Below are 72,089 nucleotides of genomic sequence, written 5' to 3'. Positions count from 1 at the left end.
AATGATACCTAGTCAGGCAATGAAACATCTGCAAGCAAACAGCCAAACTTAGAGAGAGCACCAAATACTCCACATCATTCTGATGCCTATTTTATTTTTTGTGTGGGTATAGAGACTCTGATTCAATTTCTCCTCTCCATTAATATCTGAATATATTATAAAGGCATCCCTATGTATCATAAAGCAAACAGATAGGCAACCATTTGACAGCTGAAGACTGCATGTAGCTGCACTGAAGATTATTTTTCCCAAATATGAGGAGAAGTGTCATCTTAGATTTGCTAAGGAGGTGGTAATGGAGGCAGAGGAGTTTTTTCTTCTGATCTTTCCATAACAGAGAATAATCATCTTAAATTCAAGCACTCTTCCTTTCAATTGAGTGTGGTACCATTTTGGAGAAGTAGCAAAGGGGCCAGGGCAATAGTACATCACACACATTGATGTGGAGGTAATATTTCATATTATTTCTGGGCTTATGGAGAAGTTGTTTTGTTTTGCTTTGCTTTTGAAATGTGTTGTGTCTGCTTTATATGATAAACAACAGTTTTGTACACTAGTCAACTCACATAACAGGAAATGATATCTCTGATTTTAACTAATCTCCTACCAAAATTCACTGGAGGTTAAAACTGAGACTTGGGGGACTACTTAGACATTGTGGCTTCTCTTGCTCATTACTAATTTATATACTCAAATGGTGCCTACCACTTTCTCTGGATATTCTCTGCTCATCAGTCTGCTCATTCTCTGATAAATTATTTTAAAGTTGCTTTGCAATTTGCAGACAACTATGAAAGTGGAATCCTTCTATGCCTCCCCCACTCCCCAAAGTTCTCTTTTTGTTCTTTTGGAATAAGACTTTAATTCTTCCCAGTTCAGCTGGCCAAATCTCACAAGAACAAACCCACACTTGCTAAACAAAAACAGCCTGACTAATGAAGCACACAACTCTTAGATAGCCATTGTAATGAGGGCTTCCATTCTTCCCTTTAGTCTGATCACAATAACCAGTTTCCATTAGCCTGGCCCTCCCCAGCACTTATTTTCCTTTCAGAAGCTATTGAAATAGCTTTCCTGGGACATGAAAACTAATTTATGCAGATTGTTATACTGCATCACCGCCAAGTGTGATGCTGCTACATTGTTGAGGTGGCTAATTATGGGGATAATGCAGTTTGTCTGCTTTCTATTCTCTTCTGGTGATGCTCAAATGGAACAAAAGACATGGGATACTGAAGACAAGGAGAATGAGAGCCCTGAGTCTCCTGTTAATAGGAGCCATAAAGGGAATAAGAGAATAAGGTTGGTTCCCAGCATGAATGAGATTCTTCACTCTGTCTCAGAGAAATTGGAAAGGGGATCAGGAAGTTAAGTTATGGTCTTGGAGAGCCTATTTATTGCTAATAAGCCGATAAAATTTAACCTGTTTTGATAACTTGTAGGATGTTGTTACTGGTTCCAACATAAATATGAACTGAATTTTCAATCCAACATCACCCCTTAAGTGCTTTTAAATCAGTCTTAGAGGAGAACATCATTTCCTTTTATATTATCTTCAAAAGATCCAGCCATACAGTTCCCACATATTCCATTTCCGATATATTTAGTTACATAAGCACTGCTGCTCCCTGGGTGGTTTCAGAGACGCTGCCTCAGGCATTTGCAGATAGCAAATGGGAGGAGATACCATCTGGATCAGTCAAGGTCTCATTCTGTGAATTTGTAACAAACCACAATGAGCAAATGCTGCTTTGCAGAGCCTTTTTCCCTACCTAGTTAAAATTGTATTATTCACGTTGTGAATGATTTGTTGAAATGACTTCTCGTAACACAATTCGGCATGTCAGAAATACCTTCTCAAAGTGAGTGGAAAACTGATTTGAGAGATTCAGATAATTTGCTCTGGGTTTAGAGAAAGCCCGTCTCTATTTCCATAATTTGCTTTGCTCCATCCTATTTTTTTTTATGGAGGCTTTGTGCACAGATTAGAACAGTTTGATGGACATTTACTGTAAATCTACTTTTCATTTGCAGTTGTAATAAAAAAAATAAACAGAGGGAGAGTATTGATCAGGAATCCACTCCTCCACCCAAATCTGTTTCTGTTTCTTAGCATCTGAGATCCATGAAAAAGCTTGTCTTGAATTACGTATTTCTATGCCTCTTCCAAAAATAAAAATGACATAAAAAGGAAAGGGTTTCTGCTCCTGTTGAATTGCTATACAATATCCCATTACGGTTGCCAGGAGGAATTTTATTCATACTTCACATTGAAAATGAAAGATATTAGATTAGATGTAGGTTGCTAAAAGAAGGTCAGAACAAATCAAATAATTTTACTAAACTTAGGGAATATCTGTAAAGTGTTCTAGCAATTTGCTTCTTATTCAGAGGGCAGACAGTAACTGTATCCAAAAATTGTAGTAGAAAAGGTGATTATCTCTCTTTTGCCTTACTTAGTATGTTTCTTTTTTATTTCCTCCAGCAATTATATTCTTGATCAGTTAGCCTTGTAAGGCAGTAACTGGTTTTGAAACAATGTGCAACATTATTTCCTAAACATTTTTGTTTTTACATTAGCTCCGAGAGTGACAACACATGTTTATCCATGGGACAATCTATTTTTCTGTCATGTCTGCATGTCGATGCCTTCATCTTACCCCAATCCATGAGAGAGACAGCTTCACATCATTCTGAAGTGTTCTGGCATTAATCAGATAGCAACTGATTAACAATCTGGTATCAACTCATGGCACTTTTTAAATGTGCAAAATCAGACATGCTTTGCTGATTGTTTTATTGGCACATAGTTAGAAGACCTGTAGGACGGAGTGAAAAAGTAAAGATGGCAACCTTGATGATGCGATCGAGGCTCTGATCATTTTCAATAATGTGCAATGCAGACCTATGGTCCCACCACTGAGGTCCCACCATCTTGACTTTTTTGGCCACACCCTTCAGACACTCCTGAGGGGATGGGAACAGTCCAGTGCTCATTCCCCTATGCATCTGGGCAAGGAAATTAGGTGAGTTCTGTAGTGCATGTAGTTTTTCATTTTGGAAGTTTTTTATCCATTAGGTAAAGGTAAAGGTTCCCCCGCACATGCGTGCTAGTCGTTTCCGACTCTAGGGGCCGGTGCTCATCTCTGTTTCAAAGCCGAAGAGCCAGCGCTTGTCCGAGGACGTCTCTGTGGTCATGTGGCCGGCATGACTAGACGCCAAAGGCGCACGGAACGCTGTTACCTTCCCACCGTAGTGGTCCCTATTTTTCTACTTGCATTTTTACGTGCTTTCGAACTGCTAGGTTGGCAGAAGCCGGGATGAATAACAGGCACTCACTCTGTTACGCAGCACTCGGGATTCGACCCGCCAAACTGCCGACCTTCTGATTGACAAGCTCAGCATCCTAACCCACTGAGCCACCGCGTCCCTTTTTTTCCATTACTTGTTTATTATTTCTATTCTATACTGTATTTTATAAGGCAATAAAGCAATTTTTTAAAATTTAAATACAGAATGCTCCAGATGCTTTTCCATTACTCTGTTTCCATTAAGAAACACCGAGATTAACACCACCTAGCCATCCTCCAACTGATTCCATAGAACCACAAGAAAACAACCATCTAAATTAACCTTATTAGTTGATGGTAAAGAGAGCACAAAAATCTTAGGTCAGCATAGGCGAGGGCAACGTATTACGTTAGACCTGTCACAAAAGCAAATTTCCCCTTTCCTGAGAGCAGTCGGGAGAAATTAAGAAATGACAAGAGTACAAAAGCTATCAGAAAGAAAGAAAGAGAAGGGGAATGCGTGAAAGAAGGGAAGGAGGGAGAGAAGAAAGATAGAAGGAAAAGAGGAAGATTCTGTCCACAAACGCCATGTAATTTACAACAGTATATTCCAGGAGAATGTTGTTCTGAACATAGAAACCGATGTCTATTCTGGCAAAAATGATGTGATTAAAGCATGCCAAAAATAAATGTTTCTTTATGTCTGCTGCAAGCTGAAGTCAGTATGATCTAGCCTATTTCTCTCCCTTAAACATGGTCGTTGTTGGTATTTATCATAAGGATCCTTTCAGTGGAGTAGCTGTGTTTTGTACCTGGGACTATCACTGTTTTAAAGCCAATTTTGTGAGTATTTTCTGCCTCACGAGAAATGATAAACCAAGACCATGACTGGCTCCTGGACCATTGGCTGTGCTTGCTAGGTCTGATGAGAGCCTGTAACGTGGAGTACTATAAGATCTCAGTCTCTATTTTAGAATCAAGGCTGAATGAAAGAGAATATAATTTTGCTTGTTTCTTTATTTGCTAGCAACTGCAGAGGACTACTCTAATATTTATTGTGGAAGGAAGCCGTGGAAAAGAACATTCCTCGATTTTACATTTCTGGTGCAGCAGCATGTCAAGGAGGTCAAGATAATTATAATCTATTTCTAGCACTATACAAACTGATGAGAAAGCAAAGGAAATTCAGGGTATTACCTCTGAAGCATACTACTGCAAAACCTGTTCAGGCATTTGATTAATGTATGCTAATTGGGCATAAATAACACTCAAATGAGATGAAAGGGATTCAGAAACAGACATTAAAAATAAATGTGCTCCTGTAATACCCTTGACCCTTAGTTAAGAAAAAAGATTTCTTAATTTTTATGTATTTGACATTACAACTAGATTTAAGGGCAGATAATTCATGGGGGTGCTCGGAATGAAATAATTTCTTGCAATAAACACTGCAAGACAATCAAATTCTCGTCACTGGTAAAATTGCTATCCTTGATTTCCTATGGCAGACATTATTAACAGGCTTGTCTTTATTTGCATGAAAATATATAATATCACATCCATTCAACAAATGTGGAATTCAAATAAAATATATTTATTACCAGCAAGATATGCATTTATTAGAATTAATCAAAGAATTCATTCAGATATACATTTACATATTAATTTATATGGCATTCATATTGCACCCTTCTAATACGTCAACTTTCTTTAGAACTATTTCCCACGATTAAAACCAATATAATATTTAAAGGATCTAAAGGGGGAAATGAATCTAAAAACACTGCAGAAAATTAATTTGTACATAAGATGCATTTTCTTTTAGGCATTTGACATTTTAGCAAGCATGGAAATGAGGATAAGGAAGGATTAGCAAGAACAACACAAAACTAAATGTGATTCAGTTAAAAACAAATTGAACACAGTATGTTCACTCTCCCAGTATTTCCCTTTCTCCCCCCCCCCCTCCTTCCATCACATTGCAAATAATAATTTGGGGCTCTAGGGGCCACTTGGCATAGTGGAGAATGGGGTGTAAGATTGTATACCATACTATAAATGTAATAAAATAAACCTTTATTGTCAAAGTACAACATGTGTACATTGAGATTAGCTGAGCCTCCCCGCCCCCGTGCTCTATCCCCCCAACACACATGTGTCTCCAAAACCAGCTATCTAAACTATGCAAATTAAGACATTCCTTGCCTGGGGCTGGAATTGGCTTAGGCTGAGGGGAGAAATTAGTGTTAGAAATTCAGGGCTAATTTCGCATAAGTTAATAAAATATGGTACTGCTGAATGAAGCTTTGAGTAAATCAGACATTAGCTGGGTTCTCATATCACTATTGTTCATTTTAATTATGATGAACAATTTGCAGGGTTCACGTATAAAATTAGACCATAAGCTATGTTTTAAAACTATGTTTTAAAAATTACAGAGGCTAGGTTTATATATCACAGAAACCACACCAATTGTATTAGGGCTTAGCACATTGTGTCAATAACACATTTTCATCCCCATTATTTTTAAAATTGTTATTGACATTACTGCAAGATTCAGGGTTTTTTTGCCATGTATATGTATGCATCCAAATATGTTGTTTCACTGAGCCGTGCGTGTGTGTATGTGTGTGTGTGTGTGTGTGTGTGTGTACGTGCGTGCATGCGTGCACGAAGGTATATGCATATTTTTATCATGTTTATGCAGTGTATATTGGAGGTGTTTACCCTTTGAGAGTTGCATGCAATGAAATCTCATTTTAATGTATGTAGATTAATGTACATTTAAAGTGAAAATGAAGTTATTCTATTCTATTCTATTCTATTCTATTCTATTCTATTCTATTCTATTCTATTCTATTCTTTCATTCCATTCTATTATTATCCCTAATTATACTAGGTTTTTAATTGTCAGGATCACAGTTATCTGCTCTCTATCCCATCTTAACTCAATTTGATGACTTCTAAATAAATTACTCATCTTCTATCATCTCCTAGATAGCATGGCTATTTATTAAATATCACATTTATGTAGATTTTTGAGAAGACAGTTTTCATTTTCTGTGTTCTGCTTTTTTTTTACTGAAATTAGTGTTTCATGAATCATAACTACTTAAAAAATTACTGGTTTATAGACTTTTGCAAAATGGTTTGTAGCAATGATTTAACAGGTAGTCCTTATTCTATAACCACAATTAAACCCAAACTTTCCATTGCTAAGTGAGACTGTTGTTGAGTTTTGCCCCATTTTACAACCTTTCTTGCCACAATTGCTAAGTGAATCATTGCAGTTGTTAAGTTAGTAGCATGATTGTTAAGCGAATCTCGCTTCTCCATTAACTTTGTTTGTCAGAAGATCATAGAAGGTTGATCACATGAACCGAGGACAGTGCAACTGTCATAAATACAAACTAGTGTGCCAAGCATCCAAATTTTGATCACGTGATTATATGCAATGGTCGTAAATGTGAAAAACAGTCATAAGTCACTTTTTCCAGTGCCTTTGTAACTTTGAATGGCCGCTAAACAAAAGGTTGCAAGTTGAGGACTACCTGTGTTCTGGTTTACACTTCTTCGTGTGTAAAGTAGAGAAATGTGAAAAGCACGGCATGATTTCTAAATCTTGTCTTCCCAATGTGATTACTAGATTCTAACACCGGAAATGCAGGGAGGGAACAAAACACCAAGGAGAACGTCTCACTCTCCTTCTAATGATCTATGACACAGGTAGTCTTCAACTTAAAACTGTTTGTTGGTTTAAGGTTACCAGAGCTTCAGAAAAACTGACTTACCCATCCTCAAAGGTTATGACCGCCATACCACTCCCAAGGTCACACAATTGCAATTTGGGTACTTGGCAACTGGCTCACATTTATGATGGTTGCAATGTCTTGTGGTCACATGACCATAATTTGTGACCTTCCCAATCAGCTTCTGACAAGCAAAGTCAATTGGGGAAGCCAGGTTTGCTTAATGATTGCCTGATCTAATTAACCACTATGGTAAAAATGTAAAATCTCATCCAGTCACATAATGATTCGCTTGCCTGTAGAAGTTGCAGTTGCTTCATCACTGGAGGGTTTTAAGAAGAGACTGGACAGACACTCATCTGAAATGATATAGTAGGGGTCTTCAAACTTGGCTCTTTTGTGACTTGTGGACTTCAACTCCCAGAATTCCTCAGCCAGTGTACCTAGCTGAGAAATTCTGGGAGTTGAAGTCCACCAGTCATTAAAGGGCCACGTTTGAAGACCCCTGTGGTATAGGATCTCCTGCTCAAGCAGGGAGCTGAACTAGAAAACCTACAAGGTCCCTTCCAACTCTGTTATTCTGTTATTCTGCTTTATGACTGCACCAGCTTAGGACAGAAATTCTGATAGTAATCATGGTTGTAAATTGAAGATCACCTATAATTTATTCAATCTGGGTTTTCCTTTAATTCAGCCATAAATTGATGTCTATCAAAATCCAACTATTTTGTGTTAGAAAAGTGGTAACTCAAGAAGGAAATAAGTAAACAATAGGTTTATTGGGGTTTGCACTTAGGGGTTTACTTCTGTAAGCTACCAGGAATGACCATGAGTGAGGCCTATAGACAAGGGGTAGCAATTTGAATCTTGACTTTTGACTCACAGGGAAAAAATTGCACCATATCTCATAATTAATGATCAATATAAATAACATTCTCAGCTTGGGGGAAAAAGAAAAGTTGATAACTGTGTTGTCCCTTATGCATTTTCTGTTCTAGAAAGCCAATTAAAGTTCCTACTATATATCCCATCTTCCATATTTTCTTATCCAGAAGCATCTTTGCTTTTTATCTGCAGACTTTTTGCTTTGAATGTAATGCCTACTGTTCTTTTCATAAGTGCTAAATTATATCCGTGCCATTTTCCTTGGCAATTCAGCCAGGACTGATGAAGCTCTTCCACACTGCAGCTGGAGCGCTGACTCTGGTGTTCATTGAAAAGCTCTGTCAATTAACAAGAGAGAGGAAGGGAATCTAGACAGCCTGAAGCAAAATAGACATAGAAGGTGGCAGGATGAGAAATCAAGTGAAAAAGAGCAGCGAATATTGGCAGACTGTCCATCCAGCCACAATATAAACGTTCATCTTGTATTATGAACAGCCTGTGGCAATATACTCAAAACCAGAAGCTGCCTGTAGATTTTGTTTTATTGCACTGACAGTGAACATGTTTTAACATGTGCAACAGGTAATTACAGTAATCAGGAGAAAATGATCTAAAATATGTCTGTACAAGGGAAAAAGAAGTTAAAAGTTTGTAAAATGGAGTATATTGAGGTTCTCCATTATTCTGAACAATTTAAAAGGAATGTCTCTCTCTCTCCCTCCTGTCTTCTCCCCTTCCTCCTGCTCCCATGCGTTTTTCTGTGTGCATGCATGTGATGTGTGCAGTTGAGTGCATGCATGCATGGTGCTGAGCTTTAGAAAAGAAAATGTCAGGTCTTTGGGAATAGGGAATGCTGTTTTTAATTAAATAGTGCTATTATTAGCTCTTTTATCTTTGCATCATAATAATAGTTGTGAAAATAAAGAATAAAATAAAAGAGCAAAGAAGAAGAAAATGAAGCCTGGCCTGGTGATCCTTACACAACTACTTTTTCAGCTTTTTTCCAGGCAAGCAACCAGATTAGATCTTATATCACAGTAGCTGCCCAACTGGGGCAATCTAATTAGAGAACTTGATATCCACATTCACCAAAGAAGGTGTCCAATATGCCATTTAAATTAATCTATTTTTTAAAAAAAATATATGAATGCCACATGCTTCTGAAGTGTAAATCCTGCTCCCTGTTCTAAAATTTAAATGGAGAGAGAGCCAACTCAAGAGGGAGAGAGAGAGAGAGAGAGAGAGAGAGAGAGAGAGAGAGAGAGAGAGAGAGAGAGAGAGAGAGAGAGAGAGAGAGAGAGAGAGAGAGAGAGAAGGTACAGTACAATTTGTTTCTATCTTCTAGGAAACCAAGTTGAATTTAGATATAAATAAGTAAATATAGACAGATCAGGAAGAAACCATTTCCTTTCTTTATAGATTTTCATTTGGAAAGGAAGTTCAGGGAGCAGAGGAGAAAGGGATGAAATAATAATCCACGACTTTTCATGTAACTTGTTGAAAAGCTTGCACTGGACTGTTTATAGGCAACAGAGGGAAACTAGTTGGAAACAAAAGACTTTGACATAACCAGATTGTCACTTGGCTTCCAGATGTTTTGACTGGATAGGCTTCAGAGACTGGCCTTTTTTTTTTAAAGGAGATTAGAGCTTCATTAAGTTTAATGGCCACTAAATTCTCCTTCTTAGACAATCATCAAGAGCCTCTGAAAAGCCACCTACCAACAGTATCTCTAATTTGTCTCCATCCTTTGTTTTAATTTTGAGATGTTTTAGCAGCGTATGTCTTAAGTTATGAACAGATGGTTACCCAAAGCACATGTGTGGATTAATACTCATCAGAGGGCTTCAGTGTTTGCTACTTTTATATAAATAAACATTACCCTAGGGAGAAAAAAATAAAAGGAAATTGGCTCTGAGATTCGACAGTGTGTACTCATTGTACATTATATCTTTATCTCTTCCCAGATGCTTCCTTTTCCAAACATAGTCCAGCTTTTTATGTTGACCTCGTGCTAATGGCTGTTTACCCACTGAAACAATCATCTTATTTGCCAAAAATTGGCATTCCCACTAGTGAAGGTCTTTCTAGCTCCATCCTGTCTTCAGGAACAGAAGGCTTTTGCCTGCAGGCTCTACTTCATTTTTTTTTAGCCTCCCAACTAAATCAGCACATCATCAAACATATTTAAAGAGCCTATTTCATACGTCAGAAATTGTGCCGCATCATGATGGATACTGTTCACATTCACTCCGGTATGCAGTTAGTTTTCTAACCAGGTCAGTTTAATACATTTCTAAGCAGACCCACTTTTGAATCTTTGAACTTTCCCCAAAATAAAATTCTTTGAATTCTTCTCTGTTCACTGTGCCTTTTCTGAGACAGAGAGTTTACCTCTCTGTGGTAAACTGTACAGAGAAGAGCCTAAATTCCATCACCATTTTCTTTCATACTATTTCCAGTGCTTCCACGGTCAAAGGATTTTCCAGTGACATCACCATTGCCCAGGGGACATCCAGTTGGGGGCTCCTTTTGTGTGCCCACGTAGTTGTTCACCGAAGTGGTAGCTTTTTATCTACTTGCAGTCGCCCAATTTTGAACCGCTGGGTCAGTGCAAAGCTGAAGCATGTGACGACAGCTCATCCCACCCCATGGCAGCCTTGGGTCTCAAACACGAGGCTGCCGAACATCAGCCTAGCATTGTAATCTCATTCCTATTTTCTTTCATGAAAGGATCAGGTAGAAAGAGTTGGGAAAGATCCAGGAAATCCTTGGTCAGTGCTGGGCTAGGTGAATTAATTGTCCAGATCAATCTGAAGTTGCAAATATAGATAATTATTATAATCAATTTTACAGATGTGCAGTGACCAGGCCTCCACCTTGAAATAGGGTTAGAATCCCAGGTTTACACCCCCCCACACACACTGATCTAGGACAGTTTGTCTTATACTCTACTTTGACTTACTAGTTGGCTTTGGAGCATGACTGGACAAACAGAGGGTATGCTCACTGGAAGGATTCTACCTGTAGTATTTTAAAAACTTGTCCCCTTCAACATTGTGTGTTTTCTTCCTTTCCTTTCCTTGTGTGCCTAGTTAAACATGAATAGCCTTGCCATTTAACTTTGTAACCTCTTGCTTTCAGGATCATGAAAAATACTCTTCTAGAGGAACATTCTTCAGAGAGAGATGATAAGGCAATTTATATGCATGCATCCTTCACTCCAGGACTATGTCACTCCTACTGCCACAGCCCACAAGAGAGTGGAAATTGACTGGTAGTAGGCATAAGAACAGAAGATGAGTACAGTGACATTCTTCTCCAAAAGTATTGACTTGGCCCTGCCTTGATGATAATAATTCCAAAGTCTTCCCGAGCCAAATAACTAACCACAGTCTGAATGTGGCACAACTCATTGTGGCATCTCATTTGGGAGGTTTGGTTTACCCTCCAAATCATAGAAGCCACTTGCCCTGGATATATATAAAACATTTCCATGATTTCTGGTAATCCTTACTTTTTGCAGTTGGACTCATTCCTGACCAGTTTTCCCAAATTCAAGACTGTGTAATTGATGTGTCTGACAATTGTTCAAATCACAAAGCTGATTCTGAATCGAGCACTCATCTAGCATAGAAATGGTAGTATCAGTTTTTCTGGATGACTTCATGCCTCGAATATTGGAATGCTTGCCATCACTGGAAGAAAAGGGATTCTGGTTTGTATCAAAAAAATTCTCCAAGATAGAACCAGACTATCTATCCATTAGTAGAAATTCAAGTGCATCAGGCAGCAAATTATAATTCTACAAAAGAAAAGTCTACAAAAGAGAAACAATGTTTTCAAATAGTCTATTTTTAAAGACCCTAAGTGGACATAACAGCATTGCGGAATTGTTAATGGAATAGATGAACTTCAAAGTTTTGCTTTCTTCTGACCCTTATAAATTTGTCTGTTTACCATGGTAAAAATGTAAAATCTCATCCAGTCACATAATGATTCACTTGCCTGTAGAGGTTGTGGATGCTCCATCACTGGAGGCTTTTAAGAAGAAACTGGATAGACACTTATCTGAAATGGTATAGGATCTCCTGCTCTAACGGAGCTGGACTAGAAGATCTCCAAGGTTCCTTCCAAACCTGTTATACTATGTCAGGGGTAGGCAACCTCAGCTCTTTTATGACTCATGGACTTCAACTCCCAGAATTCCTGAGTCAGCATAGCATAGCTGACTCAGGAATTCTGGGAGTTGAAGTCCATAAGTCATAAAAGAGCTGAGGTTGCCTACCCCTGTCCTATGTTATATGTTTTCTATATGTAATTAGTTGTATTAAGCTATTACAGGTTGAAGATATGTATTCTACTCTATTTTCTATCAATAATCAGTGCGCTGTGTGACAGTTTGGCACCAAATTGTGGTACTGCACTACTGGGGAAGGGGCTCTGGAATCTGCAAAGGAGAAGCTGTCATGGAAAGCATGTAACTTGCAGGTTATGACTGCCCACTTCTGTGCTAAAGAATAAACTAAAGAGTAATATTACCTTATGAAATGCTTGTTAACAAGGACAAAAATGGAGACAAGAATGGTCTGTTTCCAATAAATAGCCTCCCAAAATAGTTAAAGTTGAATATGTGATACAATTAGGGGGGGAAAAACCTTGTAAAAAGTTGAGAAAACTTTATATTATTCCCAGTATGCTAACTAAATTTGGATAGTGTCAAATTGCAGTGCCCATGAATCCAGGTGCCAGAAAGAGATGTGACTTCAATTTCCTTTTCTGTCATTATTTGGCAGCAGAAATACATCTATAAACATACAAAATTATTCTGGTTCCCTTCTCTAGTTTGTCTGCAGCTTAAAACTGTAGCAGGTTATGTTTCTTAAGCTTGAACGTCAAAAAACCGAAAACCTTATTTTCCAAAGAAAGCACCTTTACATTCAATGTTCAAATTCATTTTACAGAAAACATATTCAGAGGTACTGATATTTGTACTGGTCCAAAAGAAAAAAGGAAAACCCCAAGAGACAAATCTCCACACCCCACACACAGCCCCAAAGTGATAAATGGGTCAACGCTACTGAATTCCATGAGCAATCTGAATTGGATCCATTTATAGATTCCAGGCAGTATTTCTAACACGTTGAATTCATTCGTATATACTGCATAAAAATACTTTTTTTACAACTGTAGTTTTACCTTCCCAAACCAAATATTTCTATCCAGGTGCAATCGCTTCCGCACACAGTTCGTGGGATATGCATTACAGTTCAGCCACTTGGAGAACATTTATCTATCAGTCAACCTGGCCCCAGTGCCTGAGAAAAAAATGCCCAATTTTTTAATGCCTTTCTAAAGGCCAGCAAGTTAGGGCAAATTGTGTCAGAGGATGGGGGAGAGGAAAAGATTATTTCAAAGGGCAGACCCTGTACAGAACAAAATATTGTTTCAGGGAAGGGACCTGAAATGTTCTCATCCTATCAGATCATAGGGGATGGGTTGAAACCATTAGAGAAAGGCAGACCTGCAAATAATTCAGCTTGTTCCACATGAGGTGTTATAGCTGATAACCAGCACCACGAACTGGAGCCAGAAGCTATGCAGCTCAATAGTGGTGTTTCATGGCTTTACTGATGTGCACCCACAATTACATTGGCTGCTGCTTTCTGGATCAACAGTGGCTTCTGCACGGTCCTCCAAAACAGCCTCTGAAGGGGTACATTGCAATACTCCAACCAGGAGGTGCTAGAGTGGCCAAAATCAGAGCTTCTCAAAGCAGGAATAGGGGCAATTGGCACACAAGATGCAGTTGTTGAAAGAGCATCCGGCCATGGCTCTCTTCTGTTATCCCAAAAGTGGGAAGGATCTATGAAATGTTCAGCAACAGGTAAAACATAGTGGACCTCATGGAAATTATAAGGGATATATTGATACAAGTAGACAGGGAAAGACCTGTTCGTTGACTTAAGGATTATCCTTCAATCGTTGACATCGTCAATATGTTGCTGAAAGTCTCCACGTTGCGGCAAGATAGAAATGTAGAGAAGACAGACAGACATCTTCCACAATGTTTAGAGAATGTATGGTAGGAACTGATTGTCATCAAAAACTTTATATAAATTTGTAAGAAACTGCTGGTTACCAGATAAAGACATATTCTTGATTCAAATGGATGCCTCAAAACTAGAACACCTCTTAACAAATGAAAGCAAATATACGTGGCCCAGAATAATGTTGCAGGATCCAATCTGGGTCAATCATTGGGACCAGAGATTTTGGCTTTCAAGCTTTCAGACTTGTACTGGAGTCCATCCTCAGAGAATTTTTCTCTGTTGGAATGTATACTTTGAGCTATTCTATGCATCATATTTAGGTGGTGCCTAGATGGTGTAGGTTCTTAAGAGCTAATTTCAATAAACTTAGAGAGACCATGGGAAGAATTCCATGGATGAGAATCCTAAAGGGGAAAACAACTCAAGAAGCTTGGGAAATTTTGAAAAGTGAGATAATAAAGGCCCAGTCTAGTACAATACCAACAAAAAAGAAAAATAACAGCTCTCAAAAGAAACCAGCATGGCTGCATAAAGAACTCTCTGATAAATTGAAAGATAAAAAGGACAAGTATAAGAATTGGAAAGAGGGGCACATAACTAAGTCAGAATATCAGCAAATAGCCCGTGCCTGCAAAGATGAAGTGAGGAAAGCTAAGGCTCAAAATGAACTAAGGCTTGCGACCAAAGTCAAAAATAACAAAAAATGCTTCTTTCAACATATAAAAAACAAGAAAAAAGTTAAGGAAATGATTGGTCTATTAGTGGGGGAAAGTGGCAAGAAGGTGACAAGCAATAGGGAGAAAGCAGAACTATTTAATTCGTTTTTTGCATCTGTCTTTACACAAAGGGAAAAAACAGTCCAACCTACCCAAACCAGTGCCATAAAAAACAGAATAGAAACGCAAGTTAAGATAGGCAAGAAAATGGTAAGTGAGCACCTGTCCAGCCTAGACGAGTTCAAATCACCAGGACCAGATGGATTACACCCCAAGGTTCTCAAGGAACTGGCAGACGTGATCTCAGAACCACTGAACTATATTTTTCAAAGATCCTGGAGCACTGGGGAACTACCAGAGGACTGGAAGAGAGCTGATGTAGTTCCCATCTTCAAAAAAGGGGAAAAAATAGATCCAGGAAACTACAGACCTATCAGCCTGACCTCAATACCTGGGAAGATTCTGGAAAAGATAATCAAACAACAAATCAGCGAACACCTTGATGCAAACAAAGTCATCACTAAAAGTCAACATGGGTTTGTCAAAAACAGATCATGCCAGACAAATCTTATTACATTCTTTGACCAAGTGACAAAACTAGTGGACCAGAGGAATGCTGTAGATATAATTTACTTGGACTTCAGTAAGGCATTCGATAAAGTAGATCACAACCTACTACTTGATAAGATAAAAAATGTGGGTTAGATAGCATTACCACCAGATGGATTTGTAGCTGGCTGACAGGCTGTACTCAGCGTGTGGTCCTCAATGGAACCGCATCTACATGGAAGAAAGTGTGTAGTGGGGTGCCCCAAGGCTCTGTTCTGGGCCCAGTGCTCTTCAATATCTTCATTAATGATTTGGATGAGGGGATAGATGGGGAACTCATCAAATTTGCAGACGACACCAAGCTGGCAGGAATAGCCAATACTCCAGAAGATAGGCTTAAGATACAGAAGGATCTGGACAGACTCGAACACTGGGCACTATCTAACAAAATGAAATTCAATGGTGAAAAAAGTAAGGTTCTACACTTAGGCAGGAAAAATCAAATGCATAGGTATAGTATAGGTAGTACCTTGCTCAATAGTAGTAACTGTGAGAGGGATCTCGGAGTCTTAGTAGACAATCACTTCAATATGAGCCAGCAGTGTGTGGCAGCTGCCAAAAAAGCCAACACAGTGCTAGGCTGCATTAACAGAGGGATAGAATCAAGATCAAGTGAAGTACTAATACCACTTTACAATGCTTTGGTAAGGCCACACCTGGAATACTGCATCCAGTTTTGGTTACCACGATGTAAAAAAGATGTCGAGACTCTCGAAAGGGTACAGAGAAGAGCAACAAAGATGATTAGGGGGCTGGAGGCTAAAACATATAGGGAACGGTTGCTGGAATTGGGTATGTGTAGTTTAATGAAGAGAAGGGTGAGGGGTGACATGATAGCAGTGTTCCAATATCTCAGGGGCTACCACAAAGAAGAGGGAGTCAAGCTATTCTCCAAAGCACCTGAAAGCAGGACAAGAAGCAACGGATGGAAACTAGTCAAGGAGAGAAGCAACCTAGAACTAAGGAGAAACTTCCTGACAGTTAGAACAATTAACCAGTGGAACGACCTGCCTCCAGAGATGGTGAATGCTCCAACACTGGAGGTTTTTAAGAAGAGACTGGACAGCCATTTGCCTGAAATGGTATAGGGTTTCCTGCCTGAGCAGGGGGTTGGACTTAATGACCTCCAAGGTCCCTTCCAAATTATTATTATTATTATTATTATTATTATTATTATTATTATCATCATCATCATCATCATCATCATCATCATCATCATCATCATCATCCTGGGACACGTATATTTCCTTTCATTATATTTCAGTGTTTGTTTTTCTGCTACATATAGCTTTCCAAGAGTTTAACAGCAACAGTAAATTAAAATATAAAAGACATTTTTTGTTTACAGTATGCATCCAGTCTGCCCTGGACATCATGAGCCAAATGATATGCACGCATCAAAGATTTATCTAAATTAAAAGACACCCTCCCACCCCCACCCTGTTGGAAAGCTGAGAAGACACTAACCTGCCCTTGCTAGGTTGGGAATTCCAAAGTACTAATAAATCTTTTTCCTCTAAAAGGAGCCAGGCCTTCGGAAGAATGTCCCTAAAACATCCATCTGCTCCCAGGAATGTGAAATACTATTCTTGTCTAGCTGATAATTTAGTCACCTGGGCATCATTTTTGTGCAGTAAAGTTTACTTCGGGAAAATAATTTGATTTCTGAATATTATGATGACGCCATATCAAAGAATGTTAGGGAGGGAGAAAATCTCATTAGCACTGGGATAATAAGGCCTAATTTGTGCAAACGGGCGCCTGAGTGGTTGTAAATTTGATTACCGTATTCAATTACTTGGCAGAAATATTTCCCATCAGTTCTGTGGAGGAAAATAAAAGCACCCTTCTGTCATCTTTCCATTGGAGGCAAAGACAGTTTTGGAAAATGGGGGGGGGGAGAGGGAGAGAAGAGAGGAAAGTGATGGAGTAATGGAAGGCATGATGAAAAGAAAAAGATATAAGTGGCTAGAGGGTAATAAAAATATAAATACTGCAGGAAATAGAAAAGCCAGAATCTTGCCACTTCTTAAATATTTTCCATATTCTCTGACTGGAATAGTCCTAAAATGAGCTTTCACAAAAAAATTTCTCTGCCGTTTGGCCCAAAGAAAAGAGCCAGATGTAATTTGTATTCTGTATAAATCCTAGAAACCCAATTTCGTCTGGCGGTTAAGGCGTCAGGCTAAAAAATGGGAGATCATGAATTCTAGTTCTTAAGCACAAAGCCAGCTGGATGACCTTCGGCCAATCACTTTCTCTCAGCTCTGGAAAGGAGGCAGTGACAAACCACTTCTGAAATCTCGCCAAACAAACTGTAGAGAGCTGTTCAGAAAGTGGTAGGACTCAACTGACTCGAAGGCAGCAAATAATAAAGCTGATCATGAAAAAATTTACCATAAGCAGGGCTTTTTTTCTCATAGAATGCTCAGAACGGAGTTCCGGCACCTTTTTTGGATGGAACCTTGAAGGGTAGGCAAAGCAGGTTGTATGACATGTGTGAGTTCCGGCACCTTTTTCTTTTACAAAAAAAAAGCACTGACCATAAGGCATGAGAAATATAGAACAATGCAGACTACTACATTTTTGGAGAAGCACCAGCATTAACTGCCATCTTTTGACTGCGGTTTTTTCTTGAAAAATTAAAACTAGTTGTCATTGTTTGAAAATGGAGGATGTCACTGTCATGTCACAAACTGAAGAGGTCATTTCTGAAATATGCCCTTCAAAAATTGTAGAATAGGCCAAAGTGCTATTTTAGGTGAAAAAGTAATTTTTTCCTCATTCTCATACAAAAGCTTCAAGCATTTTATGTATTCATTTCCTCTTGATACTTATCTATTATCATCTTAGTCTTAGGTCTTGTGAGACCTAAGTTTTCCACTATTATCGTTTGAAAATAAGAATTCCTTAAGGGTTTTAAGTGAGCAAAACCCAATAGTTTTAAAAGATAATTCATATTGACAGAAGCAGAGTTCAGGAGTCTTGGTTGATGAAATCAAGTCTAAAATGAAGTCTGTGGATGAAGGTGTAATTGTCAATAAATAACTTTCTGGTATGTGCTCTGAATGTATGCAGAGCATCTATATTCATGATTCTCCCATAACTATTCAGGGAAGCCAATTCTTCCCACAAAGATTTCCTCTTTCCCCGACTTCTCTGGAAGTCCCAGACATTCCTTTTCATATTTATTAGATCAGCATTTTTGTTGCAAAAACAAAGGGCCATTGTTCTGCCTAATATATTTTTTTGTAACAACGTTAGTTAGGTCTTAGTGTGTAATCAGTTAGTGATGCCTGTTCATTCTGGTATTATTTTGAACTGAACAGTGGCCCAGAATCGCATATTAATTAGAAAATTAGAACCAAACTAGATACTTGCAGCATTTACACCTGAGTCTTGGTAATGAAAACATTTGTCTGATTTAATTCAGCCACATCCCAGTCACATTATTCCTGGTTTTTCCCCCCAGTTTAATCAAGTGAAGAATTTCTGTATCAGTTCACCTCGTGGGAAATGAAATAAAATGAAAATCATCACCACCACCAACAACAAAAAAGGCTTAAAATTATATTTTGCTTTAATTTTTCCTATTAATTTATCAGATGGATTTATTAGTGATTTTAAGCAGTGAAGTTTATACATTTTTATTTAACTGTAGCATTATAAACAGTGGTCTATTTTCTTCAGAATTATTACATCCATTTATTAAATCAGGGACAACCTGTGCTTTCCCCCTGAAGCACTCAGTACTCCCTAGAGTCCTTCCAAAAGTGACAACAGATTTTCACTTTCCATGTGTAGAGAGAGAAAAAAATATTCTCTACAAGTAGTGTAATCATGAAAATAATCATAAATGTATTTGATTCATTTCACCTAACATTAAATTTTGATTAAAATAGCTCCATTCTTTAACCATCCACTTGGGGATGAGACAGCATATAGGGAGGAGGTACAAAAACTATCCATATGGTATAGTAACAACAACTTGCACCTAAACATCGGCAAGACGAAAGAGATGGTGTTAGACTTCCGGAGAAAAAAGGAGGAACCTGCCCCACTTTACATCGGGGAGGACTGTGTAGAGAGAGTTTCCTTCTTTAAGTTTCTGGGAGTCTACCTCTGTGAAGATCTGACCTGGAAAGTTAACACAACCCAGGTGGCTAGAAAGGCCCAACAGAGGCTTCACTTTCTTAGGATCTTGCGGAAGAACAGGGTAGAACAACGGCTAATGACCCTCTTTTACCGGTCTACTATAGAGAGCGTCCTCTCGTATGGTATTGTGGTTTGGTATGCTGGTCTGACAGCCGCAGACAGGAAAGTATTACAGAGGGTAGTGAGCACAGCACAAGACATTGTGGGCTGTTCCCTGACACCACTGGATGACATCGCCAGGGCTCGTTGCCTTGGAAGAGTGAGGAAGATTCTCAGGGATGACTCACACCCTGGACGGTATCTCTTTACTCTCCTACCATCCGGTAGGAGATATAGGAATATAGCCAGCCGTACCAACAGGCTGAAAAATAGCTTTTATCCGTGGGCTGTTAGGCTTTTAAATGGGACATAATCTTATGCAGAATTGACTTGGGAGGCCGGTGTGTGGTGTAGTTGGTTCACATAGTGTGGTGGGATGGAGAGTTTGTTGTCACTGTGTGTTGGGGGGAGAGAGCACAGGGGGAGGCTCAGCTAATCTCAATGTACACATGTTGTACTTTGACAAAAAAAGTTTATTATTTATTTATTATTTATTTATTATTATTTTCCTGACTGTTTTCCCAGCCAGAAGACCTTTGATCCCTGCTCTCCTCCTAAGCTGGCAGAACGTACCTCTACAACTGCAAGGAAAATAAAATCAAGTTTGTAAGCACGGAACTGAATTGCAAGTGAGCGCCAGCAGAGAAGGGATGAAAACTAGTTGGGCTCTTATGTTGATTCAGTGATCAGACTTCTTTCCAAGCATACTCATAATGAGGACCCTTGATTGTTGGGGGCAATTAAGCTGACTTTGTAATAATGCCGCTTGGGGGTGTGTGAAAGCCCTAATAAGCAGGCATATACATAGAATGAAGGCTACTGCTAAGCTTGTAAGCCGCCCTGAGTCTTCGGAGAAGGGCGGAATATAAATGGAATTAAATAAAAAATAAATAAATAAATTGAGCACAAGAAGAGGTGCCCCTTCAGACAAGGAGCTGTTTCCTGTTCTGAGAAGTGGAAAACAACCTGGAGACGATTCAGAAGATACATGGATAACATTGTCAGGCACAAAGGATCAAGATTAAGTTGCAATTCAAAAAGGATTTATTGCTCAAGCTTATACACAAAAATCTAATCAACCAAAGTTCAATACCAAATTGGCATCAGATAAGGGTAAATGAGAGGGGGTTGAACTTAGACCATTTGTGGCAATGTAACAATTCTAAGCTGATAACATGTTTAACTCCACCTCCTGGCTCTGCCTTTTCTTCTCCTACAGTACAAACATGGACAGAGGAGAGTAAGAGATGGGCTAATTTATTCCCATAGAGTTTCTGTAAGGTTTGCTCATTCTCCACTGCCCAAATCTTTTTGCTTTCACATTTGCAAGGAGGATACCTTACCCAGAGAGGCAATGTCCCGGTAGCTCTGGGCATAAAGAAACAACAGCGCATGTGCTCCTCCAGTGCCTACAGAGACATTCATCTGCCTAAATACCCAGCGTGCACAGGACAATTTTTTACCTTCCTGTTGCTTGTAGACACTAATCCCACTATAACAACAATGTTGCCAATGTCAGCAGTGATTAAAATCTGTCAGATGATGACCCTGCCTCCAAGCAGCCTTAATTAATGTTTAACTTGTCAGCTGATAGTGTTTGTACTGTGATACATTAGTTAGCCATATACTAACCTATATGGTTTTTTTCTATTTAATTAATGTTTTTAATCCACTTTTATAGATTTTTAGAAGATTTTTGTATGTGTTTGTGTGTGTGTGTGTATGTAAATGAATATATATTTATTTAGTTTTTAAAATTACTAATTGTTTGTATTTTATTTGCCTTATGCTGGTCTATGACTGTAATGAAGATTTAATTGATCGACAGTGACAAGAAAGTGAAGCTTGAATGCTACAGAAATAAATGTGTTTACTTGTTCATTAGACTGTAGGGCAGTCACAGAAGTGATAGCCAATCAGAACCTGTTCCTCCAGACCAAGAGATGAGTTGGTCAATGTTTGTGCCAGTCGACATGGGGACCTTATTCTCATCCCCTTGGGTTTGTGCCAAGCCTCCCCATTTCCTTGTCTAGAGAAAGTCTGCTTTAAAAAACTGTGTGCCTTGAAAGATGATAAGCACCTAACAGCTTATATTGCTATCATTTGGCTCATGATCCAGTCCATCATGACAAGCCGCCATGGTCACGAGCTGGGAGATGGTGCTAGTCTGGTGTCTCACCAGTAGCTGCCTGGAGTGCCCAGTGCAACCCACAACTCAGACTCTCCTTCCTTTGTAGCAGTCTTTACTGTCTGCAAACTCCATTCCTCACCTTCAGACTAGAACAGGGAGAACAGGATCAGGCACAATGGTAAGTTTGCAGCAACAATATCAAAGAAATCATTGGCAAGGTGTCACCTTGAGTCGCTCTGAGAGTGAGATCAGCAGTATCTAAATTTGATAAACAAACAAATAAATAAAAATAATTTTCACTCTATATCCATATCTGGAAATGGACAGTTTTCTGCATGTGTATTGTTCCTACTGGATAAAATAAATAACCTTGCATATCTTGTAATATTACATCACGTTGTATTTATTCCACACAGGTTACACACAGTTGTCTGTATAATCACTTACTGATTTGACTTAGGAGAGTGAAAAGTAAAAATAAAAATATTATTTACTAAAAATGTATATATATGAAATTAATGTAAGGTATGTAAATTAATATTTACTATGAGCGAAGAAAGAATTATGGACTGGCTATCACTTCTCTTCCTGACTAAAACTTTAATCCAATGAGCTATACATTCTATTCAAAGCTATCTGTCACTGACCTTTAGCTCTGTCAGTGTAAACAAACCAGTGTAGGGTTTCTTATCACAGCCTACATGTGAGATCTGCCCTAACAAGGGACACAGACATGTAGACTTCTTAGGTAGGGTCAGTGGTGGGATTCAGCCAGTTCGCACCTCTTCAGCAGAACCAGTAGCTAATTTTTTGTTGTGCAAGCCCAGAATGGACTTCCGGAAGCGGCATCCACACAGAGAACCGGTTGTTCACATATTTGAATCTCTTCAATTAATCTGGAACATTTATAATACTATCAATTGACTTAGTTAACATGTCTGATTCTGATCAGGGGTCACAATAAGGCTGAAATTATAACTATCCAAACATAATATGATTTAGCTAGTGCCACTGAGCCAAGCCTGATTCCTGGTGATCTGTAAAACAAAAAGCAAATGTGGTTGATGTTTCTTTTTCCTTGCTGTTGATGAACATGTTTGGTGTTGCCTATGATAGATGTACATATATAGTAGTGAGTCTGAATACAACACCATTATTAATTTAGACATCACCATCAACTATAAAATACATGCTAGTAACCTATTGTACTTTTACATTTTTGTTAGCTTCCCACTGATTGTATGAGCCTTTCTCTGTAGCCCAGCGGTGTCAAACTTGCCACATCACATGACGTGTCATGACGTATCGCAACTTTTTCCCCATTGCTGGAGCTGGGGTGGGTGCAGTTTCAGCATGGCACAGTTTGACACCCCTTGTTTAAATTCACAGATTTAAACAAATTGAGGACTGATGATCATCTGGCATCCACTGCTTAACAGGGATCTCAATGTAGCAATTCCTTATGAATGTAGTACAGAACTCATCCTTATATCCCACTATCTTTTGTACAAAGATGCCTTCCTACCGTCTCATTAAATCACCTTTATCTCATCCCTAACCTGCCTCCAAGAATGCTTAAAATTGCATTTAGCTATTCTGCTTTTAAAATTTGCTTCTTTTCCCCAACACAGACCTATCACAGGAAAAATCTGCAATGTGGTCTCTATGACATGGTCAGGGGCTGGGATTTGCTCACTGGGATTCTTCTCTTCCAACCTTTGGGCACTTCCCAACAGAGTTATTTGGTTTTTACTCCCTGGTGAGTTCTCGTGTTTCAGCTTATGCCCCAAACATGTTCAGCCTGTTAACCAAGTTAATTTTTTAGACACAGGTTTACTGCTTCTCTAGAAAAGTGCTAGATTTATTCCCATTAGTACTGCTTCCCTTTTGATAATATGATTATATTCTTAGCTTAGCTGGAACACATATTCTTGGATGTGCTGTCCCAAAACTGTAATGGGAGAAGATAATTTTCAGGCAAAAAAGCATCACGCCTTTATTCAGAAGCATGGGAAGTAGCAGTAGCATTCACTAAAAGATAAATATTCCATCCCAACTTACAAATTCCACAATTAATGGATAGCCCAAAGAACTTATTGACTGCTATCATTCTGCAAAGCAAAGGAAGTTAGGTTACAATATCTGGTACCTGTCTAGGTGAAGACTAATGTTATAAGATTTGTTTTATGGAATGCAAGCATTAGCGGGGAAAATATTCATTTTATCTGCCAAGATGTTCCTGCCTCAAAGCATTCCTCTTTTTAGATAACATAACAGAAAGAGCCAAGGTCAGAAGGATTTTGTCAAAAATGAACAGCAGCTTCAAGAAAGTCCAGATTTATTTCTGACTGGAATAAGAGAAACATTTTCTAAATCCCCACCCCCACCCCCACCCCCATCCCGCTTCATTTTAAAAATGGTTTTCTCAGTTAAAATTCATCCTATTTGGTCTTCATGAGAAAAAGATTCTTTAGAAAAAAAATGTATTAGTAACCTCTGAATGATGGATAGAATCCTTCAATCACAGCCATCCATTCCTGTGCCAGTGCCAGGATTGGCAAAGGTTTTCCACTGATTGGCGAGGGAGAACAAAACAGACATAAGAATCAAAAATTCATTATGCTTATCTCACACTGGACACAAGTAACCAGGATGGTATTATTTGGTGGTGACTTGGAAGAAGCATAATAAAAGCAAATTATTATCAGAGGTGCATGCTTAAAAAAAGACATATAGCACTATCGGCAGTAGATTGTTTCTTTATACACATATGTAACTGTAAACAGCAGATATGAGTATGGTATCTTCCTAACATTGGGGATTGGAATGGAGCACCAGATATCATGTAGGCACCATTTTGGATGAATTCAAAGAAGGGTAGATAACAATTTAATTCAGCAACCAGAAAGGGTCCTCAAGGGAGACTCAACTCAGTTAGACAAAATTATGCAAATAGGAGAAAAGAAAAGAAAGGTTTGATTTTCTCTTTTAAATGGAAAAAAATTCTGATCGTAGACTCAGTGGGCCATTTTTCATTTGGCCCTCAGATGTTAGGAAGACGTTGTTCTCCTATCTGCTGTTTACAGTTACATATGTTTATAAAGAAATAATCTACTGCCGATAGTGCTATCTGTCTTTGATGTATTTTTTTAAGCATACAGTTCTTATAATAGCTTCCTCTGCAACTTCATAAGACCTGGAAAGAAAAAAAATATTTTAGAGCAGTGCTAGCATACCACAAACAACAAAACTACAAACTGCCATTTATCTATTTGTTTGTTTGTTTGTTTGTTTGCTACCCATCTTGTAACAAAATGAGATCAATAAAGAAGGAGAGAAAGAATAAATATATTATGTATTGCATGTCTTCATTCTTGGCTTCAGGGAACCAGAAACATCTTTGGATTAAAACATCCAGATAACAGAAGGTAATTTTCTAATCTATTCTAACCCTGGTTCTCAGTTCAAAATTCACTTCAATTAACCTCTAACTTTATCTTCTGGAGCTGACGCCAAGGCCATTCTCACCAGGGAATGCTGGACTGTAAGGCAAATTATTAGACCAGTGTGTCGGCAACTTTAATCTGTGTGGACTTCAACTCCCAGAATTTCCCAGGCAAGATATTGAAGACCACACAGCTGGAGAAACACTGCTCTAGAGCAGGGGTCTTCAAACTTGGCAACTGTAAGACTTGTGGACTTCAACTCCCAGAATTCCTCAGCCAGCTGGCTGAGGAATTCTGGGAGTTGAAGTCCACAAGTTTTAAAGTTGCCAAGCTTGAATACCCCTGCTCTAGATGATGTTCATCCCTCTTACAGATCCGCCCTTTGGCTGAGAAAAAATAGCAGCTGAAAACTATACCTGTTCAGGACAGGAAGCAGGAAAGAAAGGCATGGGACAATCAGAAGAACATCTTCTCGCTCACACAAAGATTTCAAAAGTGTCAAACATTATCCTCCGTGACTCTGGAGGAAACAAATGAAAGAGCTAAGCAAGCTCTGAAGCAGATTAGGCTGAATATCTTCCTCTCCTCCTCCACAGCAGCCAGACCTTGCTTAGCTTTATTTAGTGTAGGGAAACCAGCCAAGAGGAGTCAGGATTGTGATAGTTCAAGGCAAGCAACGGTATCTCTGCATCATGCTTTCAAGCATTTGCATTTTTGTGGTTTTATCTTGATGTGCTGCTAGCTGGCTGTGTATGGATGTCCCCCTCTCCACCCCACCCCCACACACATACACACATATTCCCTTTTGGCTTGTCATGGGTCAGCCCTTTGTAGCAGCTGGAGGAAAAAAAAGGAAAAACAACATACTCTTGGCCAGCGGCCTGAAAACACAGCTGCACAGTTTGTTGTGCTGTTGAAATGGCAGAACTCTTGTTTGTCTCCATTCGTGTAATTTGTTTGTTTTTAAAAGCTGTCCTAACTGTCAAAGTGCAGAAGGGTGGCGAGGCTGACCACTGCTTTGCAGACTTATACTTTAATGACACCTGGTGGCTAGCCTTATAGAATTTCTTTTTTTATGGTAAATTAATTATTATAATTGCAACAGTAAAAATTAATGCAATTGAAAAAAAGAATAGTAAAAAGAAAAAGCAGAAAGTGCAAAAAAGGAAGAAAAAAGGGGGAAAATAGAAAGAAAAATAGAAAAGAAAGAAAAAATAATATAGTAAAGAAAAAAAGACATATGTAAAGAAGTGACTTCTCAACTTCATCACAAGTATAAAATTTTTTAGTAATTTCTCTTAAAACACAAAATATGGTATCTTCTTCCTATATCCTCACTCTCTCATAAACTATTGTCATTTCTGTCCTGATATCAGCAAAAGTCTATAGGGATTGTCAGAAATAGCAATATATCTCTTTTAACCTTGATCAAATAAAACAGTTTTATATTCCTTATTTTTTTACTTCTAACATCTTATTCTTTAGCCCCATCAAATAGTGTCATTGAACTTGATTTACTTTTTTCTTTTCGCCTTTCATAAAATTTTTCAAAATTAACAAAACTCATTTGTTAAATCCACTATAGGAAGGTTATCCAGGTCACTCTTTCAGTTTATTTCTTGTATCCCCCTTTTAATTATTAAAACATAAGCCAATTTCTTTTCTAAAATCAGTGAAATTAGTCTCACTCGTTAGGTACAACGTGCTCCTCTTCCATAGCCTTGGTGGAGCAGTGGGCTAATGCCTCCTTAAGTAACACCAGCTGCCTGCAATTAGTGCAGGTTCGCATCCCACCAGGCTCAAGGTTGACTCAGCCTTCCATCCTTCCGAGGTAGGTAAAACGAGGACCCAGATTGTTGGGGGCAATTAAGCTGACTTTGTAATAATGCCGCTTGGGAGGTCTGTGAAAGCCCTAATAAGCAGGCATATACATAGAATGAAGGCTACTGCTAAGCTTGTAAGCTGCCCTGAGTCTTCGGAGAAGGGCGGGATATAAATGGAATTAAAATAAAATAAAAATAGCATCTTTTAGATAGCATCTTTTAGATATAGTATATCTATAGAACAGACACTCGTTCAATTTATCTTACAGTAAAATATTTTGCTTTATTCCATAATTTTAAATTGAGTTTAAATGTTCTCCTTGAATTGTAATCTATACAGTCTCCCTCTAATTCCCTCTAGCGCCTAATTTTTAAAATGTTATGTTTCAAAATAAAAGCATTTCCCATAGGAAGGATTCTTTATAATTAATTCCAAAATCTTATTTCAAATTTATTTGGACCCTTAGTCCGATCAAACCTTTTGGCTGCCTATAGTACAGAGAGAGAGGGAGGGAGGGGAGAGAGAGAAGGGGAGAGAGAGAGAGAGGAAACTATGTGAATTTAATGTCTTTTCAAAGGCACCACCACAGTCTGAGCAAGACAGCTCTTCCCATATCTCCCAAAGCTCTAAACCAACCCTTCCCAGCTTGAGCTCCAATAAGGAGCAACTATCTGGAGCACTTGTAGGTGATCTCAAGTCCTCTCCTTGTCCTATTCATCAACTCTTCATTCTGCCATGATGATAGGCTCCTCTTTTTGTTTAATCTAAGCAACAGAGGCTGAATATTAAATCCCCTATCTTTAAAGCCATTACTTTTGCTTAGATGAACTATTGTTTCAGACTTTCTGGACTAAAATCTATTTCTAACATTAAGATCATTACTGGATAGGCTTTATCTGATTAGGTTGCTAATGGGGTATCTTGCTACCATGAATATTTTTCACAATGAACCTAAATTGATCATGTTCCAATTCTGGCTATATCATATTGTAGTGGTACTATAACAGATATTGCACAAGAAAATGGAAATTTATTGGAAAAGGAGTGTGCCAAGTTGTTTTCCAAAATAAGGGAGCAGCAAAACCAACTCATCCACATCTAGCTCATTCTTTGCCTGAACTTGTACAAAAGCTCACAGGTGCTTGGCTTAGAGAATAGGCTGAACAGATTCTAAGAATTATTACTGAGACATAAATCATGTTAAAATCTGTGAAACTTATTCTTAGTTGTAATTAGAAATAGCAATAGCACTTAGACTTAGATACCGCTTCACAGTGCTTTACAGCCCTCTTTAAGTGGTTTGCAGAGTCAGTATATTGCCCTCAGCAATCTGGATCTTCATTTTACTGACCTCAGAAGGATGGAAGGCTGAGTCAACCATGAGCCAGTCAGGATCAAACTGCTCACAGTCAGCAGAATTAGCCTGCAATACTGCATTTTAACCACTGTGCCACCCATTACTGCAATGTTGTTACCGTTCAAAATGTGGCATGGGTGATGCTTATTCTAAAAATGTGCAAAGGATAGGAGATTATACAATTATGGTATGATATAGTAACAGTTATTGACCCAATGGTTGCATAAAGAGATATAAGAATCGACTGTCTTCTGTCATGTGAGGCATTCTTGCACTGTGAGCCCAACACATCCATGTTGCAATCCTCTACGCTTTGTTTGTTCCATTCAATGGCTGCAAATTCAATGGTCATAAATATTCATGACTGCCTGCTACCCCAGGAGCCACAAACTCTATGCTTTAAAGCCATTCAGAGTTTATATACAGTAGCTTGCCCTGCTAGGTTCAGTGGAGGTGTGGTTTTCTCCTTGGTGGCTCCTTATTAAGGTATTGATTTCTGGTTAATTGTTTGTGTGCTGTTAATCATTGTTTATCTGGGTGTTGACTAATGAAGAGGACATGAGATTATTTCATCAAGTGAGATTATTTTATCAAGTCTTCTGACTGGCCTTCATGGATATGCTCTGCTAGTCTTCTGCTTGTCCTACCTACTGGCTGTTACAGTCCTTAAATTGTATGTTGTACTGCAGATGACTCCTGTTTCTCCTTCTTGTGCTACTGGCTCTGTTGGTTTCGTTGAGTTGTTTTGGAGGGCTTAAATTGGTTTGTGTGCTACATGATGCTGTGTGGTTGTAATAATCTGTTGGTTCTTTTCTGAGATGATTTTGATGTATGGCAGTGTTATCCTTTTCGTAGCTTGCGTTGGTTGTGCTACAGTCAGTTAAATGGTCAGGCACTTTTTGATAAAGTTGCATGGGTATCTATTTTGTTGGAAGATGTTGTATAAGTGATCTGTTTCTTTTTTCTGGTATTCCAGGTTGCTGCAGTGCATTTGTGCTTTTCGGAATAATATTTCTATACAGTTCCTCTTATGGGAGGTTGGATTGTTACTTTGGTAATGGAGCACTGGCTAGTATGGGCTGTTTTTCAATAGACTTGTGCTTCTCATTTGCTATTGTTTCCTCTACTGATGAGGGTATACAGAAAAGTAGTTGTTGCTTTGTCAATTTTATTCCTTTGAAGATATTATTGATTGTCTCGTGTTGTTCTTTTTTTTTATTAAGACAAAAGTGTCATTTACATACTAGATCCATATGTTTGGTTTCATGTGTGGGAGTGCTATAGTTTTTTACGCTACATTAGAATGTCTCCTATGAATCCTGAGAGTGGCATTCCAATAGGTGTGCCTCTGATTTATTGGTATGTTTCTCCATCAAAGTGGAGGTGAGAAAGAGGTTGATGTGGTTTATGATTCTAGGTATTTCAATTTTAGTGTATTTGTATAAGTCATATATGCTATGTAGCACTGATGCCATGGATTCTTTTCCTAATTCTCAATCTATAGACATGAATGGTGATGTGACATTAGATAAAACTATAATTTCATCTTCCTCTATTTTTAGGGCTTTGATTTTTTGCAATCACTGTGGTGGGGTATTTACTCTCCTCTGTGAGATGTCCAAGTTTTTTGTTTGTGTGTGTGTGAGTTCTTTGTCTACATTATAAATTAGGGTCTCTCAGAATGATACAATTGGACAAAGAGTCTATGTTGGACTTGTGCATTTCTGGGTATCCATAGAAATGTGGGAGAATGGGTCCACTGCTTTTCATTTGCCAGAGTCCTTCTCTTGTAATTTGACCTTTTTTTGGTTAGATTATTGAGGTTCTTTTGATCTGGTTGTCCAATTTCTCTATTTATTAAGGAGCTGCCTATAACTTTGTATCGGTATCAGGTTAATAATGAGATGTTAAACACATTGAACATGAGATATTTCATGGAATATCTGCTGAAAGAAGAGGATGGATGCCTCCTCAATTATCAAACATCACCGGAGCTCTTTACTGGTAGATGCAGCAATAGTTTCCATATATTTGGTGTGAGGCAGCTCTCCCACCAGAACGGAATGGTTACAAATTCTTGTTCTAATACAGGTGGTCCTTGACATATGGCCATAATTGAGCCCAAAGTTTCTGTTACTAAGCAAGGCAGTTTTGTCCATTTTATGACTTTTCTTGCCACAGTTGTTAAGTGAATTGCTACAGCTGTTAAGTGAATCGTGCAATCATTAAGCGAATCTGGCTTCCCCCATTGACTTTGCTTGTTGGAAGTTGACTGGAAAAGTCACACTGGTGATCACATGATCCCAAGACTGTGTGACTATCATAAATACATGCCGGTTACCAAGGTTCTGAATTTTGACCATGTGGTTGTAAAGGTGTTGCAATGGTCTTTAAGTGTGAAAACCACTCACAAGTCACTTTTTCACTGATGTTGTAACTTCAAATGGTCACTAAACAAATTGTTGTAGGTTGAGGACTACCTTAGTTCTGTTCAGAAACCAAGAGAATTAAAAAATATGTTTGGCTCATGACGACTGTAAAGATTCTACTGCAAGTGAATACCATCTCTGATGAAAAGAGGTACATTTTAAAAAGATTGGATTTTATCAGATTTTGTTTGCTAATTACTACATTACAAAGGCCTCTACTTGGCCTATCCTGTCACCTGTTTATAAAAGGTTTTAATAGATGAACTGCTTTGTGTTAAATTTTTATTCTTTCTTGTCCATATACACTCCAGCACAAGTTGTTGTTGTTGTTTTAAAAAAGAAAAGGAGTCATTAAAGTGCTTCTGGATTTAATGCTTATAGGCATTAATGTGGCTTTATGCAATTCTGTTTAAGAAAAATGCTGCTTTTATTTTAAAAGAAGATTGCTCTCAATGGCAGCCATTTTAGGAAATGGCATAATTAACTGCACTTTTAAAGTACAATTTCTGCATTGCTTTCCTTTTCAAGTAAATTGCGCTGGGGGGGGCAGGAGAGGGATCTTTTTATACACCTTGTGGTTGGGTTCATTCAACATGCTAGCCGCAAATCAACCATGTTATTGTTAGGAATATGTTAATTTCACTCTGTGCTCTTGTTTACACATATTGTCATGCCCTAAATAATGATTAAGAAACCAAAGTTGTAAGACAAAAATAACATAAGCATGATGTCATAGCAAGAATGTGTGGATTGGAGAGGGGATGGCAAAACGTCTACAGCCCATTTGTGGGACAATTGTTATAGTGTGGCTTGCAGAGCCATTTTTTGCTCAAACCTGCTGCGTCAGTTGGGGAGTAGACTCAAGTAACCTTGCTGATGCGTTCCCTTCCTCCTGGAACCAGGTGACTTGGGCGGTCACTTCTGGCATGTTTCGGTTCACTATCATTAAATATGGAATTAAGGTGAGGATTGTGAAAGACAGAAGTGCATTGCAACACACTTGTCATTCCTGCTTAAAGGCATATTGCAGGAACAGTACGGTGTGTCAAGTCAAGAGAGACTACCGTATAATAAAAGTTCTCTATTTGGGGGGGGGAACTTGTGTTCAAATAGAATAAGACTTTAAATAGCATAAAACTACCAGTCTCAGAAGATTCTGCCTTGATTCTGAAAAAGCAGCTCAGGTGTCCAACACCACTCTTGGACAATAGCCATCAGACTTGTAGTGGGTGAGGTGGAAATATAATTTAAAAGGTTACCTGACTGAATAAATTAGAAGAGGGGATTGTCTAGGTGCAGTGTCGGGGAGAAGAAAGCGGAGGAGGATTCAGCAACGGAAATAGATTTAGCAGCTTGTGTCTCCAGTGACTTCCCTCTACTGTGATCAGAGCTCTAAGAATGCCTGTGGGTGTCTACTACTGCCATCAAAATCATCTTGCAGTTGCTGCAATGTTTTCTCCTTAACTGATTTCCTTGGAAATAAATAAGACAGAAAAAGCAGGAAATGGAAGTCTCCTATTAAACTCCACAGGTAAGGTAGGAGAGTTTTACTGCGGTTAGAATGTATTGCAAGCTAACTCTGCCAACTGCCAGCAGCTCAATCTTGGTGGGCTTAAGTTTAACTCGGATTTCCATCCTTCTGAGGTTGGTAAAATGGGGACCCAGATTGTTGGGGACAATATGCTGACTCTGTAAACCACTGAGAGACGGCTGTAAAGCACTATGAAGTGGTATATAAGCCTAAGTGCTATTGCTATTGCTATTAAAATAAAATAAAAACTCATCAAGGAGCACTTAAATCTTCACCTCACCACTCCCGATCAAAATATATTGAAGTCCATTGAAGTTGGTGGCAAATAATAATAATAATAATAATAATAATAATAATAATAATAATAATGATGATGATGATGATGATGATGATGATGATGATGATGATCATCATCATCATCTTTGTATATTATTCTGCATTCAGTACCGGCACCCTCTGGGTATTTTCAATCTGGCCAGGAAGAATACCATTCTGTGTAAGAAGTTATTGCTATTATTTATGGACTAAAATTGACAGACCACAAACAGAGGGCAAAAGGGGGAGACAAAAGTGGCTTTACTTAGGGATAATGGCTAGTGTTAAGTCACATGCTAGCATCCTTAATGTAAACATGTGATCTATTGTTGCCCTATCAACGATATTGCCATTTAAAAGGAGAAAAACTGCAAAATATTCTCTCTCTCTCTCTCTCTCTCTCTCTCTCTCTCTCTCTCTCTCTCTCTCTCTCTCTCTCTCTCTCTCTCTCTCTCTCATACACATGTGAATCTCTCTTATTGAGGTTTGGTCCCAGGGCGCAGTTGGGCTTGCTGCTCGCGTACCTTTCGCCTAGTCGCGCAGCAGCAGCCCTGCCTGAGCTTCTCGATATCCTCTCAGGGCTGGTGATTGAGTTTCCCAAACTTATGGTTTTGGGAGACTTCAATCTACCATCCCTGGGAGGAGCATCTGAGTTAGCTCGGGAGTTCATGGCTTCCATGACGGCCAAGGACCTGACGCAGGTAATTCATGGACCGACTCATGAGGGAGGCCAAACCCTTGACTTGGTTTTCTTATCTGGTCGGTGGTTAGATGATCTTGGTGGGGGCTCCCCAATTGTTATGCCCCTGTCATGGACCGATCATCATCTCCTGCGGCTGGTCTTCCGTTTTGCCACTCCCCACCGTGGGGTTGTTGAGCCAACTAGATGGTTCCGCCCCAGGCGCTTAATGGACCCTGAGAGGTTTCAGGCAGCGCTGGGGTACCCACGTGCCTCCTCAGCTCACAGCTCGGCAGATGCCTTAGTGGAAGCCTGGGAAAGGACGGCCACGGAGGCACTTGACCGAGTTGTACCCTTGCGGCCCCTGACCCGGCGCAGATCCCAATGGGCTCCATGGTTCTCCGCGGAGCTCCGGGAGATGAAGCGTCGGAGACGGGGCCTAGAGAGCGTTTGGAGGTCCAGCCGATCTGAATCCGACCGATTGCAACTAAGAACCCATATTAGGTCTTATCTCGCAGCGATGAGGGTAGCAAGATCTAACTACTTCGCTGCCCTCATCGCGTCCGCAGATAATCGCCCGGCCGCCCTGTTTAGGGTGACCCGCTCCCTCCTTAACCAGGAGGTTAGTGGGGAACCCTTGCAGGGGCGTGCCGAGGAATTTAGTCAACATCTGTCAGACAAAATCGCTCGGATTCGGACCGGTTTGGACTCTGACTGGGCAGTATCGGACGATCAGGACACGAGCGATCTTGTCAATGTCACCTGGGAGGAGTTCGATCCTGTAACTCCGGAGGAAGTGGACAGGATCATGGGGAGGCTGAGCTCCACCACATGTTTATTGGACCCGTGCCCTTCCTGGCTGGTTTATGCAGCCCGGGAGGGGACACGAGGCTGGTTCCAGGCGGTTATATCTGCCTCTTTGAGTGAGGGTAGTTTTCCCGCCGCCTTGAAAGAGGCGGTGGTGAGACCTCTCCTCAAGAAGCCTGCCTTGGACCCGGCTGTTTTGAATAACTTTCGTCCGGTCTCCAACCTTCGCTTTCTTGCGAAGGTTGTTGAGAGTGTGGTGGCGCATCAGCTCCCTCTGGTCCTGGATGAAGCGGATTATCTAGACCCGTACCAATCGGGCTTCAGACCCGGGTACAGCATGGAGACGGCATTGGTCGCGCTGGTGAATGATCTCTGGAGGGCTCGGGACAGGGGATACTCCTCTGTTCTAGTCCTATTAGACCTCTCAGCGGCTTTCGATACCATCGACCATGGTATCCTGCTGCGGCGTCTCAGGGGATTGGGAGTGGGAGGCACGGTTCTTCAGTGGTTCTCCTCCTATCTCCTGGGACGTTCGCAGTCGGTGTCGGCAGGGGGGCAGAGGTCGACCGCGAGGCCTCTTGCTTGTGGAGTTCCTCAGGGGTCGGTCCTCTCACCCCTCCTATTCAACATCTACATGAAACTGCTGGGTGAGATCATTCGTGGTTTTGGAGTTGGGTATCATCAGTATGCTGATGATACCCAACTTTTCATTTCGACCCCAAACCACCCCAGTGATGCCCTCGACATGATGTCCCGGTGCCTGGAGGCGGTCTGGGTCTGGATGGGGAGGAACAGGCTTCGACTCAACCCTGACAAGACGGAGTGGCTGTGCGTACCGGCATCTCGGGATATTCAGGATATCCCACCCCTCATTATGGGGGGTGAGTCATTATCTCCTGTAGATGGGGCTCGCAACTTGGGAGTCCTCCTAGATTCACAACTCTCCTTAGAAGACCATATCGTAGCTGTGACTAGGGGGGCCTTCGCCCAGGTTCGCCTGGTGCGCCAGTTGCGGCCCTATCTAGACCGGGATGCCTTGCGCATGGTCACTCATGCGCTCGTGACCTCTCGTCTTGATTACTGCAACGCTCTCTACATGGGGCTACCCTTGAAGACCACTCGGAGGCTCCAACTGGTACAGAATGCAGCCGCGAGAGTTGTACTGGGGGTCTCCCGATACTCCCATGTCACACCTTTGCTCCGCGAGCTGCATTGGTTGCCAGTTGTCTTCCGGGTAAGGTTCAAGGTGTTGGTAATGACCTACAAAGCCCTCCATGGCATGGGTCCAGAATACCTTGGGGAGCACCTGCAGCCGGCGTCAACTTCCCTCCGCCCAGTACGCTCCCACAGAGAGGGCCTCCTCAGGGTGCCACCGGTCAAAGAATGCCGACTGGTGGCCCCCAGGGGGAGAGCGTTCTCTGTGGGTGCACCGGATTTATGGAACCATCTTCCGGTTGAGCTCCGGATGGCGCCCGATCTCCGCTCCTTCCGGCGCGATCTTAAAACCCATCTCTTTAAACAAGCTGGCCTGGCCTGATAGGACGGGGTGGGATTTTTATAAATGACTTCAATTTTAAATTTGTATTATTTATGGGCATTGTTTAATCATGTTTTAATAATTTTAATTTTTGTATCTAATTTTTATGTATTGCCCTGTTCACCGCCCTGAGTCTCTTGAGAGAAGGGCGGTATACAAATTAAATTAATAAAATAATAATAATAATAATAATGATAATAATAATAATAATAAAAATACCACAGAGAGAGAGAGAGACTGTCTATCTAGCTATCTATTGATACAATGTGATATATCTGCCCTTCAGTGTATCCAGCTCTCACCCTGATTAGGTACCATCAGACTAAAAAGCTTCAGGAAGACTGCTAGGACTGGAAAATCAACATCTGAAATGGTGAATAAAGCCCTGGGGAGACAGTCTTTTTTTGGAGCTGATGAAACTAAATTGGAGAATCACAAGGGAGTATTTTCAAAGTATTATAAGAGCATGACCAGATATCTGATTTTCTGGATCAGGTTTTTTTTTAAACCTTATCTCCAGAGCTGACATTTTAAGGCTCCTTCTGGTCAGTTTCACAGCTATCCCGGTGGTCTTATCAAAAGGTCTGAGATAACAGAATTTTGGGAGTCCAGAGGCCCTGACCAAACTTCTGGTTGTCCATTTGTTAGACGACCTTCTGATTGACAAGCTCAGCGTCCTAACCCACTGAGCCACCGCATATATATATATATATATATATATATATATATATATATATATATATATATATATATATATATATACACACCAATTCAATAATATTAAGAAAATGTTAAGAGTGCAATAAGTTGAATTACTTTTTGATGCAGATACAAGATAATTGTGATTATTTTAAGAGAATAATTATAGCATTCAGCTTTTTGCTTGTATTGTGGTACAGTATATATTCACATGTAAGCCCATCAGCGGAAAAGCTGACTATTAAATTTATATCCAAAATACCATGAAAAATATGCCACCTACAGATAAGCTGACCTTTGAAATTTCATATGTTTAAATTTTCACAATTAGCATATCCAGCGGTGGAACATTTTCCATGATATTTTGGAAATACTGTAAATTCAAGGGTCAACTTATCTGTGGTTTGGCTTATTCACAAGTATATTCAGGATATGCAGGTACTTTTAAAAGGCTGAGGGAAAAACCTACCATATACTGTATACTCATGGATAAGCCTATTTGCAGATATACCAAACTCAGATTAGGGGGTATATTTTGGTACTTAAAAATTCTTGGCTTATCCACAAGTATATAGAGCAGGGGTCTTCAAACTTGGCCCTTTTATGACTTGTGGACTTCAACTCCCAGAATTCCTCAGCCAGGCACGCTGGCTGAGGAATTCTGGGAGTTGAAGTCCACAAGTCATAAAAGGGCCAAGTTTGAAGACCCCTGATATAGAGTATTTAGAAAAAAGGTCTTATCAGTCACCCATGTGAGAGATTATTAATGGGGAAGAATACCATAGATTACTAATAGAAGACCTGTTTTTCCAGGAAGGTGTCTCCTACGTTCAGTCAATCAAATCTAGCAGGGATTGAGAAAGATGCTCTTTCGAACAGGTGAGCTAATTCATGGGCCAGATGAATCAAGATATGACTCGGTAGGTGGCAACTTTCAGCTTCAGTTTGACAACCAAAGAGCATTGCTGTCTGAGTCTTTGGAAAAATAGAAAATAAATTGGCTGCTGGTCTCCCAGACCAAAATCTGACATTAGCTACTGAATGATATCACAGTGCCTCCTTTTTCATGTTACAAGTCCTACATGAAGATGATGAGAACCTTGCTGAAGATTGCATGAGTAGATATGTAAAGGACAGTTTGCATGAGTCAATATTTCAATCTCCTTCTGACCTCTGGAATCATCTGAAACTCAGCCTTCCCACTTTCCTCTGTGGAAAAGTCCTCACATCCATCTGCTTTGCCAAAGCTTGCAATTATCTAAACAGAGCTGGCACAAATCATTGTGATCCAGCTCTGGACAAAATGTTCCATATTGAATATCAGTTTATAGTTTATAGTGATGAGATGAAAGTGGGGTAAGGGAGAGGAGAAATAAAAAGAGATTGCAGCAGATCAGCTACCAAAGCAACAAACTTAACATTGGTGTGTGTGTGTGTGTGTGTGTGTGTGTGTGAAGAATAAGATGGTTTTGATCCCAGTTTCAATTTCAGCTTTTTCTACATGAGCTCCAGTGACGTGATGGTCCTGGGCTGCCATTCTTTTCTTGAGGTGGTTGAGAAAGAAATTTCATTTTCCATCTTTGCAAAGACTCAGTCAGCTCAGCTCTCTGGTTGTCAAACTAAAACTGAATGTTTCCTGTTCAAAAGAGAGCATCTTTCTTAATCCCTGCTAGATTTGATTGACTGAATGTAGAAGACATATTTTGCAAATGCTGCTAACATATATCAGACTGAGTTCATACAGTACATTAAGCCATGATGCAGATTGTTTAGTTTTTTGCTTGGTACAGATGAGTGCAGCTGTCAAGATTGTAAATCACGATGGCTTAGCATGCAATGCAAACGCAAGCAATCTGCGGGAGTGCAGTGGAGCACTGCAGTCATGGTACTGAAGAAAAGTTTCATAAACTTTCACATGTGAGACTATTAAGATGAATGAAAGCCATGTTTTAAGGTAGCTGATAATACACCCCAAATGTTTGTTAAAGTTGTATGAATATTTAAATGGAAATGTAAAGAAGGGCATTAATAAACTGAAATAAGTTTAGAGAAAGGAAAAATGAACTTCAAGGAAAAATTGAGCTCTTTCTTTTTCTTTTTCTCTTTAGGCTACATAAAGATGTTCCTTCATTTGCTAGAAATGTCCATTCTATAGCAAATTATTGTGTCAGGCCTGCATTGCTGTAGTAAAGGAAAGGATTTAAGAGGACATTCTTTAAATTCTCTGCATATATAAGAGCTGAGACAGACAGACAAAGACTATCTGGGCTCCTTTGGAGTCAGTTTAATCTTAGGTGCCCTGACAGGAAAAAAAAAAAACTAACCGAGTGTCAATGCTGACATACCACAGGCCTTTGAGGTACATTTTAGAGCTTGGTACAAAAACAACAACAACTTTTCAGCCTTGACAAGTAAAGGAAGATTCACTCACAACAAGTTGGAAAATTCTGCAGAATTAACTGAACAGGCTAGTTGTGATCTGGATCCACTGACACCTGAGGATTTGTGAGGCATGCTGAGGCAAAAAACAGTGATCTTAACTGAATTTATATACCGTACACGATTGTTTGTGAACCATGATTTATAAAATATATTCTTGCATTCAATCATAGCCGTGGTTATATAGAAGCTATTCCTGGAGTCATAAAGGCATTTGTCTTGAATTGTTTACATTTACCTAGATTTTCCTTATGCTTGGCATGATTTTATTTATTTGCTTATTTATTAATTAGTTATTAAATGTATGTGTTCTTGGTCCTGCTTTGTATCTGTATTCTTCTCCTGGGTTTCTACTCCACAGTATATCTGTTGATCTCTCAGCTTCTCATTCTGTGCAGATTGGTTTAATATGGCTTGTTGTATACAAATTCTTTTTTTTTAGTGTGCAGCACATATGTGGTGTTTGTTGCATAGAGATATTTAATAGCTGGGAAAGATGGGATTTGCACTCCAACATATCTGGAAGAAAATATTTTGAGGAACACTGTTTTGGGAAACAGTAAATGCTACAGCTTTCCAAGTGACCTTTTCAATGGAATGGTAAGCCAAAACTGTATCCCACCCACCTGTTTCTTAAAATATACTCCTCCTTCAGCGTGAGTGGGCAAGGAAGGGAGAGCTGTTTTTTAAAAAAAAGCAATCTAGAAAGTTGCCTTGTGGCTGGAAATGATTTACAAAATTTTAGAGAAGACTTCATACAAAAGTTGTGTGCCTTCTGTGGAGCCCTATCAATACTTCACAACAGGTTAATTGGCACCATTTCTTCCCAGTGCTACCAGAATTGTAACATTTTCAAAGCTGAAGAAGGCAATGTTCGTGGGCAGGTATTCATATAGCTAACATGACTCCTTTATATTCAAGGTGAAGGAAAGCTAGAATCCAGCCATTCTTAGACCCTCATCTCTCAGGTTTCTCCATTGGGAACTTCTATGACTCAGCTATGGACTCATATCTGAAAAACGTTATTGTGATTTCATTTGGATTCACATTTCTCTTTACTGCTTATGGAGGGCTCCAGAACCTTCAGGTAGGTGAACTGTATTTGGATCTATGAGATCCTGTTGAGCACTATCCATTCCAGAATATGCAGAGAATGAATTGTACGTGCTCTCTTCTCTTCTCTTCTCTTCTCTTCTCTTCTCTTCTCTTCTCTTCTCTTCTCTTCTCTTCTCTTCTCTTCTCTTCTCTTCTCTTCTCTTCCCTTCCCTTCCCTTCCCTTCTCCTCTCCTCTCCTCTCCTCTCCTCTCCTCTCCTCTCCTCTCCTCTCCTCTCCTCTCCTCTTCTCTTCTCTCTCTTTTTTTTTGTTTGATTGATTGAAGGGTATGGACCTAAAATGTTTAGGATGCTAACCATTATGTGGCTTTTAAGTAGTGCCATGTGACACAATGGTTGTGGGCTGATGTTTTACCAACTGTGCTACCACCTTATATAGAACTGATATAAATTCATTTGCTTTTCACATTTTATTTTTATTTTATTTATTTTTTCCTGATCATGTACATTTGTATATACCTATGCATTTGTGCATTTGTGATGTGTATTCATATAATACTTATCATACTAAATATATATTGCATAAAAATGATTAACCACTCTGGTGGCTGCTTTATTTATTTTATTGTGTCTTTTAATTGCTGTTAAAACTATTCTCTGTAATTTTAATGTTCTGTATGCTGCCTTGGGAAAACCTGATTTTCAGAGGCAAAATGCTATTGTTTTCAAACAGATGATGTGAGGTTTCATAATGGAGGAAAGTTTTAACCCACAAATTGAAATAAATCATAAGTGCCTCAAGATAAGAGCAGTGATCCTGGTGGTGTGACCAAATAATTTTTGTTGTATCAGGGCAGAAAGTTCTCAGCATCTATCACCTTTCAACAACATTCATTCCCAACAGCCTGCTGCCCTTTCATGACTACATAAACCAGTGTGCCTGGCTGAGGAATTCTGGGAGTTGAAGTCCACAAGTCATAAAAGGGCCAAGTTTGAAGACCCCTGACATAAACTATCAATCATCCCAGGCAGACCAGATAGAAAACACTATCAGATTTGCTAATACTTCCTTATTGTAAGATTCCTTTCGAAGATTCAAATCCTTACAATTCTGAAAGTACAAAACTCCTGCCATCTCCTTTGCAGCTTCTGAAAGAGATTACAACAAGGTCACTTTCTCTGTCCATTATGCCGCTGTGGGCCATGCACCCTCTTATCTGTTTGTTCCCTCAGAAAAGTCTTTCTCACATTACAAGAACTTACCACCTAACTTTCTCAGGCTGGAATAGCTTTGGATAAACATTAGCACTTTAATTGATTATTGGTGGCAATTGGTGGCTTGGTCAATCTGCTTCCTTTCTAAAACTGCCCCATGGCAAGAGACACTATGTATTTCCATTGCTCTGTACAATTAAGACTGATGAGTCTGGATGCCCCAGTAGAGGGCCTTAATCTGTGGGCACCCATGGAGGGAGGCTTGATGAAACATCATCACCCAAATGCTCTGACTTCTTCAGAGGTCAGGACACAGTAAGCTAAGGCAGCATTTTGTGATGACAATGCATTTGTCATATGTGTTTGATATCATGGTTTCATTGCCAAACCTTTCTGGCTTAACTGTGTCTTCCTCTGTTTTTATCAATCATTGTCCCCCATGCATTATCGTGTTTACTATAAATATGTGCCTCTGTTGCATTTTGTCTGTACAGAGCAGCCTCCACTCTGAAGAAGGCCTGGGAGTTGCTTCCCTGAGTGTGATCTACACTGCTCTCATTCTGTCCTCCATGTTTCTCCCATCAGTCGTCATTAAGAAATTTGGATGCAAGTGGACCATTGTAGTCTCCATGTGCTGCTATATTACATTCTCGTTGGGAAACTTCTATGCCAGCTGGTAATGAGTATTTCCTAATTCCTACGACATTTGCAATGCATTGTGCCAAACACAAAGAATTAGGATCATTCTTAAGGTTGCAGCGTAAAAGATTTATTCCAGCCGATAAACAAGAATCTGGTCACCTGAACTAAATGGGCACCAGATAACAGAATTCAAGAGGAATTGGACTTGGAATGCTTGTGAGAATGCAAGGACTCTAAACTGATGACATACTTAACTCCACTCCCCAGCTCTGCCTTCTCTTCCCCATATTTGGGACAACAGATATAATTTCTGGCTGACTGATCTGTAGGGGGATACCACCATGAAAAATCTAATTGAATCGAACTAAATTGGGAAATGTATAGCTACAGAGTAAATAGGTGGATATTTGTTCATTAGATGGTTTGGGCTTCACAAAAGTACTTTAGGATTTGATAGGACAAATGTTTTTAATGAATGCTTTAAGGCTATAAACATTACTGATACCTGAGGAAGCAGCAGATAGCAGCTGGGAAGAAGAATGGAAAAAATATCTATAGAAGTGGTGTGAAATTTTATTGACTTGAAGGACAGAACTGAGTTTTTTATGACATGCCAAGATCTGCAAATGAACAGAGCCAATAGACAACTTTGTATGTAAGTTTTTAAATAATGAAATAGGGGCCTTCAGCTCCCTAAGATAATTATTATTATTATTATTATTATTATTATTATTATTATTATTATTATTATTATTATTATTATTATTATTATAATATTTATATACCGCCCTTCTCCCGGAGGACTCAGGGCGGTGAACAGGGCAAGCATAAAAAATACAGAGATACAAAAGTTAAAAAGGATTAAATATATGCCCACTAAAAACAGTAAATACAAATATTAAAATAACAATAACCCCCCCATCCCCCATCAGGCCAGGCCGGCTTGTTCAAATAAGAATGTCTTTAGATCGCAACGGAAGGAGCGAAGATCGGGCACCATCTGGAGCTCAACCGGTAACCGATTCCATAGCTCCAGGGCGCCCACAGAGAAGGACCTCCCCCTGGGGGCCACCAATCGACATTCTCTGATCAGTGGCACCCTGAGGAGGCCCTCTCTGTGGGAACGCACAGGACGGAGGGAAGTTGATGCCGGCAGCAGGTGTTCCCTAAGGTACTCCAGACCCATGCCATGTAGGGCCTTAAACACCATTACCAGTACCTTGAATCTCACCCGGAAGACAACTGGCAACCAATGCAGCTCACGGAGCAGAGGTGTAACATGGGAGTATTGGGAGACTCCCAACACAACTCTCGTGGCTGCATTCTGTACCAGTTGGAGCCTCCGAGTGGTCCTCAAGGGCAGCCCCATGTAGAGAGCGTTGCAGTAGTCTAGACGAGAGGTCACGAGTGCGTGAGTGACCGTACATAAGTCATCCCGGTCTAGATAGGGCCGCAACTGGCGCACCAGGTGAATCTGGGCGAAGGCCCCCCTAGTCACAGCCACTATGTGGTCTTCCAGAGTGAGCCGTGAATCTAGGAGGACTCCCAAGTTGCGAGCCCTATCTACGGGGGGGTAATAGTTCACCCCCCATAGAGAGAGATGGAATATCCTGAATAACCCGGGATGCCGGTATGCAAAGCCACTCAGTCTTGTCGGGGTTGAGTTGAAGTCTGTTCCTCCCCATCCAGACCCGAACCGCCTCCAGGCAATGGGACATCACGTCGAGGGCATCACTGGGGTGGTTTGGGGTCGAAATGAAAAGCTGGGTATCATCAGCGTACTGATGATACCCAACTCCAAAGCCACGAATGATCTCACCCAGCGGATTCATATAGATGTTGAACAGGAGAGGCGAGAGGACCAACCCCTGAGGAACTCCACAAACGAGAGACCTCGAGGTCAACCTCTGCCTCCCTGTCAACACCAACTGCGAACGTCCCAGGAGATAGGAGGAGAACCACTGCAAAACCGTGCCTCCCACTCCCAATCCCCTGAGACGCCGCAGCAAGATACCATGGTCGATGGTATCGAAAGCCGCTGAGAGGTCTAATAGGACTAGGACAGAGGAATATCCCCTGTCCCGAGCCCTCCAGAGATCATTCACCAGAGCGACCAATGCCGTCTCCGTGCTGTACCCAGGCCTGAAACCCAATTGGTACGGGTCTAGATAATCCGCTTCATCAAGGACCAGAGGGAGTTGATGCGCCACCACACTCTCAACAACCTTCGCAAGAAAGCGAAGGTTGGAGACCGGACAAAAGTTGTTCAACACAGCTGGGTCCAAGGCAGGCTTCTTGAGGAGAGGCCTCACCACCGCCTCTTTCAAGATGGCAGGGAAACTACCCTCACTCAGAGAAGCAGATATAACTGCCTGGAACCAGCTTCGTGTCCTCAATTGATGAAGAGAAGAGAGAGCTTTTAAATATTTGAGATCAGGCCAGGCCTCAGAATGATACCAATTTCAATATGGATAGAGCTCTTATTGGCAATGGAAATAGGGCAGTGATGGCGAACCTTTTAGAGACCAAGTGCCTAAACCGCAACCCAAAACCCACTTATTTATTGCAAAGTGCCTGGGCCACATCACCATTGTGGTGCCCTCGGGGAAGGGGCAGGGAGGCATCTCCAAGTGCCGCATCTGGCACGCAAAACCCGGGGGCACAAAAACGGGCCACCATGCAGCAAGACACAAAAACGGCCACTGTCGCACCGTGGGGTGCAGATACAAGGCACTGTGCCATGCAAGAATGGGACAGAACTAGTGAGTATCATGCAGGCACTAGCCCCACCCCATTCACTGCGCATGCATGCTTGCGGCCCTGTGTGCGCATGTATGCATGTAAAATGCTTTCCCCTCCCTTTTCTTCCAGTCCGTCAATCAACAATGGTTGGTGACCTCTGTTCTACCACCTCTACTTGAGCTTGCTAGTCGGACACTTCGCCTCCTTTGTGCTGGGCAGGGCTTCTGCTCCGGGTGGTGGTGGCGGCCTGATGGACCTGCTGCTGGCAGCGGCAGTGGCACATTTGCCAACAGAGAGGGCTCTGAGTGCCACCTTTGGCACGCGTGCCATAGGTTCGCCACCACTGAAATAGGGAATGAAAGTATAGCAACAGTTCCCTGCCCTTGGAATAACAGGAGAAAAGAAAGAGAAGATCAGATCTGTGGTGAATAACTTTGGTGTATTTCTTCTGCCTCACTTAGCTTTGAGCATTTCTTCACACACACTGAGATCATTTTCAAATGTACTTAAAGTAAGACACTGGGAGAATCAGAGATCAAATAGTCTTACTAATTTTGGATTTGAAGGATAGCCATTTGGGTTGCCACAATTTCCATCTGTAAAACTGCAGCTGTTGCTTTAGACCATTCTATAGATGGTTAAGATGGTTTTGCTGATTTCCAGTTTGTGGTTTTGTCTTTGTCTTTTTTTTTTAACCAGTCCACCTCTGATATGTCAGGGAAGGGCTTCTCACCAAAACAACCCAGCCACTCACGTGCAGCCCTTTTCATGAGCTATTAGAACATGAACAAAAAAGCAGAACAAATAAACAGATACACTGGAGAGTGTGTAGCAACTGCTTTTGTAGCTGAGGCAACCACTTACATCTCCTTTAGCAAACAAAGCCTGAGCCAAGTGACACCAAGCAAAAGCCAGTAAAGGCACCATCTAACGACAGGAGTTATAATTACATTTCAAAAAGAAAGGGTATGGCAGGACTCTTCAAACTTAGCCCTTTTATGACTTGTGGACTTCAACTCCCAGTGTGCCTGGCTAAGGAATTCTGGGAGTTGAAGTCCACAAGTCATAAAAGGACCAAGTTTGAAGACCCCTGGGGTAGGGGAAGAGAAGTTTAGCCAACATTTTATCAGCCTGATATCCTCCCCACTCCACCCCACCCATGATGTCTCAGGAGTACAATTCATAGAATCATAGGGACCTTATTCTATCCCAAGCAAATGGTTGTCCAATCTTTTCTTGAAAACTTCCAGTGATGGAGCATCCTGGAGATTCCTTAAATCTCCATCCAGAACTTTGGCCAGGTTAGCAGTAGAAATCTGGGAGGAGACCCCTCCCCAACATAGCCAGAGGGCACTAGTCTGGAGAATGCTATGTAACCCATGTATTTTAATTTCCACCAACCTCTAGTGAGTGCAAAAGAATCAAGAATATCACGTGAGAAAAATATAACAAGGTAGCTTTACACAGCCATAAATAAGTTGGACTTGGACCATTAAACTTTCAAAAACCTTATTTCTTCTTATGAGGGCTTATTTTATGTGATCTTATCTTATAAATAGAGGTAGTCCTTGACTTACCACCATTCATTTAATGATTGTTCAAAGGTATGACAGTGCTGAAAAAAGTAACTTGCAACCAGACCTCGCACTTACAATCTTCACAATGTCCCAATGCTCATGTGATCAAAATTGGGGTGCTTGGGCAGCTGACATGTATTTATCATAGCTGCAGCATCCCAGAGTCATACAATTACCATTTATGACCTTCCCAGCTGGCTTCCGACAAGCAGTCAATAGGGAAAGCTGGATTCACTTAATGACTACCTGATTCATTTAATGATAATGGTGATGCGCTTGATAACCACAGCAACAAAGTTCATAAAATTGGGCATGACTCACTTAAAACTGCCTTGCTTAGCAGTGGAAGTTCTGAATCCAGTTTGTGGAAGTTGAGGCGTATGCTGAGGGCTATCTGCATATTAATCCATTCCTAGTAGCATAACATCTCTGGAATATCCTGCATTTCATTATATTAGGCAGTCAGACTCAGGTAGATGCGATAGACATTCCAGAATCACAATGTCTTCATGGAAAATCTTCATTTATATCAGGACAAGGGCAAGTTCATCTACTGCTATAACACTAATTCCTCCATGCAAATCTCAATATCTCTCTCTCTCTCTCTCTCTCTCTCTCTCTCTCTCTCTCTCTCTCACACACACACACACACACACACACACACAGAGAGAGAGAGAGAGAGAGAGAGAGAGAGAGAGAGGGACAGGGAGAGGGAGAGGGAGAGGGAGAGGGAGGGGGAGAGGCAGAGCAAGCAAATTTTTTGTTTGCTTATTTATTTTGTTAGATTGCAATCCCACTTTTTCTCTTGGAACTCAAGGTTGTGTACAGAACCCTCCCTCTATCATGTTTCTCCCACAAGACATTTGTAGAATAGACTAAGCTGAGATCTCCATGGCTGAGGATAAAATTGAACTTGAGTATCCTGAGGCCTGTTGCAATCGTTTAACCAGTGTAGCATACTCAGTTGTGAAAATCATGTTACGGGCAACTTTCGTGTCCATGCATTTTCACCTAGTAGAAGGATCACAGGAGCAATGAGCATATAAGCAGTGTATTTTTCAGTGAAAATATTGGCTTGTATCTTTCCCTTGTTCTCCAAGGCCTGATCCAAATAATTTTCTTTCAGGACTTACTTTATAGGCAAGAAAAATAGAGTTCATACAACACCCACAATGTATAGAAAAAAATGAACAGAAGGTACTTTGAAACAAAACAGGTTGAAAATTGTGTGATTTTTTTTCTTGGTCCTGACAAATCATGAGTGAAGATTTAGGAGAATAGGTTCCTCGTGAGCACATTTGTTTATGTGGAGAGCTTGTATATTTAAGCTTTGAGCAACGTGGCATTTCTAGTGGATTTGTTTATAGCTCTGTATACAAAAAAAACCCCTGATCTTCATGAATGCCTCCTTGATGTTCATCAGTTTCTATTAACAGACTGAAATAGTTGAGGTAACCCTGAAAATACACTTTTACTTTTCATGTGAAAACAATGATCCCCGTGAAATTGTCCGAGCTATCATTAAAACATATTCTTTTACACTGGGGAGAGGGGAAATATGTCTATATACTATATAACTACAGCAAACTGACTCTACAAATTTAGGAAATAAATTTTAAATATGAATGGTAAGGCGTCCAACTGAACAAATGTAGCATTCCTTTCTAAACAGATGCAGCTTCTAAATCACTCACAGGGTCATCCCACGTAAAATTCATTACACAAGCATAGTTTTGATTTTATTAATGCCTGGCTCACTGTGGAAAGCCTATCCAGAAACAGCCATATTTATTATACTAGGCCAGGGGTAGGCAATCTTGGCTCTTTTATGACTCGTGGACTTCAACTCCTAGAATTCCTGAGCCAATCATGCTGGCTCAGGAATTCTGGGAATTGGCTTCCAGTTCTGGATCACAGCATGGCCAGACGTTTGAGGAGAAGGCTCTTCACATCGTCTGGATTTCTTTCGCCAGGGGACCCCTGTAAAGAGGTCCAAAGCCACCCTGGAGGGGCGACAAGCGGGGGAGAGGACTCTCCTGTTGGCGGTAGAAAGGTGGAGGCCCTCCCGCCAGCTTGGAGCAACTCTCCGAACCCACGAAGAAAGGATCGGCCACTCCCATGGCCCATCCCTTCAGACATTTCCTGCCAAAGCCAAAATTACAACAAAGCACTTGAAAGCACTTGAAAACTGGGTGAGTATTGCCTTTTTCCTTTCCTAATTGTCTACCTTTTCCTGCTAAAAGCTTCTTAAATTTGCTTCCCCCAGCAAGGAGAGAGGGAAAGGATCCTTTTTTCCACCATCCTCCTTAAAGGCGGCTTCTCATCATGTCGGGAGAAAAAAGAAAACCTTGAACAGAATAATACTATTTAATTCGACTTACTAACTCTTTATTTCTGGCAACCCAAAACTCCTATTCTTACAGAAACTGGCTATTCTATCTATCTGATTAAAAAAGGGAGAAAAGAACTACTTAAAAGGACTCAAAACTGATAAATTTACTCTGTCTGAAAAAGATTTTAAGTACATTAGGGACATCTTGTGGCCAAACCTGATAGAATAAGTGAATATTTTTCACAAATAAACCTGTTTATATTTTGGAACTGCCCTTGACATTATCAGCTAAAGATAAAAACCTGAAACAGCTGGAGGTGAATTTAAGGCTTGTGGGGGTGAATTACTGACTTTTGTTTAAAAATTAGCCCCCATTAAGGACTATTTACCATTATTTCAAGATGGAGACTGATCAGCCACAAACCTCACTTGACTAAAAGCTCATATTAGAAACAATCCATAAAGTCACTGAGATGTTTATCTCCAGACTGGAAAATTTAGGTTCCAACTCCAAGTTATAAACTGTATCCCAGACTTTAACTAAAGAATTTGCAACTCAGAATATAACAAAACTGGAACAAATTACTATTGAGACAGAGGAATACAAGGTACGACAACAAGATATTGAAAAAACTAATACTAAAAACTTGACTCTATCCAAAGAACCAACAACTTTAAAAGTAAAAGGAACTATCACTATGGCAAATAACCTTAAGGACCAACAACAAACTATGGGAAAACTTAATACTCAAACTCTTGACTTCATCAAAAGAGCCTACAACTTCAGAAGTATACTATGTGCAAGATAGTGATACTAACATAGAGGACGTGGAAGATCAACAAAGACAGTTTCCTGAAAGCCTGGATAACCAAGCACTAACTGCAAAACTGGATAAGTCTACTTAAAGCAGATGAACCCAGATGGAAGAGGAATCCAGACTGAACTGGTTTTTAGAGCAAATACAGAGATAGAACTACATAACAGGGCAACAACATAATGATTACAAATGGTTTGGTTTTTGTGGATTACTGATGGCTAGATGGCCTCCTTCGATTCAAATAATATGTATTAGAGTGAAGGGAGACTCATCTGGCAATCTAAAGTCCTTGGTCTGGAAACCTGATTGGCAAAAAAAAGAAAGCTAGAGTTAGATTTAAAAAGTGAGTTCTTAGAGAACTATTAAAGGCTGCTCCTTTAGTAATCAGTGATCTATCAGGACCTAAAACAGAAAATGTTTATGAGATAGAACTAGAATGTGTTTATGTATTTATTAGGCTTATTTTAGACAAAATTTGTACACTGACATAATGGAAATTTGGCTTATGGATCCCATGTTTGATGTTAAAAGACGTTTGATTATTCTATTTAAAAATTAACAATTAGCAAAAATTTAAAACAGAATCTGGCTGTGTATAAGTAGATGTAGATTGATAAACATAGGCTGTGGTCCTATCAATAACATGTGATGTATTAAAATGTGAAACAGACAATGTTTATTAGGTAGAGCATAGCTATTCAGCTATTGTGTATATGGTAAATGCTACCATTTTTGGTGTAATGAAATAAGGGAAATTTGGATTGTGAATATTATTTGGGATGTTAAAGGCTAAATTTGAATACTATAAAATTAAAATTAGGTAAAATTTAATAACAGGACATAGATATATCTCAATGAAATTGAACTGACAAATTTTTTAACTGACCATGCTATTTCTAGAAATTCATTAGTTTAAACTTGTTGCATGAAATGTTAAGGGAAATAGAGAAGGATGTTTTGATAATGTAACCTGAATTATGTACTGAAAACTCTGTTACTGAATCTCTGATTACCCAGTCACCATGATGCTTTCTAAATATGTAGATTTTCACTGGAAAACCAATAAAACTTCTGGGAGCTGAAGACCATGAGTCATAAAAGAGCCATGGTTGCCTACCCCTGTGTAACTAGACAAATAGAGGGTGGACATCACTTGAGTTTCTGGTGCCAAAGTTGCAAAGACTTGAACCTCTGTTGGTGATGCCTTAATTCTGTACTTGTGTCGTGACCTCATCCGCAACTATGTAAGGATTGGCATTAGAGTGATGATGACAAAACACATGAATCATTATTTGCCTCTTTTACATTCTGTTTTTGTCCTTGCAGAGGGAGTACAAATAAGACATTTCTCTGAAATTCAGTGGAATGATAAGTATTTTGGATTTATATTTTGTTTCATAAAAATAACCAAATTGCGTATTTTTGGCAGGTTCACACTCATCCCCACATCTATGATCTTAGGACTGGGAGCAGCCCCCCTCTGGTCAGCCAAGTGTACTTACCTTACTATGGCTGGCAATTTATATGCTCAGAAAGTGGGGAAAGTTGAAAAATATATAGTTACCCAGTATTTTGGAATCTTCTTTTTGATATACCGGTCCTCTGGAGTCTGGGGGAATCTAATAGCCTCTCTGGTCTTTGACCAGACTCCTAACAAAGGTAATTATGTTTAAGTAGACATGTAGTAAAGAAGACACATGAAGCCTATGTTATTTGTAAATAATGTAATGAGAAAAGAAATGTTTTAAGGCTTTTAAAACTCTTGTCGAATATTACAACTGACCTATGTTCTCTTTGCCTCTTGGGCTTGCAAATAACTGATTCCAGATATAGTTCATATATTGCACTAAATCAGAACGTAGTTTCTTAATTTTGGTTTAGCATATTAGATAATTCCATGCAATTTTACACTAGTTTTACGAATCTGCTGACAAACTACCAAGCTGACCCTAACAAATGATGTTTCTAGCATTTACTCTAAAGAATCAGTCTATGGGTTTATATTCTATGTTTTAATTATTTTTACTTTAAGTTTTATTTAATCCTTTAGTGTAAGGATAATAGAGGCTAGATGGATTAGAACAGTAGTTACTTCTTCTAAGAAATTGTTTGGGATTGAATGTTACTAATTAAAACCACTGCTAATGGGGCAATTTTACAAAGATTTATTCATAATGGATATAAGTCCCTGATTGACCAAACGTTACTATTAGGAACAATTCAGAAACTGTTAGTTATATTCTTGAAATGTTTCAAAGGAGCATACTCAACTTAAAGGCAAAATTACTGGGGGGGGTGTTGAGGGGGGGGAATTCACAAATAATATTATACTACTGTGAACCTTTATCATGTGCATCAACACATTAGCAAGTTCTTGATATAACTGCTTGAACTTCTGGACCCAGAAAAGCAATTTAGAGAGAAGGACTTTGCAGCAAGAATGCACAGTAGACACCACTTAGGAATTTGTCTTTTACACAACAGAGTGTAGAGGGGATTAGAATGGCCCCAATCTGTTAGCCTTTCATAAGATTCTAAAACCTGGCTATGCTCCTGTGCCTGAGGTGCTCAATGACCATGTTTCCTGGCTGTATTACTAATAGATCATGTATCTTTCACCTATGTATATTTCATCTGGATGTTTTTAGTGTTTTAAAATGTGTTTAATATTTTTAATTGTAGTATTCTTTTTTGAACTGAATGCCACCCAGAGTCACTGTCTGAGATGGGTGGCTATAGAAATTGAATGAATGAACGTATGAATGAACCAAGTTCAGAGAGTATCATAGATCCCATGGATATTTCTTGGATTAGAAATAAGAACTCCAAGACAGTTTAAATTTCTTTAAAAGAAAGCTTGAAAACTGATGACACAGAATCACACCTTGATTGTATATTTGGCCTTCATTTGTATATGCAGCCTTCATTTTTCTCTGTATTTTGACCATTAATAAATCCCTTTTTCCTTTTTATGTTTTTAATGTATTAGTGAATCTCACAGAAACAGATCTGGTGTGCTGTGGTACAGGCAGCTGCGTGATAAACATCACAAATAGGACTGTGACATCAAAAGGACCATCTAATACTTTGATCTACACTTTGATGGGAATCTACACAGGTAAGCCCTCTCAGGCATCTTTGGCATTCCATGAAGGAAAGCATACATAATTTGTATGTATAATGTATCAGAGTACATTTTAAAGTTACACAATGCAGGACCTTACTAAAACTAGGTTCTCAGTTTAGGTAGCGCCTTGATAGGAGATTATCTAGGAAAATTTGCAAATCTTACCAAATTCTGAATATTTTGTAGATCATTTTAATTCTTATATTCAATCCATTTGATTGGATTGAATATACTTTGACTTCCATCAATATAAAGTAATAAAAAGTAACATTCCTGTTTTTAGTACAATGTCCCGTCACAAGTAATTCAGAAAATACTATTATTGCAAGGAAATGGCTCAAAAAATATGCTCATCTGGACTAAAACGATATTGACAGATGTGTGATATTGCATTCATGCTAATCTCAGTAAAGCCTCTGATTTGACCTGGAATGGTGGTAAATGTTTTATGCAACAGCAGACTGTGGTGTTTTTTTTTTTCCTGCTAGCTGTCATAACACAAACGTCACAGCTGAGCAAAAAGAATTGTGAAAAAAGGATGCCCCAAAAGTATTTTGCTTTAGGTTAAAGTGAGACATTTTTAATATTGCTAGATTTAAATTAATAGCACTTGATTTGACTTTATCATTAAATACCAATTTTTCCAAACACAACAATGTACGCTGTTAATTTTGTTTGTTCAAACACATCCTTTCATTTCTCAGCTAGTCAGATTCTAGCTGTGTTGCTAGTGACTACATTTCTGGATCAAATCTCAACCAACCAAGCAGAGAGTGAAGAAAAGACTGTGTCATCCTTTAGATCCACTTTTCTGGAAACATTTCAACATCTTAAAGATAAACGCCAGTGCCTCTTGATACCTTTGACTATGTATAGTGGACTTGAACAAGGATTCCTTGCTGGTGACTATAACAAGGTGGGTTATAAAATACAGGGTTATCTAATCTATTTCAGGTGCTAAGTGAAAAGAGGCAGAAGGAGGAGAAGTCGACAACAGAACTGCACACAGTGCCCAGTGTAGACTCTCTCAAGGGACTGGAAAACTCATCTAAATGATGTGCCATCAGATGTAGTTATCTGTACGTTTTCTTTGGCTCTAATTCCTGGAAATATTTTTAAAAGAAAAGTTGGGAATAATAATGGGATGGAAGATGCATAAGTATAGGTAGCAAGGCATTCCAGGAGAACTATTTTCTATCAGTAGGCATAGTTTTTGTATGAATTGTTAACTTATAAAACCACTTCATCAAAAGTTACCTCAGAGTAGCTTACAAATTACAAAATCCCTAGTTCTGGAGTGGGATTTGCATTCACAATCAGACCAAGCCTTTAATTGCCTGAGGCAAAGAATAACAGGTTGTCCCCTTCAATTCCATGTACAAAACCTCACTGAACCAGGAGTTCACTCTTCTGTATTGTCCAAGAGGAGCAAATCCTCCACTTTATCTTTGGAAGAGAGCAGATTCAGTTTGAAGGAATGCAAAGCAGGTGCCATTTTCACCTCCAGCTCCTTACTGCTGTCCAGCTTAATGTAAATGATTGTCCTGTAGACCCAAACTAGTCACTCTGCAGATCAATTGCAGACCATTATGCTCCTGTGTGCTGGTCTTGCAACATTAGGATGCTCTGCTTGAAAGGGTGTGAGCAGAAAATTGAATGCACACTGAAATATACATGCATTTTCAAATGAAATGTATTCACGGAAAAAAATGATAATTTTTTTTTTAAAAAAAACAAAGTAGACAGCAGATCCAAACATGTTTAGAAAAATTCAGTTGGACCATGTTTTTGCCACCATGTTTTTGTCTCCCGGTGGTTCTCCCTTGTTTGAACATGTTGCATTCTGATGCTTTTAAATTCTGAATTGGTCATGCATTTGTCAATTAACTATATTGTATTAACTATTCTCTCTATGCAAACCATTTCTACACCAATGTTTCCCAACATGATGGATTTCAGCTCCCAGAGGATTGCAACTCCCAGAGTTGTTGCCAATTAACCATGCTGAATTTTTCTTAGGTAAAAAATTTCAACATTAGCTTTTCCCACCCGTGTGTGTGTGTGTGTGTGTGTGTGTGTGTGTGTACACATACTGTACATTTATTCATTTGATTTCAATAGTTGCCCATGTCAGCAAACAACTCTGGACAGCTTACAATTCATAACATATATTACAATTAAACTTTAAAGAAACATTTTAAAACAATAACAACAGTAAAAGCATTAAAATAGTAAATACATACAAAAGCAAGACATCTGGCCCATTAACAATATAGCTAGGAGGCGGGATCGTTGGCTCATGTAGTGCCCCAGGCTCAGGAGCATAGCCAGGTTTTTCCAGTTGCATCAGAATCAGAACTTTCAGAATTCTTATTCAATATGTCCAAAGAATTCCATCTTTGCTAAAAATTCCAATGTGTTGAAATTACTAATTTTATTTTTTATTATTATTACATTTATATGGCCACCAGTGGAATTCTGAGTACTAAACAAATACAAAAACATAATGCAGAACAATTTAAAAAAACAAGTTGAGGCACCTATAAAAAAAATCATCATCAACATGTTACACATACAAATGCCAGAATTCAGTTAGTATCCAGTTCCAATGTTGGGGGAAAAGCCAAGTCATGGCAACCTTCCAGAAGGCCAAAAGGGGTGGGTCTGTCCATGGGAAGGCTGTTCCATAAGGCAGACACCATGAGACACACCACACTTCCCAGCACCTCCCAGGTGACATTGTTTCATCAAGGAAACCCCGAAAATATTTCCTTTATTAGATTGCTGGAACAGGCAGTAACCAAAGGGATAGGCTGTCAAGCAATTACAACACACCTGGAGGATGCTACTTTGAGAATGAGTAGGTTATGTCTTTTCAATTCCGGGTCCAGTTTTCACTTGTTTGGGTGTTTAACAACAGCTGCAGTAACTGATCAAGTCCTAGCCATCTACCCATATTGCACAGCAGCTGCGCATTACATGTAGAGGCTCTGTAGCAAGACAGAGAAGAATGTTTTATTGGTTATATAGGTGTTGCATGAATATTCAACACGAGCATTCCGAAGGACTCGTCAGACCTTTAACTGCAAACATGAAAATTGAAGCTGCTGTTCTGCATAACAATATAACTGTGTGGGCACTTCTCTCTTTCTTATTTTCTTTCTAGTCCTATGTGACCTGTGCTCTTGGGATAAACTTTGTTGGATATGTGATGATCTGCTTTTCAGCTACAAACTCACTCGCCTCCTTGCTGTTTGGCAAGATTTACCAGTTCACTGGAAGAAAGGTTCTCTTTACACTGGGTAGGTAAAGGCTAACTGGGTGCTTATCTATTGTGATGATCTCAATGGATTTGACGTGAGCTATGAGGAATAGAATACAAGTTAAGAAGCAATTGCTCAGAGACATAATCAATCTAGACTTCCCATCACTAGCCAGATGAAAAGTAACAGTCCCAATAGTTATATAGATAAATATATCTGCTGAATCAGTAACTTCATTGAAAAATTCTCCGAAGGTGCAGCATTGGTTACCGGTTGCCCTCTGGGTGAGATTTAAGGTGCTGGTACTTACCTTTAAAGCCCTACATGGCTTAGGCCCAGGATACTTGCAGGACCATCTGCTGCCGGGAACCACTTCCCATCACCCAGTGCGCTCACACAGAGAGGGCCTCCTCAGGGTACCGTCAGCTAGACAATGTCGGCTGGCAACCCCCAGGGGGAGGGCCTTCTCTGTGGGAGCGCCAGCCCTATGGAACCAGCTCCCCCCTGAGCTTCAGATGGCCCCAGATCTCCGGTCCTTTCGCCGCGGCCTCAAAACACTTCTTTTCCATCAGGCTGACCTGGACTGACAGGGATTTTAATTATGTTTTTAATTTTTAACTTATTTTAATTTTAATTTTAAATTTATTCTACAGGGGCCATTAATTTAATTTCCTTTTAACTTCTGTATTATTGTATTTTATTGTTGTTAGCCGCCCTGAGTCCTTCGGGAGATAGGGCGGCATATAAGTCCCAATAATAAATAAAAATAAAATAAAATAAATTATAATTCACTGTAATTCCAAGATTTCTCAGAAAACCTTCTGGAGGTAAAGGAGTTAAAGGTTTCCAACTTGAACAAGGTGATCTGGAAATTGCTTGACCTACGGGCTTCATTAAATTTTGATCCAGTACATTAATTTCAGTATCTGACCTCAGTTCAACAATTCTGGTACTCCTTTTACAATGTATCCATATATGTGATGTTAATTTAATTTATTTATTTATTTAACAAAAAACAGACATTAGAGCTATGCATATCTTGAAAATGTTTTGGAATAATTGTTTAGATCTTGGACAAATGTTACTATTTTGCTATTCATTAAAGTGTGAGCCTTGGAAAAAGGAGGCTGCTGCTTTAAAGGCACATTGTAGTAATCTTAATGTGTAGTCTTCTTAAAGCAGCAGCATCTTTTCAGAGGCTAATGTGGTAGCTTGAGAAAAGGCTGCTTTAATTAGCAAGGTCAAGTGATGTACAAGAATCATAGAGAGGAAGAGACCTTAGATGTCTTGTGGACCAGCACCTGGCTCAGGTACAAGATTCCCTACAGCATATCTAGTAGAAGATCATCCACCTTCTGTGGAAAACCTTTAGCAAAGGAGAGCTTGCCACATAATGTGGCAGCCTTCTCCATTGGCTAACACTTCATACAATCACGAGGTCCTTTCCAATCTCTAGTCTAAACCACCTTCCTTAGTTTTAGCCCTTGTTTTAGTCATGCCCTCTGTGGCAATAGAGAATAAAGTTGCCAAGTTGAGAAGCACTACCTTCATTGGTTCCTTCTATGGGCCAATCCTGCTTCTTTCTTCCAGAGTCTACTTGCTGTTAGAAATGAAGTTATGGGTAAGGAGCTTTTTGAGTCCTATGAAGCCAAGTAGTTCTTCAATTCATAAAGTGTGAATTAGAATGTGCTTTACTGTTTTCTCATGATCTTTGCCTCATCCAACAGGTGCCATCCTCTATCTTGGCTGCATAATAGCACTACTGCTCTGGAAACCTCACCCAAGCCAACTTGCCCTATTTTTTATAATACCTGCCATTTGGGGTGTAGCAGATGCTATCTTGCAAACACTAACTAATGGTAAGCATTTATAGTGAGAGAAGGTCAACAGAAAGATGAAATGGGATTGTGGGCTTTATGGAAAGGAGATAATCAATTCCAATAACTGCATTAGCCTTACTGGAAAGTGTCATCTCAGCAGGAATTGTTAGATGGATCTATGTGATGTTCGTGGATTGCCTATCGTGGGTAGTAGGCCTGTTCTTCTGTGCATAGTGATCACACACAATTTCTATGCAAATTTGATGAATTTTTAAAATCTGCAGGAACATCCACCCACATTCCTATGTTCACAAATATCTATACAATTTCTTGAACATAAGGTAAAGGTAAAGGTTCCCCCGCACATGCATGCTAGTCGTTTCCGATTCTAGGGGCCGGTGCTCATCTCTGTTTCAAAGCTGAAGAGCCAGCGCTTGTCCAAGGACATCTCTGTGGTCATGTGGCTGGCATGACTAGACACCAAAGGCGCACAGAACGCTGTTACCTTCCCACCATAGTGGTCCCTATTTTTCTACTTGCATTTTTACGTGCTTTCAAACTGCTAGGTTGGCAGAAGCTGGGACGAGTAACAGGCGCTCACTGTTACGCGGCACTCGGGATTCGACCCGCCAAACTGCCGACCTTCTGATTGACAAGCTCAGCATCCTAACCCACTGAGCCACCGCGTCCATTCTTGAACATACATAGTTGCATTTTTCCTTAATATTTGCCTTTTAGTGCAATGCTTTTTACAAAGTATAATTTTTTGCAACTTTTCCATTTCAGTTAAAAAAAAAAACACGTAAACTTCTAAAAAGGGAAAAACCTAAAGGATTTCATATTGCAGTTTGGATAGTCAGAGTTTTAGATACATTAGTTCCTCTTGAAATAATGAACAGAGTAGACTTCATCCCAAACCCATAAAATTATTTGATCTCTTAGAATTGTTAAGACTTAGCAACACTTAATACATTTATCTTAGAAGGCAACATATTCCGCACATCTAGAATTTCACTGCCAGGGAGTGGCCTGGCATCCATCAACCTCATTAAGACCCTTTGAAAGAGGTGGTTTTTTTTATTGTTTGCCGCCTTGAAGTTCTGCACCACCCCACAATCAGACTTGTTTAGGTTTCATTCAAAGATCTTTGTGTGTTTCTGTTTGCCTTTCCAATTCTGAGAAATGGTAAGCTCAAATTACTAAACTAACACTATAAAAGGAGAGGGAAAGAACAGGAAAATTAAGAAAGATCATCGGTAAAGTATCATAATGTAACTTAACAGCCTACTTTATATCTGTTAATTTTTACAACCCATTTGAAAGCTATGGATAAAGGTTTATTTTTATTTATCATTCACATTGATAAATAGTATCCAGCGGACCTTAGCTGACCTCAGAAGCTAAGCAAGATTAACCCTGATTAATAATTAGAGGGGAATTGCATGGGATTTCCAGAATTGTAGGTTGGGCAGCATTTGTTTTTTAAAGTAAAGTGAAGCTCTGAAAAAGACAATTGAAAATTATATATCTCTGCTCCAAATCCTCACACAGCTGACTTGAAAGTATCCTTGTTTCTTTATAGGGTGCCTTCTAAACAAACTTTTTTTAAAAAAAGGGGGGAGGATTTAAAATCAGAAGATATTTAAAATTACTATTTGCATAAATGCACATATGTATGCGTGCCTGAGGAATTCTGGTAGTTGAAGTCCACCCGTCTTCAACTAGCCAAATTTGAGAAACACTGATCTAAATAATCCAGTAGTTACATGATTTCACGCTAAGCAATGTTCATTGGGCACTAGTGTTATCAAGGCTGCATACCACCTGAAGAATCTAATGTCAGTTACTGTAGTCTCTGTAAGAGATCCTGTATGTTCTCCTTGCATGCTCAGAAGACCCTTCCTTTTCTTTCACAGGGTAGTTAAATGGTAAGAACCATGCTACATTTAAAACTTGAGGCTTTAGGATTGCAGATAGTCCTCACATTCCAGCTGCAACTGGGACCAGCAATTCTGTTCCTTGGTAATGCAGTTTTTAAGTGAAGCAAATCACCACAGGTCATTAAGTGCAACATCGCATAACTGGGTCTTCCTTCAAGCTTCCCCATTGACTCTGCTTGTCAGAAGTCAGCTGTGAATGTCACAAATGGCAATCACATGACTACAGAATGCTGAGACTGTCCTAAATTCACACCAATTGCAAAGTGCCCAAATCACAATGACGGTGATCATAATGATGCTGTTTTTGAGGATTAGTGATAAATCTCCTTTTTCAATGCTGTCATCACTTCAAACAGTTGCTGAATGAGTGAGTGGTCAGTGGGCAGTATATAAGAACAGCTCAATTTAAAAGCCACTAACATTGCTGAGCCTTAACCCAGCTCTCTCAGCAAAGGATAACATTTTAGGAAGAATGGTCAAAAAATCATCAGCCTTCAGAACTGAAGAAAGTCACTCTATATTTTAAAGTAGGGAGCTAATACTAATCAAGAGCGCCCCCTAGAGCATATCTAAAGAAAATGTAGGATTCATTTTCATTCATTCCTGACACATTTGTTCAGAATATGTGTGCGCTGCATTTAGATTAGCAAAGCTAAAAATATCCCAAGCAGCAAATGAAGGCAAACCCATTTGTCTACCTAAAAAGAGAAAAGACTCAGGAAAGTCTTGGCATTCAGAGCAGAGATATGAGAGCCAAAGAGTTTGATGCGATCAGAACACTCCCTCCCTGCAGTCACAAAAGATATCCCAGTCTATATATATCACAGCGCCCTGGAAATACTTGATACAAAAGGAGAGGTATAATAAAATACTTTATTGCAGAATCACTTTTGTTTGAAATGGGTGACAGCTGTTGTTTAAAAAGAACAACAACAACAACAATAATGATAATAACATTGAAAGGGATCTTGGAGGTCATCTAGTCCAACACCCTGCTCAGGCAGGAAACCCTATACCATTTCACAAAAATGGCTGTCCAGTCTTTTCTTAAAATAAACATAAACCTGAGTTGATGTCTTAAAGGTTATCTGATATAATTCTCTCTCTCTTTTTTTATAGCTCTCTATGGAATTTTATTTGAGAAGCACAAAGAGGCAGCCTTTGCAAATTACCGCCTGTGGGAGTCATTGGGCTTTGTCATAGCCTTTGGCTACAGCACCTTCTTAAGTGTCTCTATCAAACTGTACATTTTGTTACCTGTACTGATTGTGGCAATGGTCTTTTATGGAGTAGTCGAATACCTGGAATCCAAAATGTCTTCTGGAACACCCAACGCTGCTAGGCAGGAACTAACCACATCACAGCAAAATGCTCAGTCAACCAACCTCTAAGTAAGGAACTCTATGCAGAAAAGGGTTCTAAATCAAAGCTTGTATAAGGATATTTACTGGACAATAGAGAAGGGCCTGAATGGTGACAATGAGAAGGGGTCAAGGCACTTCTTTTTTGATTCTTCTTTTCTGATAGGACTGTGCCATATTATGAACTTTCCTTGTATAGTCTGAGCCCAACCTACTTCACAGGATTGTTGTTATGGGGAACAAATTGGAGGAGAGAGTCCTGTGTAGGCCACATGAATTCCTGGAGCAAAGATGGATAATGGACAAATACAGCATTGATTTTCATTTTACCTTTTTTTTAAAAAAAAATAGTTTTTAAAAAAATCAATAAACAATGCATAATCGATAAAAAAAAACTTTTTATTTGCACTAAACAGTTTGTATTGGCACAGCAGATGTAAATCGACAATTGCAACTGGATCTTGTTGAAATCAGTAAGAGTAAACATTTTCTTTAGAGTTAAGAATTCTAGGCAATGAGCCATATCCTAGCTCCCCATTTATGCAACTGTCAAATTTTGTATGCATTCAGCTGTGATCATACAGACTGGATACTGTGTATTTCCTTCAAATATGAGAACTCATACATTCAGAAACAAGCTGAGTTCCCTGAGAGACACATAATTTTTTTCTGATCTCGATGACTCCATGTGAGATCAGATATTCTGCTAGATGAAAACTCTGCACCACACCAAGGACTGTCCATTCTTTTTGCACTGGAAGGAGCCTTCTGGGGGCCAAACTGGGGGCTACTGCATTCCATTGCCCCCCCCCCCGCCCCTTTCATTATATTTTCTGAATTATGTTCTGTGAACCATCACAAGATTTTTCTAAAGAGGAGTGAGATTTGATGCAGGAAGATAAGGCCACTGATGAAATGACAGGAATCTAAGGGAAGCCCAACTCCAGAGTTCAGATCAGAAATATTATTGTAATTAATGCAGTGTTGTGTAGCTCTTCTGCTCTACCAAGTGAGCAAAGTGGGCATAGGATAAATATAAAATAACTAGGTAAGAATGCAGATTCTTATTTTTTTTCCTTTTGCACCGACGTCTGTTTATTACCCCTCAGAACTCTTTGCTCTTTTTAAGATTTAATGTTATTCATGAAATTTAGTATTAATTCATTAATTAAACAAAAATGGTGCCAAAAAGTAACAACGCACGTATGTATGTGTAAAAAAAATCAACCAATCCATGTCAGAACTTGCTCTATCATTTAACATTAAAATAAACAGATACAAGAGTCCTCAACTTACAACCACAATTGGGGACCAGAATTTCCATTGTTAAGCAAGGCTGTTAAGTAAGTTTTGCACAATTTTACAACCTTTCTTGCTATGCTTAATAAGTGAATCACTGCAGTTATTAAGTGAATCAGGCAATCATTAAGCAATTCTGGCTTCCTCCATTGTCTTTGCTTGCTGAAGGATGGCTGGGAATCATGTGGCCCTGGGATGCTGAAACTGTGGTAAATACATCCCTTGTTGCCTAAGCCCAAATTTTGATCATGTGACTGTAGTGATACTGCAATGGTGGTAATTGCAAGGAGTGGCTGAAAGTCATTTTGTTCATGCCATTGTAACTTTGAATCGTCATTAAATGAACTGCTGTAAGTCAAGGACTACCTATATGAATGCTATTTAATCTGGGAGATGTGCTTTAGCAACTTCTGCAATATTTCTTTTTCCTTTTTTTTCTTTGATTCCCCAAAGTCACTCTTAAAAAATGCAGAATATAACTACTGTATATCAGGAATAACAACTGATACGGTCTAAATCATACAGTAATATTGTGAAATTGCAAATCACAATAAATTCTTTTTAAAAGTGAAAAAGAAAAAAAACAGGTTTACTATTAATATACCAAAGAGACGAAAGAATAAAACAACATTTTTTAGTAACTTCTGCAGTGATCCTTCTAGGCATTAAATGGCTGCAAATATCTCTGCTCCAAGCAACTCTTTGTTTCCAAGCTAAAGAAAACTTAACTGATGAACTTTGCATGGGTCCAGCAAGAACAAGAGCTGATAAAGTCATTGGTAATCTAAGATCTCTCTGATTCTGCTTAAGACTGGGAAGTAAACGCACTAAAGAAAAGAAAGAGTAGCTGAAGGTTTTTGTGACGATGGCAATATTTGCTTGTGTTCATAAGATCTGTTTCACATTGCTAGGCAACTCTTCGAATCATTGTGGCTTATTTGTTCCATGAAAGATCCAGGTAAGAAGCAGCTGTTAATGCTTATTTTGATAATGTTTGAATTTTCACCTGAACCTTAAGAAAGTCAAAAGTAGAGATGCAATTTTAAATGATGCCTTCTCCCTGAATCAAGGCTGGACCAGATGGGTTGTGCTGAAGACCATGAGGATAATTGCTATGCCCCAAGAGCACCCGTAATATCATCCAAACTCACCCAAGGGGAAAGGTATGTGAACCTTCCACTCCCAAAGAAGTATAGATCTTAGCTCCCTTCAGGAAGAAAAATGAAGTTGAGAACAACAGCCATGAAATGGGTAAGACCAAAAAAAAACCAATTGGAAATTAGATTACTGGAGACAAGCTTGGGAGCGGGAGGATCTACCTGCTTCCCAGAGGATGGACTTATGTTTGAAAGATTGCTAGATGACAGATCTGCTGGAAGGTGTCTTTTACTTAAAAGCCTTCCTGTCCAAAATCAAGAAGCTTCTGAAGAAACAGCAGTGGCCATGAAGTTATCAGTACATAGAGAGTTCCTGGACAACAAACTATGCTGAATGTATAGCACGGAAGGCTAAATAAATACAACAAAGGAATTAAAACTGTAGCCTACCTTAAAGTTTACAGCTAATAAACAACTATTTCAAATGCTAGACACCACAACATCAAAGATTCTGCATTATAGTATAACATCGTGGTGGTGAACCTATGGCATGCGTCATAGCCGTCCCTGTGGGCGCGCGCACCATGGCCACAGAGGAACGCAGGGCTCCTCCCCTCCCCCTCTCCATGCATGCGTAATCTGGGAACAGCTGCGAGAGCTGGGCAGAGGGAGCCTATAAAAGGAGCAGTTTTGGCGGGAGAGTGAGTGAGCGGCCTTTGGAAGCGACCAGTGGTGGGTTTACAATCATTTTAACAACTGGTTCTCTGCCTCACCTTCCCTCCATCTTGGTCGGGCTGGGCTGCTCAGGGGGTCGGCTAGGGTGGGGGCAGAAAGGTGGGGGTCATCAGGTCCTGGCTGGGGGAAAGCAAGGGGGTCTGGCTAGGGGTGGGTGGGAGGGCCAGGACACTTCTGTGGAGGAAAGCTGCCCTTCCTGTCAGCTGAGCCTCTCATCCACACTGCAGTCATGTAGGATTGCATAGAAGGGGCACCGGGCAGGGGGCTGGAGAGACAGCCGGCAGGGGGGAATCAGAGCCGCCATCTCCCTTCCACAGTGCAGCCCCATTGGTGTGGGCAGAGATGGCCCTGGGATGACCAGAAAGGAGCCCTCACCTGGTGCGGGCCCTGTCTACATGGTGGCTCTGATGGGGGTGGCGGTCGCCGCTCCTCCTGCTGCTCTGAGCCCCTCGATCTGCCAACCACAAAGGGAAGCAGGAGGCGGTAGAGGCAGTGATCCCTGCATCAACAAGTCCAGCAGGCAGCAGATCTGGAAGCAAAGCTGTGGCGCACACCCACCACTCCCCGCTGCTACCCCACATCGTCCCGCATACACGGCCCAGAGGTGCACACAGGATGATGTGGGGCAGCAGTGGCAAAGGGCGCATGCCAGATCCTGCCTTCCTCTGCCGTCACCTCCCCCACCAGCATGAGGATGGTCAGCACAGTGTCAATGCTGCAAACATTGACATATTTTTGCACTGACAATATAAGAGACAGCCTATTACTTTAATTGCTTCACTTTGGGGGGAAACATTAGCCGGATGTTTTGAGAAGATAAGAAAAGCCCGCCTACAGAATGGGAAGTGAAACTTCCTATGTAAAACTAATTGGATAATGTGATTTATGATGTGTAGATAAGGGCAGGGATTGTGTGTGTTACAATGGGCTTGGGGGGGGGAGAAGATTTCAGATTCTGGCATCCCTCCATGAGTGCTGATGTTTCGTTTCATTATTAAGACTAAACAATCCCTGCATTTTGTTTGAACTGTCTCATTTATCAGAACCAGGACACACAGCTTTGCTTCCAGATTTGCTGCCTGACATCACTGGCCCCTGCACACAGAGGCCAGTGAGTGCATGGGGACCGACGGTGTCTGTCAGCAGCCACAGCATGCTGGCTGTCCTGCATAATGGCGAACTGGCCATGGAGCCCCATTGGCATGGGCGGAGATGACTCCAGAGCCACCGGGTAGACAGGGCCTACACCAGGTGAGGGCTTCTTTCCAGCCATCTCAGGGCCATCTCTGCCCATGCCAATGGGGCTGCCATGATGCAGGACAGCCAGCAGGCTGTGGCTGCTGATGGACACTGTTGGCCCCCATGAACTCGCTGGCCTCTGTGTGTGTGGGCCAATGGTGTCAGGCAGCAGCTGTTCCAGCCCCTGCCTTGTTTTGCCTTGCCCCGCAGCAATTGGCACACCTGCCCTGCCTCACCTCACCTCAACCCACAGGATGAGCCTCCGTCCCACCGTCCCACTGCCAGAGACCCCCCTGGATCTTCCCCAACCCTGCCCAGCCCCCACAGGCATCCCTCCCCACAAGCATCATCAAGGTGGCCAAACCCACCATGGCCACAGTCAGCCGTGACCCCTGTGGCCATGCCCACCAAGTCAGCCATGCCCACCCGGCACCCGGTGATAAATAAATGGGTCTTGGGTTGCAGTTTGGGCACTCAGTCTCTAAAAGGTTTGCCATCATTGGTATAGCAATAGTAATAGCACTTAGACTTATAGACCACTTCACACAGTGCTTTACAGCCCTTTCTAAGCGGTTTACAGAGTCAGCATATTGCCCCAAAAATCTGGGTCCTCATTTTACCAACCTTGGAAGGATGGAAGGCTGAGTCAACCATAAGCCGGTCAGGATTGAGGGAATTGAACTCCTGGCAATGTGAGCAGAAAGAGCCTGCAATACTGCGTTCTAACCACTGCGCCTCTTACTTAAGTAGAGATGCTTAATTAAATGCAAAGAGAACCACAAAGAAAACAAATGCGCAACAAATATTTTTATTTCATCTTCTGCAATTTTTGTTCATCTCTCTGTGGGAATCAAGTATGACATAGTGTTTGTTGCCCACTCTAAACATGTGTTTGTCAGAAAGAGATAATGGAGATTTGGCAATCATCCAGTGGGTGATATTGGAATATCCCTGAATATTCTGTTGAGAAGAACAAAAGAACAAGGAAACAGAATGTTGAAATGGGCAACCTGAACCACATCATTAGTTCCTATGGCGATTGGGAACTTGTAAACAATACATTTAAAAGGTAGATTTTCTTCAAAAGGTGGGCAATTAGAATGGAAGAAAGCAAGCTTCAAATTGGCATGAGATGGTCAAGATGACACTCTGGCAAAATGAAAACTCCAGCCTTGAAAAAGATCAAATCTGCACAGATGCGGAGGAAATATGGTTTGCAATGTTTTCTTACAGATATTTGTCTCCTAACTAAAATGCTGATATTTAGCTGTCCAATAATTTCTCAGAAAATGGTGATGATAGATAGATAGAAAATGGACAAGATCTGGTTATCACTAAGATGTCCAGTCCTTGTGGCTGTAAATGTAGAACTATTTCTGAAAACTATGTTTTTGTTGTTGATGGTGATGACCGAGTCTTTCCAATTCATCAGAGAAATATAACTTAACCTGCTGTTTTCTCTGCAGTGACATTGATTTCACTACAGAAACTATCAAGTGATCCTTTAAGGGTGAAAGTTTCACAGGATGAAGAAAAATGTTCGAATAAGGATCAGTAAAGTCAGCAGCTCTGTAATGAAATGGTCATTTTATCTCCTGCTGTCAGTAAATGAGGTTATGGCATGACTTAAGTAAAATACAGTGCTTACCCCCCCCCCCCAAGGAATTTACAATCTAAATTTAGATGGAGAAGATCAGGAAAGGGCAAAGCAAAACAAGACTTAATATAAATCAAAGCATTAATGATCAGCATAGGGGACTTTGTAACCACAGTGTCAGAACTACCAATGTGATGTGGGAAGTCCAGAACAGAAATGTAAGAAACATGAGTGTCAAACTCTGCTTACTGGCCCCAGTCAGATCATTAAAAAATAATAATCACCATCTGCTCAGCAAATGGAAACATACCAAGTTGATTTAGTAACATCAAATGGAATGAAGTGAATTCCAAAGAATGGAGTAACTGCTAACTAATTTCTACTCTCTCCTGAATTGATGTGTTATTTATCAACTTTCATTAATTTTATAATTATTTTTTGTACTATTATTGTTTATAGAGAAAATCTATCCATGTGCTCCTTAGGAGGTGAAAACTATTTGATGGCACATAATCAATTATTGCTATTAATAAAGTTGGGTTTTTTATGATTTGATGTTTGCCACCTTCAGAGCAGAGCAGAATGCAAATAAGTAAACCAATCAATCAGTCTTAAATATTCTCCTTTATTCATTATTCATACTGTTTTTGTAAGGTTGTGGGTCATTCCATCTTTGGAAAAAATGTTGAGCTAAATCCAGAATGAGCAGCTCCTCCACCCTAAATGATGGAGCTTGGGTCATGATATCACAGTATGTTTCGTCATTTTGGGTCCCTTTGTGATTAGAAAGAGATACCTAGAAATGGTGGGGAACAACCAAATCCAGATGTGTTGAAGTCATCAGTGATCATAAACCTACTAGATAAAAAGCTCTTTCAGCCTCATTAGGTGCCAGGTCATTCCCATTTTTTTACTTTCAGATACTGACAGATAATCATTTACTTTTACATATTTTTACAGTACTGAAAATCCTGCCGAACCAACAAGCCCAAGGAAAGGTACTTTTAATTTATTTCGTTTTAACATTTCATTTGTGTCCTTCACAAGCTCATCTGCTGAAATCTTCTCACGCTAATGCATAATTATGATTAAGGAACAATGCATATCCTGTCAGTTAGCTATACTTGAAATAATATTATTTCATCATTTCTTCTTGTGCTGGTAGAACTCAGGTGAAGCCTCCTAGACCAAGGTAGATAGATAGATAGATAGATAGATAGATAGATAGATAGACAGACAGACAGACAGACAGACAGACAAACACAGAGAGAGAGATACCCTTTCTCCAGAACAGAGCTCACCAGAGCACTAGTCTATCCAGGGTATCTAAAATGGTTCACACAATTCCTCTGCAGCTCTTCCTCACTGCATCTACAATAATGTCCCCCCCATTTCTTTCACACATCTAAGCATGGAGAAGTGGAATATGTGACTCTCAGATGTTGTTGATCTCAAGTCCCTTTCAGAATGAGCAGCAGTCAAAGAAAATGGGGGCTTGTATTCCAATAATCACCTGTCCCCATCAAATAAATGATGGCCCAAGCCACTCCTTTTGATCTTACTTGCAGAATGCAAAACACACACACACACACACACACACACACACACACACACACACACAAAGTTCTGCCTTTAGACCGAACATCTGTTTTGTGTCTTATGTAGCTGGGCAGGTAGTCCTCAGTTAACAACAGTAACTGAGATCAGCAAATCTAATGTTAAGCAGCATGGTCATAAAATGAAACGACCCTGCAGCTTGTTATGGTTGTTAGGTGAATCACATGTGTGGCTAGGCAAAATGTCGTGTGGTTGCCATTTGCAGATTCTTGCTGTCTTCCCCATTGATTTTGCTGTTGGAAGCTGGCAGTGAAAGTCACAAATGGTGATCCTATGATTGCAGGATGCTGTGAATTTTGTAATGGCTGTGGTGCTGCTGCAACCTTGAGGACTGGCCAGAAGTCTCCTTATTCAGCATTGTTGTAAACTTCAAAATGATTGCTGAACGAATGGTTGTCAAACAAGGTCTGCCTATATAGTACCAGGAAAACTTGCCTAGATACTATGCATATAAATGGATTTATTTCAGTTGAGTGGAGTCATCATGCTCTAACATAGCTCTGGCAGATATGACTGAAAGATACCAGCCTGCTGACAAGTTATCCTAAACTTCCAATTCTCAGCTTACATAAGAATTCTTAAAAATACGAACACAGCTGAACAAAAATGTGATGTAACTAAATATGCAACGATCAAGCACTTTAAACCATGAGGATTTCAAGAGCAAATGTAAAATCTGGAAGATGTTTGTTTTGCTGTTGGATAACCTACAATGATGGGACGTGGTGGCTCAGTGGGTTAGAACGCTGAGTTTGTCGATCAGAAGGTCGGCAGTCTGGCGGATCGAATCCTGAGTGCCGCATAACAGAGTGAGCGCCTGTTACTCGTCCCAGCTTCTGCCAACCTAGCAGTTCGAAAGCACGTAAAAATGCAAGTAGAAAAATAGGGACCACTACAGTGGGAAGGTAACAGTGTTCCGTGCGCCTTTGGCATCTAGTCATGCCGGCCACATGACCACGGAGACGTCCTCGGACAAACACTGGCTCTTCAGCTTTGAAATGGAGATGAGCACTGTCCCCTAGAGTCGGAAATGACTAGCATGCATGTGCGGGGGAACCTTTACCTTTACCAAGCTAAAAAAAACAATAACAATTAAACAGCTAACCTGGCTCCCGGCTTTGCCTGTATAAGCCACTGATGAGTTTCCAGGCTCTCCTGAAACAAAACATGCAAACAAACAAACAAAAGTTTGAGTCCTTCGGGAGAAGGGCGGTATACAAATATAATAAAATGAAATGAAAATGAAAAACCAAAACAGAATGGTGGAGAAAAGAGTGTTTGAGGTGCCAGCCTAAAATGGCCAAAAGATGCTGGCCAGTATCCCATCTCTGATTGTGTCACCACATCATTGCCGATGAAGCAGAAACAGTGAAGGGCTAGGGAAGAGACAAAGCAACATTATAAAATCATGGCATTTAAAAATGGTTAGCAGAACATGTTCATGCCACAGTTAGAAATTTATGGCTTAGAGTTAAAGGGATGTGATAATGAGTCCAAAGCCACTTCGCAGCAGCTCACAGCAACACAAGGAAAGATCCAACTCGTGTGAATGCACACATCCCGAAGCAGTCTGAGCATGGACACTTTGCTGTGGAATCTGTGGACAGCAGCTGTCAGTCACAATCACACAGGGAAGAGCAAGCTGCAGGCAGGTTCTTTGTCTGAGCCAAGTTGGGCTGTACAATTTGACCAAAAGAAAAAAGGGATACAGCAAAAGGAACATGTGGGCACTCCTCTAACCCCTGACCCTCGAGCTTCCTAAGGCAGTCCATATGACAAGTGGTTTTCACACAGTACAGCTGTTGCTGTGGAAACACTTTCCCACGGCCTTTCCATTTGGCAATGGTAAGGACTAGCCTAGTATGTGTCAAACCAAGTGTAGGCTAGTGGCTCTGTGATTCCCCCCCCCCGCCCTTATCAATGTGAATGCAGTATGTGACTTCAGAAGAGAGGGGAACCCTTGAATTCCACAGCCAGATAACTCCCGTCAACAGCATATACAGCCAAGCAGAAACAACCAATACATCTTCTATGCCAGTCTTGGAGATGTCTGTGAACAAACATGTCTGTCAGCTGAGGCCCCCTGAAACTCTTCACCAACGTGCATATAAAGAATGCCATTAAAAAGCAATAGCAGAAAGAGCAGATAGCATTCCAACTTCTGGGGATCTGTGGGGGGTGACACAGAAGCCAAGAGTTTAATTTTCCATCTGTGAATGGCTTACTCTTTTCACAGTACAGCTTAGGGCCCTTGAACCATAATTACCCTCAATGCACCGGCCCCTAGAGTCGGAAACGACTAGCATGCATGTGTGGGGGAAACTTTACCTTTACCTTTACCTTAATCTACAATAGGCTGCTGCACGTGCTTTGACAACCAGGAATACTACTGGGATAGTTTAATAATATAATATTTGTTTCACTGTATAAGCAAACTACACACGTCAGATAATATCACTGGATGTAACTGTTGTTACTCAAATTACAGTTTAAATCAAGGATAGATTATAGGAATAGATAGAAATAAATCTTCCCTATCTTAGTCCCTTTTGGTTGTATTGGGCACCCATAACTAGCAGACTTGAACTTGAACTCAGCAGAAAACTGGTATTAGACAGATTAGCCAAGATGAAGCCAATTTACCCAGCTTGCTGCTTTGTGTCAACAGAAGAAACCACATCCTCTGTAGTTTAAATTCTGAGTTTCTTCTATCTGCCTTTCACTTGACTTTGCATTTGTTACCGAGATGGACTTGATTATTGACATGTTCAACATTCATGCCCAGACAAACTTTCGTTCTCAATGTAGCTGACTCCCAAATTCCAACAAGTATGGCTGGGAATTATGGACACTGGAGCCAAACATATCTGTAGAACACAAGGCTGAGAAAATATGGCAAAAACAAGAAAAAAAGAAAAGAAAATATGGCAAAAAGTACTGCTTTTAATGAACTGCTCCTTGCAGACAGTTGGTCATTTGCATTCTTTTAGAGTCGTTGAGGCCACCTGGAGGTTTATTTGTGTCATCAGGGTCACCTGAGTAGTGCAAATTGGTATGGAGCCTTCTTGTAACTGCTGAAAGGACTGTATTGAAAACAGGAGATAGATAATGTCTTCTTCCTCCCCCTCTGTTGAGAGACAGGTGTCCAATTTTGACTCTCTCTCTCTCTCTCTCAATTTTGACTCTCTCTTAAGGCCACACTTGGAATACTGCATCCAGTTTTGGTCACCACGATGTAAAAAAGATGTTGAGACTCTAGAAAGAGTACAGAGAAGAGCAACAAAGATGATTGGGGGACTGGAAACTAAAACATATGGGGAACGGCTGCTGGAATTGGGTATGTCTAGTTTAACGAAGAGAAGGGTGAGGGGTGACATGATAGCAGTGTTCCAATATCTCAGGGGCTGCCACAAAGAAGAGGGAGCCAAGCTATTCTCTAAAGCACCCGAAGGCAGGACAAGAAGCAATGGATGGAAACTAGTCAAGGAGAGAAGCAACCTAGAACTAAGGAGAAACCGAACAACCTGCCTCCAGAAGCTGTGAATGCTTCAACACTGGAAGTTTTTAAGAGACTGGACAGCCATTTGTCCGAAATGGTATAGGGTTTCCTGCCTGAGCAGGGGGTTGGACTAGATGACCTCCAAGGTCCCTTCCAACTTATATTATTATTAGTAGTAGTATTATTAGCATTATTTTTATTATTAGTATTAGTATTATAGAACATCATCTATCTCCAGTCTACAACACAATCCTTTCAGCAGTTTCAAGAAGTCTCCACACCCATTTGTACTACCTAGGTGACTCTGACAACACAGATAAACCTCCAGCCTCAACGACTTGCTAAAAAGAATACAAATGACCAGCT

At 40.1% G+C, this 72,089-nt stretch overlaps 2 protein-coding genes across 2 annotated transcripts in view; both read left to right on the top strand.

Moving 5' to 3' along the window:
- The first annotated feature begins 25,091 nt into the window (after nucleotides 1–25,091).
- On the top strand, nucleotides 25,092–60,738 carry UNC93A (unc-93 homolog A). Its single transcript, XM_083366416.1, has 9 exons — nucleotides 25,092–25,115; nucleotides 39,672–39,837; nucleotides 41,513–41,694; nucleotides 50,559–50,788; nucleotides 52,119–52,247; nucleotides 52,961–53,172; nucleotides 55,423–55,558; nucleotides 57,247–57,378; nucleotides 60,399–60,738. The coding sequence occupies exons 2-9, from the start codon at nucleotides 39,751–39,753 to the stop codon at nucleotides 60,668–60,670; spliced, it is 1,380 nt and encodes a 459-aa protein (XP_083222542.1). The 5' UTR covers nucleotides 25,092–25,115; nucleotides 39,672–39,750; the 3' UTR covers nucleotides 60,671–60,738.
- A 9,062-nt stretch (nucleotides 60,739–69,800) lies between these two features.
- Nucleotides 69,801–72,089, top strand: part of TTLL2 (tubulin tyrosine ligase like 2) — a gene marked incomplete at both ends in the record, with an annotated part of 5,048 nt that continues 2,759 nt past the window's right edge. The window contains one exon of the mRNA XM_083350195.1: nucleotides 69,801–69,894. Coding sequence (XP_083206321.1) covers nucleotides 69,801–69,894 — 94 coding nt within the window. The remainder of the gene's footprint in view (nucleotides 69,895–72,089) is intronic.

Source organism: Vipera ursinii (genome assembly GCF_947247035.1).
Source record: "Vipera ursinii genome assembly, chromosome: 1".
Lineage (NCBI taxonomy): Eukaryota > Metazoa > Chordata > Lepidosauria > Squamata > Viperidae > Vipera > Vipera ursinii.
The sequence above is the reverse complement of the archived record's forward strand: the minus strand, read 5'-3'. Positions and strand labels throughout refer to the sequence as shown.

Bases quoted from the DNA above. Each gene is read 5' to 3' on its own strand.
- UNC93A (XM_083366416.1), top strand. From the start codon at position 39,751: ATGGACTCATATCTGAAAAACGTTATTGTGATTTCATTTGGATTCACA. The intron at 50,789-52,118 runs GTAATTATGTTT...TTAATGTATTAG, and splicing joins TGACCAGACTCCTAACAAAG to TGAATCTCACAGAAACAGAT. The intron at 55,559-57,246 runs GTAGGTAAAGGC...CTCATCCAACAG, and splicing joins AAAGGTTCTCTTTACACTGG to GTGCCATCCTCTATCTTGGC.